Source organism: Cryptomeria japonica, chromosome 10 (assembly GCF_030272615.1).
Source record: "Cryptomeria japonica chromosome 10, Sugi_1.0, whole genome shotgun sequence".
NCBI lineage: Eukaryota > Viridiplantae > Streptophyta > Pinopsida > Cupressales > Cupressaceae > Cryptomeria > Cryptomeria japonica.
The window spans coordinates 820,590,083-820,662,171 of record NC_081414.1 but is presented as its reverse complement, the minus strand read 5'-3'; the positions used below and the strand labels follow the sequence as shown (position 1 = coordinate 820,662,171).

Genomic DNA, 72,089 nt, shown 5'->3' with positions numbered 1-72,089 from the left:
GAGGGGCAACACCCTTGTATTAATCAAAATAGGAGAATACAAGGCCTAGTTCAGTGAGAGCGGTAGGGGGAAAGAACCAGGAAGAAAACCCCCTACGCTAGATCTATTCCTATACAAAAAAACCAGCAATGGAGGCTGGACAAGTACAAAACACCAGTCAACAACCGCTGGAAGTAGATAACAGAGGCCTTTAAACAAAAATAAACAATAACCAGGAAATAGAGACACTGGAGAGAGGTGACAACCGGAATCAATGGGAGTCTTCAGAGTCATCATCCACAGGAGCACGAGCCGCATCCAGGATTATATGGCATTTAGTGTCACAGGTCGAGTGAGCCGCCGATTCTGCCTTCTCTCTAGGGAGTTGGTAGTCATTTGGGAACCACTCCTCGCCAAGCCCAAACCCCTAGTCATTGCTATCAACCAAATCTCCATTCTCCAAAATACCAAACCCTTCTGCACCCACTAACCCTTCATCTCAAATAATTTTTTCCCTCCATTCCGTCGTGAAGCCATTTTGAATACCCTGCCGCCTTAAGAAGAAATTCAATATTCCTGGTAATGGCAGGCCAAGTTTCTTGAAGAGCATCAAAGTCTAGAGAGTTCACAATCACTAGCTTTCTCACCTCTGCCCCATTGCCCAAGGACATATAGTAATTTTGGGGAAGCGGTATTCTCAAGTTGGCACAATATTGTCCAACGCGGCATCAATTTCCCCCAGTAGGCGGTGTTTAAACACCATTTGAGTTAAAAGCTTCGCTCTCTGCTTGCTAGTCCCCATGTATATCACCATTGCAAGGAAAACGGTTGGGATATCGGCATTGGCTCTGTACCTATGATAAGCCATAAGGAATTCCTTCCCCAGTATCCTTTTAAAACTGTGAAGAATAAGAGGGTGTCAAGAGAAGAGGACCTCCTACAGATGTTTGTCAGTGATTTTGTCCAGGAAGGCCATCTGTCGACAAGTAGCTTCAAGGAGAATTGGGGTCTCCATAGCAAGTCACCGAGTGAAGAATGCAAATGTTGCATGGAAAAATGAGGGCATTCCATTGTTAAATAGCAAGTTATCAAACCAGGGGATATGAACACCAAGCAAGAAGTTCATGCCAAATGAATACACACACACGTGAAATGACAGTGTCCAAACACCTTCTGAGCCAAAGCTCATCAACTTAATTTCGACCGACTTTATTCATCAAGTAATTATGTTCATGTCCTGAAAGGATCTAGTCATAACTAGATATCAATTAAAAGTACACACATGTCCAATTGCCACGGGGCACAAATTAGCACAGACCAACAATGATGGCAGTGAGCCACGTCTCGGTGACAAGAAGAAACCTCAACTGGTGAACAAATCAATCGGTCGATCAATCCACCAGGAGCCACAACCATTAGGTTAAGTAAAAATCTAGCGGCAACCGGGGAGGCAATGCACCAGTTTGCGCCACAACTGGTAGTTCAATCGGAGAAAAATATCAACCGAAAGGAGAAATGGAGAATGCAACCGGCAAGTAACTCAACCGGTGAGCACCACCATCAGTGAGAAAGGCGAGAGTCCATATCAACCGGTGGAGGCAATACAACCAGTTAGCATCATCACCGAGAGGCTAATCGAAGAAATGTATCAGCTGGAAGGAGAGGACAATCGATTGAGACCACAACCGACAAACTCAACCAGAAAGCACTGTTACTGGCAAGATAATCAGACCATATCAACCGGTGGAAGCTCATTTGGGGTAACAAACAAGTCAGAGATACCCAATCAGAGCTAATAAATAATAATTTAACTATTAATTCATTTTCTTTATCTTATAATATGAATTTTATAAAAAACAAATCCCAAGATAACTTCTAAAACTACTTCAATATTTTAACAAATTATTAACTTAAGTTACTAAAGTGACTTTATTAAAATATAAACCCTAATTATCTGACAACTCCTTGAGGTTTACATTATACAAGAAAACATGATGATCGAAAAATTATGAATACATATTCTTTTGAAGCCTTTCTTTGAAAATTAACTCCTCAACCAAATAAAACTTCATTAAGCTACCTTGTAACCTTCATAAAGGTGTAGCTCTCAAGTTGAGTTTCAAGTTTGTATATTACCACTTCCACAAACTCTTGAATTATTAAACAACAAAGTATGTCAAACTACATTCAAAATACTAGACATCAAGTTGTCTGACAACCCTTGTGAGGGTATAATTCCAAAGATGGGTATGTGCAGGACAATGGTGTGCCAAAACAGGCCCTTAAGTGGCAATGAAATTTAAGAAAATCAGAGTTATGCAACTTGACATGAAAATTTGAATAAGTTGTGAACATTATTTTTAAAATATGTAAGAAGAGAATATATAGAAAATTGAATGTAGTTTCTAAGCTACTAGTTATTTTTTGGAAAAAAAAAATCCTATTTGATGAAAATTTCAAATTTCAATGCAGTGGTACTAAAATTTCAGGAAAAAAATAAGTACACATGTGTCTGACCACCCTAATCACAATCAAATCATAATATTTTTTTATAATATTTATAATATAATTATTAGACTCATGTCCGGATGTGACACGTATTTTTTTTATTTTTTTATAAAGTAAATAATTATTTATGAATTTTTTACTCCAGCTTTTCAGAAATTCAGAAACTCCTACGTCTAACCACCTTAACTTGGTCAAAACCTTATGAAATGTAATTTTTTTTAATTTTTCCCTATAGTAGACGAAGCATAGGATGTGTTGCATGTTTCGGATTCAAAAAATGTTATACCGTTTGAAAGTTATGAGTGTTTTTCAATCAGTATATCAATCAAGACTATTGTCAGAATTCAATTAGAAAATAAATAATAACTATTTATTAAAGTCAAAATAAGACAAGCCTTATATTGTTGGAAAGCTGGGAACGTCCTTAAAAAACCCTTTTCGTTTTATCAAATTTGGCTACAAAAAAAGTCGCCAGCCACCAGTGTAAAGTCTGGAAAATCAAGGAATACTGAAAAACACGTTTTTTCAGTTGACTTTCCAGGCTTGTCACTTCCAAGCCAAATACCAAAGCATTCCCGAGCCGAAATTTGAAATTTAAAATTTTGACTACAAAAATCGAATATTCGATTTTAATCAGTAAATTCTCTAACTAGATTTGTTTATTAATATATAAATATATTAATTTATAAATAAATTAGTATATGATATTAGGGAGAGGGGGGGAGTGGGGAGAGAGAGAGAGAGAGAGAGAGAGAGAGAGAGAGAGAGAGAGAGAGAGAGAGAGAGAGAGAGAGAGAGAGAGAGAGAGAGAGAGAGGGGGGAGGGAAGGTAGAGAGAGATAAAGAGATTAGCGGAGAGAGAGACAGGCAGACAGATAGAGAGAGATGGGGAGGGGGAAGGGAGAGAGAGATAGAGAGAGAGATTACGGGAGAGAGATGGATGGAGAGATTAGGGGAGAGGGATAGAGAGAGAGAGAGAAGGAGAGTGAGAGAGATTAGGGTAGAGAGAGAGAGATTAGGGGAGAGGGGGAGAGAGAGAGATTAAGACACCATAGTACCCAAAGTGACCCAATATGGTGTCATAGCAGGTTATATGGCGTCCTAAGGGGTCATAAGGGTTCATGGGACACCATATGACCTCTAAGGACAACATACGACCCCTTATGACACCATATGGTATCATTAGGGGTCATATGGTGTCCTAAGACACCATATGACCCCTTAAGACACCAAATTGTGTGTTATGGGTCATGTGTTGTCCTAAGGAGTCGTAAGACACCATATGACCCAAAGCGACCCAATATGGTGTCATTAGGGGTCGTATGATTTTCTAAGGGGTCATATGACACAATATGACCCACTAGGACACAATATGACCCATAATGACCAAATATGGTCTCTTAAGGGGTCATATGGTGTCCTAAGGGGTCGTAGGACACCATATGACCCTTATGGACACCATAGGACCCCTTTATGACACCATATGGTGTCGTAAGGGGTCATATGTTGTCGTAGGGGGTCATATGGTGTCCTAAGGGGTCGTAGGACACAATATGACCCCTTAGGACACAATATGACCCAAAGCGACCCAATATGGTGTCATAACGGGTTGTATGGTGTCCCAAGACACCATATGACCCCTAATGACACCATAGGACCCCTTAAGACACCAAATCGTGTTGTTAGGGGTCATATGGTGTCCCATGAACCCTTATGACCTCTTAGGACACCATATGACCCCTAATGACACCATATTGAGTCGCTCTAGGTCATATTGTATCCTATGACCCCTTAGGACACCATATGACCCCTAACAACATTATTTGGTGTCTTAAGGGGTCCTATGGTGTCATTAGGGGTCATATGGTGGCTTGGGACACCATATGACCCCTAATGACACCATATTGGGTCGCTTTGGATCATATTATGTCCTAAGGGGTCGTAAGACACAATATGACCTAAAGCGACCCAATATGGTGTCATTAGGGGTCATATGGTGTCCTAAGAGGTCATAAGGGTTCGTGGGACACCATATAACCCCTTAGGACACCATATGACCCCTAACGACATAGTTTGGTGTCTTAAGGGGTCCTATGGTGTCCCAAGACACCATATGACCCCTATGGACACCATATGACCCCTAACGACACCATAGGACCCCTTAAGACACCAAATCATGTCGTTAGGGGTCATATGGTATCCTAAGGGGTCTTAGGACACAATATGACCCCTTAGGACACAATATGACCCAAAGCGACCCAATATGGTGTCATTAGGGGTCATATGGTATCTCAAGACACCATATGACTCCTAACGACACCATAGGACCCCTTAAGACACCAAATCATGTCGTTAGGGGTCATATAGTGTCCTAAGGGGTCATATGGTGTCACATGAACCCTTATGACCTCTTAGGACACCATATGACCCCTAATGATACCATATTGGGTCTCTTTGGGTCATATTGTGTCCTAAGGGGTCATATTATGTCCTATGACCCCTTAGGACACCATATGACCCCTAAAAACATGATTTGGTGTCTTAACAGGTCCTATGGTGTCATTAGGGGTCATATGGTGTCCATAGGGGTCATATGGTGTCTTGGGACACCATATGACCCCTAATGACACCATATTGGGTCACTTTTGGGTCATATTGTGTCCTAAGGGGTCATATTGTGTCTTATGACCCCTTAAGACACTATATGACCCCTAACAATATGATTTGGTGTCTTAAGGGGTCCTATGGTGTCGTTGGGGGTCATATGGTGTCCATAGGGGTCATATGGTGTCTTGGGACACCATAGGACTCCTTAAGACACCAAATCATGTTGTTAGGGGTCATATGGTGTCCTAAGGGGTTATATGGTGTCTCATGAACCCTTATGACCTCTTAGGACACCATATTGGGTCACTTTGGGTCATATTGTGTCCTAAGGGGTCATATTGTGTCTTACGAGCCCTTAGGACAAAATATGACCCAAAGCGACCCAATATGGTGTCATTGAGGGTCATATGGTGTCCCAACACACCATATGACCCCTAATGAAACCATAGGACCCCTTAACATGCCAAATCATGTTGTTAGGGGTCATATGGTGTCCTAAGGGGTCGTAGGACACCATATGACCCCTTAGGACACAATATGACCCAAAGTGACCCAATATGGTGTCATTAGGGGTCATATGGTGTCCCAAGACACCATATGACCCTTATGGACACCATATGACCCCTAATGACACCATAGGACCCCTGAAGACACTAAATCATGTTGTTAGGGGTCATATGGTGTCCTAAGGGGTCATATGGTGTCCCATGAACCCTTATGACCTCTTAGGACACCATATGACCCCTAATGACACCATATTGGGTCGCTTTGGGTCATATTGTGTCCTAAGGGGTCATATGGTGTCTTACGACCCCTTAGGAAAACATATGATGCCTATGGACACCATATGACTCCTAATGACACCATATGGTGTCATAAGAGGTCGTATGTTGTCCTTACAGATCATATGGTGTCCTAAGAGGTCATAAGGGTTCATGGTTCTCTCTCTCTCTCTCTCTCTCTCTCTCTCTCTCTCTCTCTCTCTCTCTCTCTCTCTCTCTCTCCTTCTCTCTCCTTCTCTCTCTCTCTCTAAAATATGACTAACAAAATCCGATATCCAATTTAATCGGATATCGGATTTCTACCATCACCATTAATGTGGCAGTTCAGTAAATAAAAGGTGGCAATGGGAAAAATTTTGGGGACCACAAATTTATACATTAAAATCGGATATCCGATTTTAGTACAAAAAAAAGAAAAAAAATCCTTGTGGGCCATTTTCTGGATTCCAACAGCCCACAGTCTGCATATTCTATTTTCTGTCGAGGATCACGGGTTTTCAGACAGGTAGAGACAAATTTGTGCTTTTGGGAGATTCTTAAAGTGGAAACTTACATTGTCAATCACGTAGGAGCATATGTGTGCAGCGAAATGAGGAGTAGTGGTCGTCGGAAGTCTAAACGCAAAAGAAAACTTTCAAATGACCAAATTGAAGTGTATAGAGAAAGAGATAGAGAATGTCATAGGAGGAGAAGACAAGGTATGTTAAATATTGCTAATGTTACTTCAAGTGAAGAGGAAATTGAATTTGAAAATGTGCCACAAGTTATTGAAAATGAAAATGTAGATTTTGAAAGTGAAAATATTGAAAATTTTGAAAATGTTGAAAGTGATAATGAAAATGCTCAACATGTGGAAAATTTTGACATAGGAGGTGAAAATGTGGAAAACTTTAACATTGAAGGTGGAATTTCTCAACCAAGTGAACCATATGTAACACCTAATTACTTTAGAAATGAAGACCCTCTCATGGATGAAAGACAAATTCCAAATCCAAGACCTTCAAGAACCCCAAAATGGTTATTTGAAATCGATGAGAACATTATTGTGAATCTTGAAGGCAAGAGGTCAACAAGAACCGTTCGGTTGTGGGCTACACAACGTTCCAACCAAAATTTTAGCAATAAGACATTGACCGAGCAATGCCAACTCTTTGTTCAATTGCTAAAGATGATAAAGATGAGACCATTGTTAAACAAATTGAAGATTCGTATGAACAAGAAGATGGAGAGAAATTCTATTATTGCAAAAAATCTATTTGACACTCTCAATTCTATTGGAAATAATACCAAAGAAAGAGATAAGAGAGTCGCTCGAAGAGTGATTACAACCTCCTTAGTAAGCCATCAATTGAGGAAGGCTTGTCAAATGATACAAACTTGTGTTGATTTTAACATAAACCATAAAACTTCTGATAGAGCACTTGCATGAAGACAAAGACTTGACGATCCACTTCAACAAGATACATGGGCATTTGGTGGGAGGATTTCACGTGTTGATAGAAAGTTGACTGACAATGTGAAGGAGGAGATTCAACAATTTTGGCACTCTAATTCTAGAGTGTCACCCAATGTAAAGGACGTTTTGAAATTAATAATCGGCAACCGAGACCGCACACCACATCCCAAACATTTCTTGGAATCAAGCCAAACAATGTTATACAAAAAATATTGTGAATTACATCCAACTTTGCAAATATCACAAAGGGCCTTTGAATCTTTGAAACCATTTTATTGTGTTCCTCTTAAGATTCGCAATACTTGTTGTTGCAAGTACCATGTGGAGTTTTCAATGTACCATGAACTTTTATGTCATATTCGTTCTACAATGCATACTAATGAGATGTTGCAAGAGTGTGGTGCAATGCTATTTCCGAGATCATCAAGAGACTTGCAAGATCTATTTTTATGCCCTAGAGATGATGGCTGCTATTTCTATAGAAATGATTGTTTGAATGAGAAGTGCTCAGAATGTGGTGGGTTGTCAAAGTTTGTTTCATGTTTTCATGAGGGCAACGAACACAAGTTTGGAAAGAATTATGTTGAAAAAAAAAGATACGAGACAATGAAATATACTTTGAAGAGTGGAGGTGAAGGTTCTAGATGCGAATTAGTCTCAAGAGAAGTATTGCTGATTTTATTTTGGATTTTAAGGAAAATATTTTCTACAAGTATGCAAGGCACACCCATAGGTCTCAGTGGTTGGATCAACAGTCAAAGATGTGTAAGAACTCTTTCCTAATTGGCACTATTGTACCGGTGGTTGATTTTGCAGAGAACTATACATTGCAACCACATAGTGAGGTACAGTGTCAATACTACAATTCAGTCCAGATTGCTATTTTTGTTCACATTACATATAGACATGCTCCTGATAGTACAGAAGAGGACAGGAAGATAATCAGGGAGTATCATTTTTACATGAGTGATGATAGATCACACTCCTCCGAGTACGTGCAACATTCTTTCAAGAATTTTTTTGAGTTCTTGCATGAGAAAGATATTGCAATTGACTGACATATAATATGGTCAGATAACTGTACAAGTCAATTGAAGAATGCCCGTATGTTTTATTGGTTGAGTACAATGCATGTAGAGAGGCGTATACCTCATATTTGGTTGTTTTTTTAGGCAGGGCATGGGAAGGGAGAGCATGATGGAGAAGGTGCATGTTTGAAGAGAACTCTAGTTAAGGAGCCATTGAGGATTTCAGGTGCAAATTTCTCTGATGCACGTTCTATTGTTGATTGGTGTAGTTCAGCATTGTCACATGGAGGTACTCTTGATTCAGCAATGAGCAGATTCTTTTGGTTGGTTGAGGAGGGAACAGTGGAAGATAGATTGGATTGTCAAACAATTAAAGATTCTTCAAAGTTGCATTCATTTCTCAGCTCAGATGCAAGTACATGGACCATTTGGACATGAGCGTTGGCTTGTTTTTGTCAAAGTTTTGTTCAGTGTGATTGGGATTAGTGCGAGTCAAGTGAGTGGGTTGATACGTGGGTTCCCCACTATATAACTCCTTTATCTCAAACAATATCCTTGTCAAACTATGACATGGAAAGTTCACTTGAGTATGATCGTCTATCAGATCTTGTACAACCAGGACATGTTTTTGCAGTTGTCGCACCGCAAGGGAATAAAGAGAGATCATAATATTGGTTGGCACGATGTGTACAGGGAAAACAAAAGCTAACACAACCAGTGACAGATGATGACGGGTTCACATATCGTATAGGTTCAGTTGTTATTGTGGGAACTTGGTTGTGAACATACATGACTAGAAAGAATGGCATACCTACATTTGAAGACTATGAGAGACACAAAACCATTATAATGTATTCACACCTTATTATAGCTACAAATGTCAAGTTGTTGAAGCATCAAGAAAAACCGAAGACCAAAGAGCTATGGACAATGACTACTGTTGATCATGAAGCAATACTAGATACTCTTAAGCAAAGAGAAGACCCTTCAGGAACACTTGAGTAGTAGGTCTTTAATGGTGCCTTATTTTTTTTATCATGCATTTCATTTCAAACAATGATCATTAAACCTTAATGATCAATTTTTTTACGTGTATATTAAGGATGTGTTGAAAATGCAGGTTTATTGATGAACATTTTTTTTGGCAACATGGTTTTTGCATGCACATAGCGGATACACGATATAATCAAAAGGGACATATTTTTGCAACATGACTTATTATCATGCATTTGATGAGCTTTACAATTTTTGTTATTAGAGAACACTATCTGACAATTTTTGATGATATAATTATTGCAAAACCTTTATGCTCATGCAGGTCTTTTTTGATGATTCACAATAGTATCACATTATGATTTTTGCATCAACATAGTGGGTTATGTTAACATAACTCAAAGGGACATATTTTTGTGGTATATAATCTGACATTTTCATTTATTATCATGCATTTCAGTTGAAGTGATTATCATGAAGCCTTTATGTTCATCCATGCATTTTATGTGTAGACTAACAATTCTTAAAAATACAGGTTCATGCTAGATCATTCGTCGTTGACAAGACCCTCTCTTGGTGATGGTACATATTCCTTTGTGCATTAATGAGATAAAATTTTGTGCATAAACATTAAGTCAAGTGAAAGTATTGCTATTTAGAAATGACCATATCTACCATCGTCTTCAACCATGCAGAGAAATGCAGTGAGAAGGGCTTTAATCAACATGCGTCTTTCTTCAAAGTTATGCTTGTATACTTTGCAAAGAAACTGGTAAGTTTCATAATTATACAATCTTGTGCGTCTTAAAAATGTTTAAAATGATCTATTTATAATTTGCCAAACTAATTTGTATTAAGTGTTATAAGTTGTTTCTTGTAGCACATTCATTCCGCATAAAAAGGTTACTTATTTTGGTATTCGTTTATATGCAAGCATTGATGTACGTAAGCTTTTCCCTTAGGACATAAGGATGTCTGATGCAGATGAAGTGGGATGTTGTATTTGTATATGGATGTGAATTGATGTAACATTGTTATGATGATATACAATGTCCATGAGCAAATTGGTTTAGTTATATTGATGATAATGTCCATGTATCTGTACATGAGTACATTGGTGTAGTTGTATTGATAATGGAAAAAAAATCATGTTTGCATATCCCTTCATGGATGTCACATGCAAGTGTAATGGTAATTATGTGTATACAATACATGGAAATATTGATGATCATTATGTGTCTATAGTGTAATTCTTGTTTATATATAATTTTAGCACTTAGGGCGCTCAAGAGACGACGTCGGTAGGGTATGACCTCGAGCGTTCAATCGAGTGGGGGGGGGGGGGGGGGGGGGCAAATAGGAGAATGCATAGGGTGATAATGCCTAACTGGACATGTCAGAGCCAACGGTTCGTCATCGCGACGAACAGAACGAGAAATTGGCCACGCGACAACATTCGATTGAGTGAGACTGACGATTTTTTCGCCAACTGAAAAATTGCTTCCGTAATAAAACCGTAGGGCATCTTGAAAAACCAAGATAGGATTTTGTAGGGACCCCTCTCGTGGCCCTGTAGGTTCAAACAGATCATTCGCAGGTGCCACAGATTCCGAGTTAGGGCCCGTCAAAGTTTGACAATTTTGAGCACTTAGGGCACTCAAGGGACGACACCGGTAGGGTATGACCCTGAGCGTTCGATCGAGTGGGGGGACAAAATAGGAGCATGCATAGGGTAATAATGCCTAACTAGACATGTCGGAGCCGACGGTTCGTCATTGCGACAAGCTGAACGAGAAATTGGCCATGCGACAACATTTGATTGAGTGAGACTGATGATTTTTTCGCCAACCGAAAAATTGCTACCCTAATAAATCGTAGGGCAACTTGAAAAACTGAGCTAGGCTTTTGTAGGGACCCCTCTCGTGGCCCTGTAGGTTCAAATAGATCATTCGCAGGTGCCATGGATTTTGAGTTAGGGCCCGTCAAATTTTGACAATTTTGAGCACTTAGGGCGCTCAAGGGACGACGTCGGTAGGGTATGACCCTGAGCGTTCGACCGAGTGGGGGGGAAAAATAGGAGCATGCATAGGGTAATAATGCCTAACTGGACATGTCGGAGTCAACATTTCATCATCGCGACGAACTGAACGAGAAATTGACCACGCGACAACATTTGATTGAGTGAGACTGACGATTTTTTCGCCAACCGAAAAATTGCTGCCCTAATAAAGTCATAGGGCAACTTGAAAAACTGAGATAGGCTTTTGTAGGTACCCCTCTCATGGCCTCGTAGGTTCAAACGGATCATTCGCAGGTACCATGGATTTCGAGTTAGGGCCCGTTAAAGTTTGACAATTTTGAGCACTTAGGGCACTCAAGGGACGACGTCGGTAGGGTATGGCCCTGAGCATTCGACCGAGTGGGGGGGGAAAATAGGAGGATGCATAGGGTAATAATGACTAACTGGACATGTCAGAGCTGACGGTTCGTCATCGCGACGGGCTGAACGATAAATTGGCCACGCAACTACATTCGATTGAGTGAGACTGACGATTTTTTTGCCAACCGAAAAATTGCTGCCCTAATAAAACCGTAGGGAAACTTAAAAAACCAAGATAGGCTTTTGTAGGGACCCCTCTTATTTCCCCATAGGTTCAAATGGATCATTCACAGGTGCCACGAATTCTGAGTTAGGGCACGTCAAATTTTGGCAATTTTGAGCACTTAGGGCGCTCAAGGGACGACGTCGGTAGGGTATGAACCTGAGCGTTCAACCGAGTGGGTGGGCAAAATAGGAGCATGCATAGGGTAATAATGCCTAACTGGACATGTTGGAGCCGACAATTCATCATCGCGACGAGCTGAATGAGAAATTGGCCACGCGACAACATTCGATTGAGTGAGACTGACGATCTTTTCACCAACAGAAAAATTGCTGCCCTAATAAAACCCCGAGCGTTCGACCGAGGTGGGGGAAAAATAGGACCATGCATAGGGTAATAATGATTTGTATCAAGTATTGTTCATTAAATGAATTGTATTGTATTGTTCATTAAATGAATTGTATTGTTCATGAATTGTATTGTTCATTGAATGAATTGTATTGCATTGTTGATTAAATGAATTGTATTGTTCATTAAATGAATTGTATTGTATTGTTCATTAAATGAATTATACTGTTCATTATACAAACAACACTTACGATGAAATGAAATGAATTGTATTGTTCATTAAATAACCACTATTAAGCATTGTTAATTATTGGAATGAAGATTAAAGATTTTCATGATAACACCACACATAGCTAAGCAACAATTTATATGATCGAATATCAACTTCTGTATATATAAAAATGTCAAATGATTACAAATGTATGTCCATACACAAATATGGCATAAACGCCAACTGAAAAAAAATGTATGTCTAAATACGTGAATGTATGTCCATATACAAAATATACATGCCAACTAGACATGTAAGCATCCTAAAACTATCTATAACATCCTAAACTACTGATGGATCATCAAAATCGATCCTCTTTGCCGCACTGCTCGGCTCTGAAGGATCCTGCACAAGAAAAACAAACCACAATTAATATTAGTTATATTATATAATTCACATTCAAAAAGTTAACATAAAAATAAACTATAATTGAACTATTCATGTTTACCTCATCTCCACATTTTCTCTTCAGCTTTGTAGGACTCTCGATGTATGTCTTCGGTAGAGGAGGTATGTTTTGAATATTTTCATACACAACCTACATATGTTCATAAACATGACATTGATACAAGTTAGCATATAATTGTCACTGATAATAATAAATTATATCTACTAATCAAAAAATAAAATAAACACACATCTACTCGAGGCATCTCTTCTTCTTCTTCAGGTATACTGGGTGTAGTCATCAAGGATGTGAAGCCAAGAATTCTCTGTATATATACACAACAAGTATATGAAACTATGAATCTATGTCTAGACATGTATAATCACTATAAGTTATTTAAACTATTCATTCAATCATATTTGCATTCAATTTACCTTTCCCTTGTCTCCAACTGCACTACCAGATCCTAAATCACACTGCCCCGCACTCGTGCTACTTGTGCCCTATAAGAGTAAAATAAGATATACATGCAAGTTACTACATAATCTAATTAATACCAATATAAATGATGAGCATGTATGTACAATAAAATACAAACTACTAGGTGCAATAATATATGTATCGTCAAGCTATCAAGGCCAAATGAAATGGCCGATAAGGTGCCCTCATGAATCTGTCTCAACTCATCCTTGGTCATCAACTGTTAAATAGACCATGTAAATAAAAATTAGTACTTAATATTATCTAGATTATAAATATTTTATTAAAATATAACATGAACTGTGAAAATACAAATCTTACCACTACATCATCAATGTATAATGATGGTGCGTCCTCGCCTCTAGCATGTGAGGACTCCCTAGGGTATCCTCCAATCTGTGTAATAATATCTGGTGCATCATGCATCTCATGCACCTCATAATCTGCACTGTCCACAGGAGGATCAATGGGCTATCCAACTGGACCCAAGCATACATTCCCACACATGACACAACTATGGGGCACGCATATGTGTGGAGCTGAGGATGACGTGTCAATGCCACTGGATGCATCGCTACCATCAAGAGTAGGTTGAGCTATTGACGCAGCCTGAGAAACCAAAAGGGTACTCAAAGAGTGAATAGCTGATATGGCCCGTGAAGCCGCCTCACAAATGATATCAGGATGCTGCACTGCAGGTGGGGGATCAACAGGAGGAGGGGGGACATATGGACCCTGGACTACTCTGACTGCCCCAAGTCTATTTCGGGGCATACCTAAACCTACACCATGGAAAGGCTAGATGTTAAAGTAGTTCACATGTTTGCGTAAAACAAACTCAACATACAATTTTTTTATGAAATAGAAGGGGATATCAAGATTGTTGTTGGGTGGTTTGTCGAAAACCATCCACCAACGATCCCAAAAGTTTTTCACAATCCCATCATTTGTGCACCATTTAATAGAAAGTTTTTTTTTTTTGGATCTACAGGTTGACCAGTGCGGGGATTGACAAACAATGAGGTGATTTCGGCTTTGGATATCTCGAGATCCTTGATATCCTTATGCGACAAGCCATCTGCATATTTTTCCCTCATAGAATCTCGCCATAAAAGGGCGGCATTGTGCTCCTTAGTCATGGTTTCCATACTCTTTATGATCGACGTAAGAGGATCAAACATTGGGTTTAGACAAGGGATCCTATGATATACTTCTACAATCCCCCTCAATTCATTCAAATTTTGTGCAATCAAATCCTGAATTGAGGGGGGGTTTGGCAAATGAGGGTTTGGTTGTTGCAGTTGTGGTTGGTCAGTGTTTTCATTGTTATCCCTCATTTTTAACCTAATTGAATGTAAACAATTAAATTTAGTTAACAAATTTAAACAATTAGGTATTTGAATTAAAAAAACCTAGGTTTCATGAAAAAACCCATATTTTCAATGAAAGATCAAATAAATATTAACAAAAAAAAACAAAAAATGAATGAAAATGATTGAAAACGATAAAATTCTTACCTTTCAATCTATTTTTTAGCAATTATCTGCCAAAAAATCGGATATCGGATTTTGATAAAATCGTGCAGCCCATGAGTTAAAAATAACTCACGAGTTGTCACTGTCGAAATATATTTGTCTCAGAAAATTGGATATTTGATTTTTATACTTAAATTATTTTAAAATAACATATATAATATAATAATATATTATATAATACGTATTGTATTATATTGTAAAATATAATTATATATTAATTATATATTATATATATATACAATTATATAATATATTATATAATACGTATTATATAATATATTATTATATTATATATAATATATAATTATATTATATATAATATATAATTATATTTTATAATATAATACAATACGTATTCTATAATATAATAATATATTATATTATATATTTTATAATATATTATTATATTATATAATATGTACTGTATTATATTGTTAAATATGATTATATAATATATAATATAATATAATATTATATTATATTATATTATATTATATCCTGCACTAACCTAGATAAATACTCTCAAAGTATCTAGACAATAATTCATATTTAATTACACCAAATACTTTCCTATCTTAAAAAATTAAAGTTCATAATACAAAGAACACATTAAAAAAGACACTTCTCATACAAAGAACCATCTTGAATGAGAAGTTCGTTCAAGATAATGAAAATTCTCCAACTTTTGGTGTCTCTAGCCTCCAATTGTGAAATATTGCTAAAATAAGTATCCATGCCTAGTATTTTGAAAACAAAAACAAATCATTTTATTTTATTTTTCTTTAAGAATATTATTAGCTCAAAATTGATAATTTCAAATAATAGATTAAAAGTTGAGAACTATGTTACATTTTATAAAGGAAATGATCAATACATATATAATTCGGATGGTTAAAAATGATATAAACTAATAAAATAGAAAAATCTTCATATAATTTATGTTTATAATGCTAAAAAAAATTGGTTGGATATTTTTCTTTAATTTAAGAGAAGAAGTTTGAGTATTGATTTTTTTTTTTAAGGTTGTTGAGACATCACCAAAAAAAAAATCTTCTAGTTTTTTTTATCTAGTGCATGAAAAATAAATTGTCCATGAATTTTTTTAGATATTTTTCAAAGTTGAACTTAATTAGAATGTCATAGTTTTCATAATATGTTATTTTTTGTTTTGTCTATTTTTAAATATTTTAGTGGAGAAGATTTTTTTCTCTAGTGCATCATATATATTTTTTTTATTTTTTTAGATATTTTAATATTTTTAACAAATTCTAATCAACCTCATATTTGATTATAATAATCTACTTTCTATTAAGTTTTTTAAAATATATAAAATTAATTAGAATATTTTTTTAAAAAAGAATTCAAGATTCTAAACTCTATAAAAAGTATTTTTAGTTTTTTTATGAAAGTACCCTTTAAAAAACATTGGAATTAAGTTTTTTTTTAGTTTTTTTTGTTGAACTTGTTTCCAAAGAAGAATTAAGCTACCACATAGGCTTCTACATAGAGGTCAAATCAATCTATATATAATTCAATCTTCCTTATGTTTTAAAATTGAAATATAGTTATTTAATAATTTCATGCAAAAGACTCTTTCTGAAACTCCTTATGTCAAATAACTTTAATCAAAAGTATTTCATTTTTTTTGGTTGAAAAATGTGACAAAGAACTTTTACCTAGTAAAATTCTTCAATTTCCTCTTTGTGACATAGTTCTTGCTATTGTTATGTGTTGTTACCCATATACACACATGACAAGACCTTCCAACTTTACCACATAGTGTAGTAGCTAGGTTGCTACAATTGGTTATGTCTTTATGATTTTGTAATTTAATTCTTCTTCCAATAAAAAGATATTAAAAAACCTTTATCACATTTTTTTTTTTTTTTTAATGCAATAAACTCATGCCAAAAATAGATATTAGTTGTGGTTGGGAAGAAGCAAGCCTAATTATTTAAGACATGAGTTGTGATATCAAAATCAAAATGATAAATAATATACACAAAAATAATAATTAAAATATTACATTATTTTTTAATTATAATATGATTTTTTTAGAGTCTTTCTAGATAACTTTCTCAACTACCTCAACCTAAAAAATCTAATTATTAACCTAAACCATTAAAATAACTTTAAACCAAAATATAAAAAATATAAAAATTCAACATAGATGTCCTCTCCACCCTTGATTTCAAATGGAAAAAACCTTCAACATTTTTCAAATTCACCCACAACATAAACAAACTATAATTCCATAGACTAAAGTCATAGACACGGTGTCAATCTTCATTTTTAAAATGATCTGAAATCCACCTATTTCAAGGAATATTTAGTGATTTAGTGGCTATTGTGAATTGAAAATGAAGGTTCTTTTCTATTATTAAAAAAAAAAATATTACAAAGTTTCTTTTTTTATTTTTATAAAATAATATTTTTTTTTTTTTTTTACACAGGATTCAAAGAGCATACCAGAGGAAAGAACCCTGGGAAGAAAACCTCTGGTCACAGCTCATAAAATAAACCTATAGTATCTAACGGATCAGTTTATACACTCCACCCAAAACCACATACAAAATGCGGTCACAACACATATAATATCAATTTTGCATAGAGCCCATATGACAATTTGCCAAAAAAACCCATCGGATAATTTTCAAATGTAGACTCCATAGCTGCAATCAATGGAAGAAGACAATTTTTTCCAAAAACCTGTGCCAAATCCCATGAGCCAAAAACCTTCCTACCAAAAAAGAAAGTATCAAAAAACCTTTGGAAAAACACTATTGTATCAAATACCATGAGCTCAAACTCTCCTCTAGACAACGAACATGAATACTTGAAATGAAAGGGGAAATCGGGAATAATAATCATCATAAAATTTTACATCAACATTACTCAAGAAAATCATATAACTATTATTGCAAACCTTCCCATACCCTAGAAGGAATTTCCTCAAAACCCACCTCTCGTTGATTAGCATTTCTATCAATGGCTAAATTTGCCAAAAAATCCAAAATCTTATTAACTTCTCTGTAACAATGGGATATCAAGAAAGATTCAAACAATTCTAATTTTTGTAAAATGGGATCAAGTATATACTGCAAATTCCAACAATTCAATTTCTTTTTCATAACACATTGAATAATCACCATAGAATCACCTTCAATTATTAAGTCCTTAATTCTCAAAGAGATTGCCATATCCAATCCAAAAGACAAAGCATGAAATTTCACATAATTGTTAGTTTTAAAACCAATAGCATGACACTTAGCTCGAATAAAATTTGCATTGTAATCATAAATTACCATCCCTACTCCAGTCGGCCCAGGGTTACCACGAGAGGCCCCATCAAAATTCAGTTTAAAGTGCCCCTGCGAAGGAGGTTTCCATCTAGCAGAGCATCTCTTACCTATTGCATCATTCTTTTTTAAAATTGAACCATGAGAGGGTAAAACTGATAGCATCTTCCAAACTCTAGTAACTCTACTATCCCAGTGTGAAAAAGAAGTAAGATTTTCCAAATTCTTATAAATAAATGACAAAGCAACCTTAGAGATTGAAGACTCAATTTTTAATAGAACCTCAGACACAGGAGACCTTGGTTTTTTAAATATCCCATTGTTTCTCTCTAGCCAAACATTCCAAATCACAATAGATGGAGATATGATCCAAAGGCATGCATAAAAAGATGAGGCAAACATAAAGGGCCAAGATCTAAAATGGGAAATGAGATCCTTACCAATAACAAAGGATATATTTAACTTCTCAAACAACCACTGCCAACATTCATAAGCATAATCATAATGTAGGAAGAGGTGTGAAGAAGATTCCAATTTTTTGTTACAAAGGACACAAAGGAAAATAGCAGTAATACCAAGCCTGTCTAGTCTCATACCTGTAAGGACTTTGTCTTGAACTGCCAACCAAGCAAAGGCTCCAGCTTTAGGAAGACAAGTCGAATGCCAAAACAACTTATAAGGCCAAGATGATAAATCTTTAGCAACCATAAGAGAGTTGTAACCATCTTTAACAGTGTACTTACTAGAAATATTCTTTGTCCAAATAAGTTCATCCTCAAAATCAGAAAGAAATACAATTTTATCCCCCAAAATCTTCTCAAAATCTAATTTCATGCTTTGATCAACATCTAAGAAATCAATCGACTTCCATCTAGCTAGCTTAAGGGGTCCACTAGTCACAATTTCAAAATAATCTGCTACAAAAACACCCCAAAGGGAGGAAAGAACAGTGATCAGAAGAGACCAATCCCTAATATTCACCAAAGGTGTGTGTCCATTCCATACTTCATCCTAGAATCTGACCTTTCTACCATTATGAACAATCCATGAGAGATGAGGCAAAATAACTGATCTACATTTACAAAGGAAATTCCAAATAGCAGAACCCGAAGGCAAATTTGAGACTTTAAAAATGTACTCTCTCGGTCCATTATTTAAATATTTGGCAAACATAATATGTGCCCATAAGGAGTTAGGCTTGTCATATAATTTCCAAACCAACTTAGCACCTAAGGCTAAATTCTGATTCTCCAGACTCCGAATTCCTATTCCCCCAATTTCCTTAGGTAAACATACTTTATCCCATGCAACTAAAGGGAGTTTCTTCTTGCCATCTTTATTATTGTTCCAAATAAAATCTCTAAGAGTATCCTGTAAACTAACAATAGCTGCTTTTGGAGACTTCAAAATAGACATGAGATATATGAGAACAGCATTCAAAACAGACTTGATGAGAACAATTTTACCTGCCAAAGTTAACCATCTATGATTCCATGAGAGAATTCTTTTAAAAATGACCAAAATAATCTTATCCCAAAAACCAATCTTATCCTGTTTAACAAAGAAAGGAATTCCAAGGTAAGTACATGGAATATTTCCAGTCTCAAATCCCCAAAAGGATTGCAACCTATGCTGAACCAGTTGTGATGTATTAAGGGAAAAAATCTTTGATTTATCACTATTCACTTTCTGACTAGAAAACGATGCATAATTTTGTATTATTCCTTTAATCACTTTTGCCTCAACTAATGAAGCATGTCCAAATAACAGAGTATCATCTGCAAAGAGACAATGAGAAATACTTTGGGGAATATTTTGAATCCTTATACATTTCCAAAGCCCCCCCACTTTAGCATCTCTAATAGCCCAACTAAAGGTTTCAGCTAGGAGAATAAACAAAAAGGGAGAAAGGGGATCTCCCTGTCTCAAACCCCTAAAGGAAGTGAAAAAACCACAAGGAGAACCATTAACTAAAACCGAGAATCTTGCAGAATAAATACATGCACAAATCCATTTGACCCAGGCCTTGGAAAAACCTAACTTCTCAAGAACAACACATAAAGCCCCCCACTCTACTCTATCATAAGCCTTCATCATGTCTATTTTAAGTATCATGGTCGGGGTTCTTTGGGTGGAAATAGAATGTAGCACCTCATGTGCTACAATTGCACCCTCTGTCGTCTCCCTTCCGGGAACAAAACCACCTTGCTCCAATGAAATGATCCTAGGTAGAATTTTTGCCAACCTAAGGGAAATTGCCTTTGTAAATATCTTATACAAAGTGTTACATAAAGTAATGGGGCGGAAGTCAACAAAAGTCTTAGTATCCTCTTTTTTAGGAATAATTACAATCATTGTAGTATTAAGTTCTTTTAAAATAGACCTATTTCTCCTAGCTTCCTCGAGAGCCAATAAAACATCATTTCCCACAAAATCCCAACATTTCTGAAAAAATAAAGGAGTAAAACCATCTGGTCACGGAGCTTTATCCAGATTCATGGCAAAGATAGCACTTTTAACTTCTTCCAAGGAAAAGGGAGACATCAACATCTTATTTTTTTCCAAAGATACTAAAGGAGGAATATTAGATATAATATCATTGCTGAGATTTCCATGTTCCGAAGATAATAATGACTTAAAAAACTTAACTACCTCTGAAGCAATGTCCTCTAGCTCTGTCAATAAATTCCCATTCTGACACTGAATACAAGATATCCTATTCTTACATCTTTTAATCTTAGTTGAAGAATGAAAAAATTTTGTGTTCTTGTCACCATCTGAAAGCCATAACTCTCTAGATTTTTGTCTCCAATAGATTTCCTCTCTAACTAACACCTCCTCAAGCTGTAATTTTAGTGACTTCAATTCATCAAAAACTTGTGGCACCATACCATGTTGAAGCACATGAGTATTAAGACACTCAATCATATCTTGAATCCTTTGTTTCTCCTGAAAAATGTTCTTAAAATGCGAGATATTCCATTCCCTAATATTCAATTTCAATTAACTTAACTTCTTACCAATTTGAAACATACGGGACCTAGAACAAAAAGGAGCAGAATTCCACCATTTCATAAGCAGAGGCAAAAAGGAAGAATCCCTAAACCACATGGGCTCAAATTTAAATGGAGACTTAAAAGAAGCCCTGTCCTCAATAACTTTGGAAAATGATCAGAACCCGAGATCAGTAGAATAGAGGAAAAGAATTTAAAATCTGAATTAATCCAATTCTCAGATAACAAAAACCGATCTAATCTCTCAGCAATCTGAGAAAAATCCCTTCTCATGTTTGTCCATGTGAAAACCCCATTCTGAGACTTACAATAAAAAAGGCTCATATCAGAAATGAAATCCCCAAAGTCATCCATAACCCTTTTATTAGGGAAAACGCCTCCTCTTTTCTCATCTAAATCAGTGATAGCATTAAAATCACCCCCGAAGATAATAAAGGAACCATGTTTTAAGGGAGAAGAAATCCTCTTTAATTCACCCCATGACTTACTCTTCCCTTGAATTCTTGACGGAGCATAAATGTTAAAAAGCCAAAATTTAACCTTCGAAATCTTGCTTATAACTAAAGCCAACATCCAATTTGTAGCAGATGCCACTAACTGTACCTCAATATTATAATTATTCCAAAGTAGTGCCAAACCTCCTGAAGCACCACAAGCCGGAGAAGAAAGAAAATTCCACCTTCTCCAAGATGAAAAAACCAAATCAGCAGACTCCTTTGACAACTTTGTTTCTTGCAACATAAAAATATCACACTTAATTAAGTCCATCTGGGACTTAATTAAGCGTCTCTTGTTAGGGGCATTTAAGCCCCTAACATTCCAAGAAATAATTCTCATTGTCCTCGAGGGGAGGCCGAAGCTCCCCTCTTCCCATTAATCAGAGAATTTTTGCTTTCCCCAAAGCAACCTTGCAAATTACGTTTCACAGCCCCTGATCTTGTCACATGAGGACTAGTCACAAATCTTTTACTCCTCTTTCTTTTTACACTTACAGGAGTTAGGTATGTTTTCTTAGGCCTACCAAGAGAGACCGAATGCCTCCCTTGCCCACCAGCAGGAGAAAGGGACAAAGTCTTTTGAATTCTAGCATCAATTTCCATTTGAGTCTTAAGATTATTTGGAGGCCTACCTCTCCTAGGAGAAAGCACCGATGGTGAAAAAACTGGAGTTCTTTGGACAATTGGTAAACTCTTGCATGACTTTGGAGAATCCATGATAAATGGATTATCTTCAAAACCCAATTTTGTTGTAGTCAAAACCGCAAAAGGATTAACAGATGCAGAAATTGGAAGGGTCGAGTTTATACCCCCCAAATCATTCTCAATTGAACAAACAACTTTATCAGTAATACCCTCATCCATTTCATGTGCATGATTGTTAAAAATATCATTTACTTGCTGAACCAGATTCTCATCTGGCATAATATCAGGGACAACCTCTGACGGATTACTATTCCCTAAGGAAGATTCATTAGCCATATTAATTTCAACATTCAGAGGGGAATTATTAGACACCAAATTCTTAATTTCCTGAACTAAAGAAGCATCATTAGGAAAACCTATGATAGGTACATGTTTAATAGTTTCCATATCAACCACTGCATTTTTATCTAAATTCACATTCTTTGAAGAATCCAAAACCTTCTTTTGAATGCATGAAGACAAATTGTCGTCCTTACCCTTTGTGTGATTATTTGGCATCTTAGGGCAATCTATCATCAATGGATGATCTACTCCATTCATTGGGGGATTACCATCCACTATACCCCCGTTATTAGAAAATGTCTTCAGTAAAGACGAAAGTGAGACCGAACCCGAAGTGTGATCATTTGGTTTCCCAGAACTACGACACAATGGATTATTTTCAAGATTAATGTGACCTGTTTCTACCAATTTATGCAAAGAGACATTTCCACATCCTTCAACCGAATGTCCCGTCGACAAACTATCTTTATTAAGGGATTTAGGGATAGAGTCAACAACCTGCTGGTTTTTCTTAAAATCCATAAGTAATGGAGCATCCAAAAGTAAAGGAGACTTAAGAAGCTCTGTATCTAATTTCTCAATTGATTGGTGTCAAATACCATCATGAAACGATATTACAAGTACAGGGGCAAACATTGTTAGGGTTAATAAGAACACAAATTTTTACCAGAACCTCCCCCTCCACAAAGTCCATTTTAGATGTTAAAAAAGTTCCAATAGTATTTCCAATTTTCTCAAGAACATCTGGATCCATAAATTCAAAAGGAATTTTAGGTAAACCAAACCAGAAAGGAATAAGTTTCGAACTAGACCAAGAAGGAACAAAAAAAGGTTTCCGAGCCGCAATTGAAATTAAATGTTTTCCAAACCAATGATGCGAAGTTCTTAATACCTCATCTCTGAAAGAAAGAGAATCAAAGACAATAATAAAAGCATTTGCAGACAATAATTAAAAATAATGCATATCCCCCCATCTTTTCTGCAATTTATGATAAAGCTTTAACAAACTAATTTGATCACCCCAAATTTCCCCAGAAATAGCATTCGTATGCAAACAATTCGCTTTCTTATCGACATAGGAACCTAAAAGATCAATACAAGGGATAGGAGCCCAAACCTGTGATGAAGAAACCCTCGGCAGAATAGGATCAGAAGGTATCTTACTTACCTTTTCTGGACTAGCTTCCTTGAGGTTCACATTTACCTTATTTCCCACCTGTTGTGAAGAATCAGAAACCCTAGCCGCAGAATCCTTATTTTCCAAGCCAACAACCCTAGCAAACGTTCGCTAATTGCCCATATCCAAAGACCATTTCCTCGAGAAGCCCTTGAATTGCTTCTCAGAATTCTCTTGATTCGCACCATTATTAAAATGCCCTTGAGTGAATCTCCCTCCATTGTTATTCTGCCTCCATGCCACACTGCGTCTGTTCCCAAAGAAGCCTTGAAAGTATTTTGAAGCTGGCTGAAAAACCTTGTTATTTCCGCTTCTGTTTACCTATATCACCATGTCCTTCCATCTGTCATTTGTGAAGACCCACTGCGGAACATGAGGTGGGTCTTCCCAGCGCACATCCGCCCATGAACCCAAATGTCCTCTATCAGCCATGTCTGATCACTATATTAAATTTGTACTAAACTTGAAAGAGAACAATTGAATAAAAAAGCTCTGAAAATCTCTAAACTCTGCTGGAAAAAGTTTATCAGCTCCACAAACCCAACTCGGCAATCTCTAAATGCAAAGAACAAAGGAATATGTACATCTCTGATAAGCAAATTTTGCATTCATGACAGATTGCAGAGCATTATGACAAAGTAATTGCGACAGACATAAGCGAGCAACAATTGAATCAGGCGCAAAAGCATCCTAGGGTTTCATACGGTCGATCATAGGAGCAGATGGATCATTACCCGACTGTAACCCCTGCACTGGACGCCATTACCAAGGAATTTGTGTGTGCTTCTTAAACCCTGGCTTGCAATTCGATCAGCTGCGCATCAGAATCTCGGTAATGCAATGATGTGCAGTGCTTTCTCCACAGCCGAGGTTGAAATATCCTCCAAACAATGGATAATGTAGTGAATCCTTCTGACTGGTGGTGTGGTGTGCACCAAGGTTATTTTTTTCGCTTTTGCCCAACTTCAACATTAATCATGATTCCTGTACTGAAGAAACTTGCTTTCAAATCGTTTTGTCAAATTTGGTTGTTGAGAATGAGAAGGCAGCGTTTAGCAGTCAACACGCATATTCTGGAATTTCTGGTGTATCGCCTTGGCTGTTTTGAATCTGTTTTTGTTTTTTTTGTTTATTTCTATAAAATAAATTTTTATTACAAAGAATATGAGCAAGAAATTTGAAAGAATTAGTTTCTAAAAATATTTGAAAAAATTGATATCTGATTTTATTTAAAGATGAATAGTTCACAAGATTCAATCTATTCTAAGACACCTAAATAAGGGATGAGGTCAAGTGACAGCTACAATAAACTTTGATAAAATGAATGCCTCTTATATCTTAGTTGTAAATGACATGAAAGTGCTAACAATATCTATGTACATCCGTATCAAAATCTAATAAAAGAAGGTTAAGGGTGAATTCTCATTCTATTTAAATATGACTCTTTAATAATATTACTCTTTAAAAATTAAACAAACAATAACAATTTTACAAATTCATTCATATCAACCAATGATTTTACAATGTATATCATGTTAATGAATAAAGTTTTAAGATCACTGACTATCATAATAATTCTCCTATAGTTGAATCTGTTGGGTAGTAATAATCAAATTCATTCCTATCATGGAGCTTAGTCATTTAAAAACAGTGCTAAAAAAACAAGTTGTGATGTTAATGAAAAATTCCAAGCAAAAGCATGTGGTGACACTAATTTCAATTCAAAACAAGTGATGATGAAGCAGAAAGCACTGGTTGACACTAATTTCAATTCAAAATAAACACAAATTGCCTTAACTAACTTTCATGCACACTAAAATAAGGCGAATTTCACTTAATTAATATTTACAGTCAAAACGTGCATCAAATATAGTGTTGTATGAACAGACAATACAGTGAAACAAAGGTGAATTAGGTATTCACTTGGATATGAATAAATTACATCTTAATAATTTTCAACTTTTTCTTCTCACCGTTGCCCATTTTGGACGTACCAAACCAAACGTGATGCTTATTTGTTCTCTTTTGTACTTAAATAATGTGATGCATGAGTTTGCGTGGAAGCATTGTCCTTGTTTGTCTAGATCTATTGGACCATTTCTCGATTTATGCGGTTAATCCTTATGCAGGGACCATGCTAATCTTTTATGTATTGTTTCAATTTTATCCGATGTTAATAGGAGAAAGTGTGCAATCTTAAGCTTAGCATAACAATATTAGTTTTTTTTAAGTCTCTCTCAATATCAGGGAAAGGATATATATAATAGTCTTTAGGGTTAATTTGTGTTTCTTTTTTTTATTCATAGAATGCAAAAGAATTACATAAGGAAAACGGTCATAGGACTGTCAAAGAAAGCTATCACAGAAAGAATGGTTGTTATAAATAATAACCAGCAATATATAGAACTGAAATAACTTACTACCAACAGTACATAGAATTGAAATAACTTACAACCAGTAATATCAAAACTACAAATACATATTTCCAGCAAAGAGACTAGAAAAAAACCATCAATTGCCAAAAGAAGGCCTTAAACCTTGTGGCATGACAATATTTCTCTTTTTGAGCAGCATTTCGACCTGTAATTTGATTTGTTGTATCTGGAAGTCGGTCTTTAAATTCTTCGCAACCTCTGCCTGTAATTGAGAGAAAAGGGACGTCAGACAATAAAAAATGTCTAAGTAAAGCACTAGAGATGCAGCTTCTTGGTGAGCATTGAGATTATTAAAAATAACTTTACACCTGTATCTCCATATATGAGACAAAATAACATGTCTAACTCCATCAGCAATCGGATTAACATGAAGTCCCACACTAAGAAGGGCTTCTTTCCAAGACAATTTGTGTTCAAAAATAGTTGGCAAATCATTAAAAACTAGATTCCACTATTTTCTAACAAAAATGCATCCCCAAAATATATGCTTTATGTTTTCTTGCCTATGGCAGAATGGGCAATTAGCTGGTTGAATCATCATACATTTCAGCCTATCCACAATGGGCAATTTGCAATGTAAAAACATCCAAGCAATTAATTGTGCATCTGCATTGTATTTAGTTTTCCAAATCTGAGCTAATAAGTTTGACCAAAAAATGTCATTAAACTTGCATTTCCACTTGGAGTTCAGGCGATGTCTTAAAGGCAAACTTGCAAGAAGCTATAAATAAACCTTTTTTGAGGGAAAGAACATAAAAGGATATGATGAAATCCATAACCAGTCTTTGAAAAAATTGCAATGGATGGGAGTACACGATTTCATAGACAATTCCAGAGGAACCAAAGATTGTACAAAAATCAGAAAAACCTTGTATTTATCATTTAGATTGAACTAACCTTTAACAAAATGCCATGGTATCCAACTCATGGTATGAAAATCCCAAATATCTTCAACCTTACAAACACCTTTCTTGAACAGGGCATATGATTGATTGGGAAAACTTAATGCGAGGGGTTGATCTTGATAGAGAATGTGCTTATTCCACCAAATAGATGAACTGGAGAAGCTAAAGCCATGTTGAAGTGAACTATCTCTCCATTTTAAAAGAGAACATGTATGTTGCCAGGCCTTCCATATGGAACGGAAGGAAGGAGAGGCCTTAATGGAGAAAAAAGAGGCATGAAGAATTTTATCTAGCAAACCCACTTGCTACCATTTACCCTTGGCAGTGGCAAGATTAATGTGATTTTGGATGAGAATCTTCCACGGTTCATTTCGATGGACATCTCTAAAAATCCATTTGGAGGCAAGACAAAACCCTTGTGTTCTTGGATCAATAAGCCCCAAGCCACCTTTGCATTTGGGTTGGATACAATGGGTCCATGATGTAGAAATAAAACCTCTACTACCATCCCATTTAGCCCACATAAATTGACAGATGATCTTAATTAAGTTCTCATACCCCTTTTTTTAAGGCATCCAGCATGATGAATAGTATACATGAGTTGCAAGAAAGATCTTGTAACTAACAACTTGAATCTTTCCAGCTACAGAGAGAAATTTATTTCTCCAATTGAAGAGCTTGTTCCTAATTCTATTAAGATACCAATTCCACATATCTAAAAGAGACACTCCAAAACCAAATGGAATGCCAAGGTATCTCATAATTTCCCCATGCTTGATTTGTTTCCACTCTTGTAGAATCCAGGGAGGAGCAAGACCACTTTTAACCATAAGAAATTTTGTTTTGTTATGTGCAAGTTTGGACCCTGAAACAACACAATACAACTCCAAAATATCCATCGCATTCGAAATACACTGGCCATAATTTTGTAAGAATAGCAAACTATCATCAGCATAATGAGAATTAATGATAGCCATGTTGTTAGGGATAGGAGTTCATGAAATCAGCTTCATACTATTAGCACTTTGAAGTAAATATCTCAAAGCATCAGTGGTGAGAACATATAGATATGGTGCTAATGGACAACCTTTTCGAATAGATATTTGTAAAGGAAATGGTTCTGTCACCACATTGTTGATAATAATCTGAGCATTAACGTCTTGAAACAATATTTGAATATGAGCTCGAAATTTAGGTTCAAAACCTAGCCATTGAAGCATTTGAAGGACAAAGCTCCAACGAATTCTATCATAAGCCTTATCAAAATCAAGTTTAATTAAAATGGCATTTTGACTTGTTTGTTGTTCCCACTCACTAGTCTCCCAAGCCAACATTAGATTATCAAGAATAAATCTGCCAGCAATAAAGCCTCTTTGTTCAACTCTAACAATACCTTGCACCATCGGTTTGATCCTAATGGACAAGGCTTTAGCTATAATTTTATAGGGGGTGTTTAGCAAGGTTATAGGACACCAATTAGAGATGGAGTCTTCCTGTTTGCCCTTAGGAAGAAGTTTTTTTATGCCACTATTGATGATAGGACCCAATGATCCATTTTTATAATCCTCTAGGTATAAACAATAAAAATCCTCCTTGATATGTTGCCACATAGCTCGGTAGAATTCCATGCGAAGCCCATCGCAACCAAGACTTTTGTAAGGCGCCATAGAAGAGAGGACCTTTTCTAGCTCATCCAAAGACAAAATTTTGTTCAAATATTGGTTGTACCCAGAATCTATCTTGTTAGGAATGTAAGCTTGAACCATATCTTCAAGAGATTGTTGAATATCCATCCATTGATCATCTTTGAAATTATTTTCATAAAATTGTTTGAAGACATTACATATATCAACAGGGTTAGTTTGAAGAGTATAGAGTTCATCCCTTATCGCATTGATTCTTTCCTTTTTATGTTTGTAATCAAGGTAATTAAAAAAATATTTAGTACCTTTGTTGTCCTCTTTAATCTAGTGAAGTCTAGATCTAACTTTAGCTCCTTGTCCTTTATAATTCTTGATTTTACATAATTGATCTTTTCTTGCAGCAATTGAAGTTTGAACTTGAATGCTAGAGAGATAACCATTAAGAATATTTCTAGCATGAACAAGTTTTCCTTGAAGGGATTTCTCTTTTTGTTTACGTTGCCAAGCCATCCTTTTTCTAATTAAACGTAAAAAATTAGTACACTGTGTGATGGTAGCACACCACCAATCAATTCAAGACTCCCATTCTCCTACCTTAGGTAAAGAATTCCAAATTCCCTCAAGAGAGGCCAAACATTTAGGGTTTTTTATATAAAAAATATGAATAAATATTGAATCTTAACAATATTTAAATTTATATGTAGCTTTTAAAAAATATAATTTATGCTTTATATTATTTTAACTGATAGGATATTTTTAATTTGAACACATCTTGTAATTGCCAAACAAAAATGGGAATTATTGATCTTATAATTTTTTTAATAATTTTCTCAATCTAGTCTAAATATAATAAACAAACAACCACATTTATTTAAGTTCTCACCTTATATTCTTCTACTTTAAAATAGTTATCATCTTCTACTTTTTAATAGTTCATGTGGGACAAATTTGAGTTTTTTATTTTTATTTTTAGTCGTCTATAGTCTTACAAAGACTAAATATGTTATTCAATCTTATAGGCATCACTTTATTGCATTATTTGTTGAATCTTATCAAGAAGAAATGAATGTAACCTCATATTTAACACATATGTCTTTAAGAACAATGTCAACTATGTTGACCTTCTTATCAAGCTCTTTAGGGTTTACATCAAATTATAACTAGGTCATTGCAAACACCACTATTATGTCCACATGAGTCATGGCCAAGTGTTTTGATTTCACTAATAACCATGATGGTTACTAGAACAAGTAATTCATTTTAGACTTCTAAATGTTTTAAGTGCATGAAGTGCATTGTAACTTATAAATATTTATTTTCTTTATTTTTGTTACTGCGACATCTCAACCTATGTCATTTGTGATCTTTCTTGAAATTGGCCTCTAGGAATGATTAGGGCAACAACCCCTAATATTGAGGTCATATGGAATAGGTTTGAACTATAAACATTCTCTATTTCTTGATATTTATTCTTAAAATATCAAATTCTAAGCAATTTGAATGATCTAACCATTTCCAAACATTTATGTTTTTTAATTATAAAAATAGAGGTTAAAATACATGTGATTTAGTCAAGTGCTTTTTATATTTTTTTAGCCAATAGGATTTTTTTAATTTGATCAAATCTTGTAATTGCTAAAGAAGTGGTAATCATTGGTCTTATAATTTTTTTGATAATTTTTTTAATAGTCCAAATATAATCAGAAATCAATTAAATTTGTTTAAGTTGTCATCTTATATTCTTGTATCTTAAATTAACTATCATCTCCTACTTTTTAATAGTTAATGAGAGGGACAAGTTTTTGTTTTTAATTTTAATTTTTAGTGGTTTATAGCCTTACAAAGACTAAATATAGTATTTGATCCTAATGGCATCATTTTATTACATAATGTGTTGAATTTATCTAATGAATAAATGAATATAGCCTCTTATTTGACACAAATCCTCAAGAAAAATGTTGAAATTGTTGACCTTACCATCAAGACCTTTGGTTTTTACACAAATAGTAAGTAGGTCAGTGAAAACACCAATATTATTGTCACATGATTCATGGCCAAGTGGTTTGATTTCCCTAGTGTTACCCATGATGGCTACTAGAACAAGTTACAATTCATTTTAAACTTCTAATTGTTTTTAGTGCATGTAGTGCATTGTAACTTATAGGCATTTTTTCTTTATTTTTGTTACTACGACATCTTTGTTGGCATTCGCATAAAGATTGCATTAATGATATGTTATGTTGTCATTGATGTCAATTGAGCCAGTAATGATATTGTTGATATGTTGTTATTGTTGATATTGTCTTGTAACTGGTAGGAAGAGCTTTGTGAAGGTTATTATGAACTGGTATGTAAGTTTGTGAGTTGAACCGGTAAATCGGAGTAAAAGGTTAAACCCTTTCTATGTTATGTGACGAGTAAACCCTACCAGTTGTTTTTGCTAAACCCTAACCGATTAAGGTTGTTGAATTGGTTATGTTGGTTTATGATCTGATGGTGACACGTAAGGTCATTGTATGAAGACAAGTTCAGATTGTTTCGGCCTGTTTGTTTGTTTGTCTAGGGAAGGAGCAAAATGTATTGCATCTAATACAAAACGCATGATGAGTTACTGAGCTCGATGAAGTGGTAATCAAGGAGAGGTTGAGGTTTTCTTGATTGATGTGAAGAGATTGCTATGAAATCCAACGGTCATGCTTGTATTGACTTGTTTGTAATCTCGATGATGAGAAGATTAGATTTTTGTTTTGTTACCAACCTAATTGATTTGTATTTAAGTTCGATGAAGTTGTTTTTTTTAGTGTTGGCAAGAATTGACAGAAATCAGTTGAGTGTGTGGTTGTCGAACCGAAGAATGAGTCTGTAGTTTGAGTAAAGGCAGATAGAAGCTTAAATGGATCTGATCAAGCAAATGTAGTGCTATTCAGATAGATCAAGAAACTCCTGTTGTTTTCTAACAATTACAACATAATTGAAATCCCCTAACCGGGTAAGCTCTAACAAGCTTGGTTACTTATTAAATCCTCTAACAAGGTGGTCCATTAGTTTGGATTCTGAAATCCTCTACTGAGGTTACTCCTTACAGGGTATTTTCGTCTAACAAGGCATTTGTAGTCAATCCCTTAACCGGGTGATTCCTAACAGGATCAGTTCTTAACAGGACTTTTGTAAAAGCTTTAACAGGCTTGGGTCCTAACAGGACGAACTTCAAAAGAGTTCAAATATTTTCTTGTGAGTCTCATCTCACTGTGGTTTTTACCTATTTGGGTTTTCCACGTATAAATACTTGTGTCATGTGGTGAATGTTTTTGTGGTTATGATCTTATTGTTGATTTGATTAAGTATTTATGATAAGGCATTATAATCGGAATCATTGAGAAATGAAGTATTGACATATGATGAAGCATTTGGATGTTTACAAGTTGAATGTTGTTTATTGTTAAGTTGTTGTAACAGTTAATCGGATGATGTTGAGTATTCTTATGAGTATTGATCTTGACAGTGATAATTCATTGATAATATTACTTTGAGAGATTGATTTTGAGTTTGGGAAGTTTGTATCAGTTTTTCTAGTTACTGATTCACCCCCCCCCCCCTCTCAGTAATCTACCAGATACTTATTCTTTCATAATACTATCAATCTCAACCTATGTGATTTATGATGGTGTTGCTCTTTTAAAAAGAAATAGCCTCTAAGAATGATTAGGGAAACAACCCCTATGATTAAGGTTATATGGAACAGGTTCGAACTCTTATCATTCTCTATTTCTTGATATTTATTCTTAAAATATCAAGTTTTAAGCATTTTGAATGATCTAACCATTTCCAACCATTTATGTTATTTTATTTTTAAAATAGAGTTTGAAATACACATGTTTAAATTCAAATGGTATAAATTGTATGTGTCGTCATTGTTAAAAAGTAAAATGGAGGTTTAATTGTATAGATAAGTCAAATATTTTATGTTTTAGTTAATAATTTTTGGGAAAACTCTTGCATTGTGTTTTTTTCCCAAAATTTATGTGTGAAAACCCTTTGCATGTGGAATTCAAATGATTTCTTTATCACGACAAATTTACTATAACAATATGAAATTAAAGAAATCTAAAGGAGCTTCATCATGTTGAGAAACCAAGTGAACAAAACTTGCAATATTAACTTTCGTATGTGATTATAAATCTAAAAATATTACCAAATATGAAACCAAATCTGAAATTAACATGTGATTGTACCATTCAACATAAATATAAAATTAATCATACCAAAAAAGCCACCAGATTTACGTGAAGAAACCCATTCGAGAAAAAACTCCACCAAAGAATGAGGGCAAGTATATTATTAATATTTAAAATAGAGACTAAAGGAATAATATACTTCACTTCTCCAAATGATCTTAGAACTGCTTTCAAAGCTCAAAGAAACTATGATAAAACCACTATGCCTTGACTCGGTGACTCCAATTTACAACCCAAAGGGACAGGAAAAACCACTGTTGTTTTTTCAAAACAAGGGGTGAAAAGCACTTGCCAAGAAACCATGCCTTGGAGAATGAATTCCCAATATGACATAATAAAATAATAAAAATATTCAAGTGACTCCTCTTTGGGTTTTGAATCCAAAGCCACTTAGACTTCAGACATTTTGAGTGCTCCATGACTCTTGGTGATTGTTCAAATCCCCAAATGGACACCTTTTCTCTTCCCAAACTTGGTCACTTCATGCATGACACTGCATGTCTCAATATGGACATGGGAAAGAGTGTATTTTGTTCATTTTTTATTTATCTTTATCACCTCTTCTTGTTCACCTCTTGAAAATGCAATTACAAATAGCCATAAAGTACAAATATTTAATATTTTTCTCACATGTCCTAGGGAACACTTTCCAAGGAGCATGGAGACATATGAATGGCTTAGGATTGCAAGTTTAATCACCTTATCCTAACACTCTCTCACTTGATGTTATACATTGAAATTACATCTAATAAATACATAAAAATAAAATAAGGTAATTTGATCAAGGCCCATGGCCTTCCTAGACCAAGAAAACTTTTCTGCAGTCACTAACTTAATAAGAGAATCTACAACATTATCCAAAGTGTCAACTTTTTCTATCAAGACCTTACCATTCTCAGTTACATTTCTTTTACAAAGTGATATTTAACATCAACATGCTTATTACAATCATGACACATGGTTATTCTTCACCAAATATATAGCACTTTTACCATCACATCTAATCCTCACAGTTTTGCAATCAAAACAAATGCCAATACCAAGTCTTTGTAGCCATACTGCCTCCATATAGGCATGAGTAGCAGCCATATACTCTACTTTAGAGGTGGAAAAAGAAACTATGTGATGTGTCTTACTCATCCAACTCACTACTACTCCTCCAAATAAAGTATTCTAAATTAAATTAAATAATTACATATTATTGTTACCAATTGTAGACAACTAAATTTGATTAATCTAATTAATTGAATTTAGTCATCTTGAACGCTTTTAAGTTAAATAATTGTGCATTATCTAATTAGGGTTTCCTCCTTCTAGCTAATTAATTTTATTAATTATGTTATCATCCCCTTTAATTAATTATTTGATAATTATAAATCATTTAATTAATTAAATTTACCCCCTTCTTCTATTAAGTAATCAAATGAATAATTTGACTATCTAATTCATATTTTGTCATTTTCCTCCTTTTCCATTTTGGAATTAATTAATTAAATTAATTATATTCCTCACGTCTCCTAACTCTAACCCTTCCTGTAAACCTAACCCACTAGCTAACCTTAGGTTTTAGTCAACCCTATCCATTCAAACCAATATTATCTCTTCCAAACTCTTCCCCCCCCCCATATGTGTGCACATTCCTAATATTATAATAAATTTGGAAAAGAATTCTTTTATTTGGGTGTTTCTCTCCCAAATCTAGACATGTGTCCTTGGGGACACAAGTTGTCATTCCTCTCCATGACACTTGACCTTCTCAAGGACACTTGTCATTCCTCTCTGTGACATTTACCCTTCTCAAGGACACTTGTCATTCCTCTTCACAACACTTGCCCTTGTCAAGGAAACTTGTCATACTTCTCCATGACACTTGCCCTTCTCAAGGACAAGTGTCTCTTTTTCAAGCCTCCTCTTCTCCCATCCTAGCCTATTTAATCCCCTCCATTTTCCTTCAAATTCATCCATTTTCATATTTTCATACCGTTATAATGCCATTTTGAATCTCCATCTTACATCCATTTTGCATCCCATTTTAGCATAATCAACATCTTGCATCTACCATCATGGAGCAAAATTGAGCATCTACAACATAGCGAGAACACATCAAACCAAAAGACAACCAAATCAATAAGTTTTAGAGAGTTTACAATTTTATTGTTTATTATTTACTTTCAAAATTTCTTTCTAGTGTCTTTATCATGAGTATGGTCGAATCTTGTGTTTTCTTAGGTGGTTAGCTTAGCATTTCAATCTTTTTAGTTTTGTACTCACAATTTTTTGCATACACTAATAAAAAACATGTCATCGACATACAATACAATGATTATTATCTGATCATCAATCATCTTAATATAAACACAATGATAATCCTCACTTCTCATAAATTGAACTTTTGGTACCACATCTTGGGTGACTATTTCAAACCATACAAAGATCTTTTTAACCTACAAACCAATTGTTATTTCCCTTTCGCAAGTAAACCACCATGTTGTCACATATAAATCTCCTCTTGAAGATCCCCATACGATAAATAAGTTTTAAAATCCATTTTCTCTACCTCAAAATCACAAGAAACAACAATAGACAATTGAGTTTAATAGAATTCAATTTTGCAACAGGGGAGGAAACTTTGCCAAAATCAACTCCCTATCTCTCGGAGTAGCCCTTGGCCACCAATCTAGCCTTGTACCATTCTAATTGATCATATAATCCAAACTTCTTTTTAAACACCCACTTGCATCCAATGGAATTTCTTCCTTTAGGAAAACTTACAAGATCCCTGGTGTCACAATTGTCTAAAGCCATCATCTCCTCCTACATGGCCTACATCCAAGACTCACTTTCCTCCAAAGAGAGAGACTTTCTGAGAGAGAGCCTACATTCAATTGAAATAGATCCTATGAGTAAAATTTAATTTTTAAAATGAATACAAAATCAAATCTGAGATAATAAATTAGAATTAAGCATGAAGGATGTCAAATTCACTAAAATTTGAATGGTGAGAATTAGGAATTAGGGTTAATTAAGATAATAAAATCACTAAATAGACAAATTAACCATTACATTAAAGAGGGTGAATTTAATAGGTCTAGTCATGTAATTTAGATGTGGAAAAGGGCTAAAATTCCAATAAGGTTCACGGGGTAGGGCAAAATAATGAATTATGAAAGTAAATCATTGCAAATAGACTGTTACAAATATCCCACTGAGCCGCAAACTTTGATCCGGGCAAAAGAAGATGTCTAGAACATGTTCTTAGAAGTGTGGCTTGATTTTTCAAGACCAGGTAGTATAGATTCACCCTGGTCTTCTGAATTTTTTGTCATCAAAAGATGAACCTGTTCATCATTGTTGACTCTATCAGATTTCCTAAGTATAGCTTTGCACCTTTTTCCTACATACAAAAAGAAAAGGAAATATGTTGGGAATAGGGGTTTTCCTTAGGTCAACCCCCAATTTTGGAATTAACCATGAAATTTAATTGATAAATTTAATGAAATATTATAATAAAATACTTTCCCTTTGATAAAAAGGTTGAATCTGAAAGGTAATGTTTGAAACCACAATGTTTACCTTGATGAAGTTTTGTTTGCCTTCACACAAAACTATTATGGTTTCATGTAGAATGTCTTCATAAAATATTGATCATGGATGTCATCTCCAATACTTGAACCTAACTACACTTCTTCTCTAATAAATTTGAATGAATTCTTGATTTCTTGCTCACTCGAATTTAGTATCTCAATTTTGCTTCCTTGAAAGATTTGGTGATTGATTAGGTTTTAAATGAGAGGAGTAGAACTCCTTTTATATCCGCCAGCCTAAAAAATTCAATCAAATTTCCATAGTAGGCCGACAAGGGATCCTGATTCTCACTCAAATGACATGACCATTGTAAGGCCCCAATTTAGGGATTGATTAAGAGGATCAAGGTGTCAAAAGCCCTAGTCCTAGAAATTAGAACTCCAAAATGGGGGGGAGAAAAGGAAGGTAGTAAAAATGTGGAGTAGATAGGTGGTGTGAGTATAATTAACATTTCAATCAGACCTTAGAAGCCAAAGCACCAAAGTGAGGTCTAGGTGAGGAAAAAAATGTAAGCCAATACAATTTAGGATGCTACAGTAGACATTTGACAGTGGTGGTTATAGATCATTTTGGAGAAGATTTCTTCATGGTATCCATTTTCTAGGTAGGAACCACATTAACTTACATGTCTATGCATGTTGATACAAGTTATTTGCATGCTACCTAAAGATGGGAGCCCATGTTTTGCTAGTGAGCCATCAAAAAGTAATGAAGCAGTTGTGATTGACTATTTGTGATTGGTTTTGAGTTGATTACCCATGTGAAGACCATGTGAACATTAAATTATTTTTCCTATGTTTATGGGTTGTATACTAAGGGAGGCATGGATTTTTTCAGGTAGTATTTTCTTGTTGTTTTGAGATTCCACAATGGTTTTTCATCCCACAGATCTCTATAAATTGGAGCCTTGGGATAACAGTTTCATATTTAGTTGCATATATCCAGGTATTATCTAATTGCTCAAAGAATAGTAGTGAAAAGAATTGTTAAATATACATCTCTTTGAAGATTAATAATATTCTTGGCCTAACTTTCATGTGGATTTTTTGTCCTTAAGGGGTTCCAAAGAATTGCCTATTCCACTTCTTGATCTAATATTTCACATACTGTAATTTGTTAACAAAGGAGTGCATAGTGTTGCCCAAAGTAATTCTCCCATCACACCACCACTCAATCTTTAAGTCTTGGAGAGAAGGATCCCACAACCACATAAATTGAAACTTAAAAGAGGGGTTCTTTGAAGCCCTAAATGAACAACTAAAAATTTGATTGGTCAATGACCAGAACCTCTTTGATCCATCATCTATGAGTTGGTAGTCCACCGATTACAAATCCAATATAAAGAGACGATAAATCCTATCAACCCTTTCTAAAATAACATTTTATCCATTTCTTATATTGTTCCAACTTAAACTAATATCTGGCTTCATATCAATTAAATTCAGGAAATCAATATTGTCTCTAAGGAGGTCAGCTGAAAGGTCAAGCATGACTAAGCCCTCTCTTTTTTCCTCTAAGATAGAAATAAAATTAAGTCACAAGCCACAATTCAAGGAAGAAAGGACACTAGAGAATGGAAAAATCTAATGTGAGACCAAGTGATTTGCCCAAGATATTAGTAGGAGTATAAACATTAGTGATAAGACAAGTTTCACCAAGATCTAAGCTAGAGACTGTCATAGAAATAGAAGAGTGACTCAAGTTCCATTAAAGAGGAACAACCTTTTTTGGATCCCATAAACAAGCCATACCACCTAGGATACCATGGGCCCCCATGCACTAAAAAGAGCCATGAGAGCATATTCTAGGAGCTCTATCTAACATACCATCCACTACCAATTTAGTTTCCTAAATGAAGACAATATCAGGAGAATGGGTATCTATCAATTACTGTATAGCCTTTTGTCTAGGGATGCTATTCATACCCCTCACATTCCATGATAAAATAATCATTTATGAAATTGGGAGAGATGGGAGTCAATGGTCTTCACTAACCTAGATTCCACCAATATTTCACCAATTAATTTCACCTTCTCATGGTCTTTCTTGTGCCCCACTTTTGAAGGCTTCTTTGGAGGCCCCTTTTTAAGGGGATTTTGTTGTAGGCCCAAGGCATGCAAAGCCCCACTGTTTTTCCTAGACTCCTAAGCCTCTTTCATTTGAGGAGAGATTGGAGTAGCTAAGGTTCCAACATCTTTCAAAATAAAAGTCCCACTTAGTTTTGATGCTTCTAGAATCCGAGTTGGTAAATTTGTATCCATCTACCCATCCTACATATCATCCCAACACAAGTTCTAATTAACATTCCTCCTCTAACACAACCACTCCCAAAGTCTGAGCACTGTAGAGTAACTCAACTGGAAGCCCTCTTCCTAAACCAAGTCATCCAATACATCAAACTAATTAAAGATCCTTTCATTTTGCATGTCCTTAAAACTTCTCTTCTAACCTCTCTCGTTATTGCAAGGCTTAACTAGAATAAAGCTCCCTCTCTATATTGCAACCCTGTTAAACAAAGGGGACTTCCCTTTATCAATCTTAGAAGCAAAAATGAAAGGAGAATTAGTTGTTCCAACCATCAAAATGAATCAAGGACATGTCCTTTGTAAATGTCCATACTCATAACCGATTCAACATATGAGCATAAGAATTTCATAGTTGAGTTGTTGAATCCAAGACAAATATCCACATAATCTAACAAAGATTATTTAAATAAATTTCAATACAAATTTGAGCATAAAATATTACCTTCATGTCTTGAGTTTGTTGAGAAGAACCAATCGGTTTTCCAAGCTCAAAATAATGTTTCTCCTCCAAAACTCAAGCGGATGTCTTCATAGATGAACCTAGACAAGGACCCTTGAGGGAAGCTCCTCGGTACAGTTAACCCCACATGACAAGGTTTAATAAAGAGCCCAACCTGATTATAAAATTAAGGACCACTTTAAAAATCCTTATTTATGTGTACCATGAAAGAAAAGACAACCAAGAAATAGTTATTTACAACCATCATTATCTCCATATCCCCTTCAGGGTTCCAAACATCGGACCCACAATTCCAAAACTTACATAGAGAGTCAAAACCCCATGAATTTGCATGTAAGTGCATGGTTTCTCAAGTAATATCCTTCGAGACCATCTCTGATTGAATCACCAAGACAGGATGATCCTAATATCTCTCCAAACAACCATTCACTTTCTTGATTCTGTGAAAACCCTTTGAAGATTTAGAACCTTCACTAGTTGATATCTTCTTCAAATGCTGCATCACATTTTCATGCAAAGAGGGAGAAGGATCTACAAAGTCCATAGGTTCAAAAACTACCAAACATGGGGGAGCACCACACTCCACCATCAAGAACATAAGACCAAAATCCCAAGACACAAAACTATAACAGGGAGCACCCACTCCCCAAAACCATAGGGCAAAAACCATACCAACCCAAGGGTAAACAAACCATCACACAAAACTAAGGGATAGTCTCCCAAATATCTCCCATGCAATTGAGAAAGAAGGAAATAACTAAAGAAAACATGTGAAAATTTATTCATAAAACCACAACCTAGGCCCCCAACTTAGCACATACCAAAACACCTCCCAAACAACAACACTCGCACACAAATAGACTATGAATCACACTAACAAATAACAACAAAAAGAATCAAAACAAATCCCAGTGAATCACAAGAAGATATAAAGAAGAAAAGCTAGGGCATTGAGCCCTAGCTGACACACTAAACGTCTCCACCAATAGCTCTCCTCTCGTACACCATCCTATTTTTTTCATTATAATTCAATGTTTAAATTAACCAAAATTAATTTAAAATATATTAGGTTTATATAAATATATAAATTATATATTAATAATCATTCAATATATAACTTTAATTTTTTTCTTTGCTATTTGATCATGTGTCTCTCCCTCTCTCTTGTTCCTTGTTTTCCACTTCTAATCTCAATAACCCCTCTTTTAAGATTTTGTTTGCAATCCATATCTTCACTTTTCCTCCTCCTTATGATGGATTGTTAAGTCCAATCCAAAACATTGATTCAAAAAGCATATACGGTTTTTTCAAACTCTTACTCATAATTTTTTCTTTTAAATCATCAATTAAATATTTATTTTGAAAAACAATATAAATCAAAAAATTATAAAACTTATAAAAGACTTTTTTACTATAAATACAATAAAAATAAAACGTATCTTTAAATATTTAATATAAAAATATTTTTTTAAATAATAATATTTTTTAAATTTTAATATAAAATTAAATTAAAATATTAAAATAATTTTAATTTTAAAAACATTTTTTATTTTTTTCAATAAAAGTGGATTATTCCACTAAACTTTTTTATTAATATTTTTTATTTTTTACACAGGATTCAAAGAGCATACCAGAGGAAAGAACCCTGAGAAGAAAACCTCTGGTCACAGCTCATAAAATAAACCTATAGTATCTAACGGATCAATTTTATACACCCCGCCCAAAACCACATACAAAATGCGGTCACAACACATATAATATCAGTTTTGCATAGAGCCCATATGACAATTTGCCAAAAAAACCCATCGGATAATTTTCAAATGTAGACTCCATATCTGCTATCAATGGAAGAAGACAAAATTTTCCAAAGCCCTGTGCCAAAACCCATGAGCCAAAAACCTTCTTGCCAAAAAAGAAAGTATCAAAAACCCTTTGGAAAAACACTATTATATCAAATACCATGACCTCGAAATCTTCTCCAGACAACGAACATGAATACTTGAAATGAAAGGGGAAAGCGTGAATAATTATCATCATAAAATTTTATATCGACGTTACTCAAGAAAATCATATGACTATTGTTGCAAACCTTCCCATACCCTAGAAGGAATTTCCTCAAAACCCACCTCTCGCTGATTAGCATTGCTATCAATGGCTATATTTGCCAAATAATCTGCAATCTTATTAACTTCTCTCTAACAATGGGATACCAAGAAAGATTCAAACAATTCTAATTTTTGTAAAATGGGATCAAGTATATACTGCAAATTCCAACAATTCGATATATTTTTCATAAGACATTGAATAATCACCATAGAATCACCTTCAATTAATAAGTCCTTAATTCCCAAAGAGATTGCCATATCCAATCCAAAAGACAAAGCATGAAATTCCGCATAATTGTTAGTTTTAAAACCAATAGCGTGACACTTGGCTCAAATAAAATTTGCATTGTGATCATAAATTACCATGCCTACCCCAGCCGGCCCAAGGTTACCACGAGAGACCCCATCAAAATTCAATTTAAAGTGCCCCTGCGGAGGAGGTTTCCATCTAGCAGAGCATCTCTTACCTATTGCATCATTCTTTTTTAAAATTGAACCATGAGAGGGTAAAATTGACAACAGCTTCCAAACTCTAGTAACTCTACTATCACAGTGCGAAAAAGAAGTAAGATTTTCCAAATTCTTATAAATAAATGACAAAGCAACCTCAGAGATTGAAGACTTAATTTTTAATAGAACCTCAGACATAGGAGACCTTGTTTTTTTAAATACCCTGTTGTTTCTCTCTAGCCAAACATTCCAAATCACAATAGATGGAGATATGATCCAAAGGCATGTATAAAAAGATGAGACAAACATAAAGGGCCAAGATCTAAAATGGGAAATGAGATCCTTACCAATAACAAAGGATATATTTAACTTCTCAAACAACCACTGCCAACATTCATAAGCATAATCACAATGTAGGAACATGTGTGAAGAAGATTCCATTTTTTTGTTACAAAGGACACAAGGGAAAACAGCAGTAATACCAAGCCTGTCTAGTCTCATACCTGTAAGGACTCTGTCTTAAACTGCCAACCAAGCAAAGGCTCCAGCTTTAGGAAGACAAGTCGAATGCCAAAACAACTTATAAGGCCAAGATGATAAATCTTTAGCAACCATAAGAGAGTTGTAACCATCTTTAACAGTGTACTTACCAGAAATATTCTTTGTCCAAATAAGTTCATCCTCAGAATCAGAAAGAAATACAATTCTATCCCCCAAAATCTTCTCAAAATTTAATTTCATGCTTTGATCAACATCTAAGAAATCAATCGACTTCCATCTAGCTAGCTTAAAGGGTCCACTAGTCACAATTTCAAAATAATCTGCTACAAAAACACCCCAAAGGGAGGAAAGAACAGTGATCAGAAGAGACCAATCCCTAATATTCACCAAAGGTGTGTGTCCATTCCATACTTCATCCTAGAATCTGACCTTTCTACCATTATGAACAATCCATGAGAGATGAGGCAAAATAACTAATCTACATTTACAAAGGAAATTCCAAATAGCAGAACCCGAAGGCAAATTTGAGACTTTAAAAATGTACTCTCTTGGTCCATTATTTAAATATTTGGCAAACATAATATGTGCCCATAAGGAGCTAGGCTTGTCATATAATTTCCAAACCAACTTAGCACCTAAGGCTAAATTCTGATTCTCCAGACTCCGAATTCCTATTCCCCCAATTTCCTTAGGTAAACATACCTTATCCCATGCAACTAAAGGGAGTTTCTTCTTGCCATCTTTATTATTGTTCCAAATAAATTCTCTAAGAGTATCATGTAAACTAACAATGGCTACTTTTGGAGACTTCAAAACAGACATGAGATATATGGGAACAACATTCAAAACAGACTTGATGAGAACAATTTTACCCGCCAAAGTTAACCATCTATGATTCCATGAGAGAATTCTTTTAGAAATGACTGAAATAATCTTATCCCAAAAACCAATCTTATCCTGTTTAACAAAGAAAGGAATCCCAAGGTAAGTACATGGAAGATTTCCAGTCTTAAATCCCCAAAAGGATTGCAACCTATGCTGAACCAGTTGTGATGTATTAAGGAAAAAAATCTTTGATTTATCACCATTCACTTTCTGACCAGAAAATGATGCATAATTTTGTATTATATCTTTAATCACTTTTGCCTCAACTAACGAAACATGTCCAAATAATAGAGTATCATTTGCAAAGAGACAATGAGAGTTACTTTGGGGAATATTCTGAATCCTTATACCTTTCCAAAGCCCCCCCACTTTAGCAGCCCTAATAGCCCAACTAAAGGTTTCAGCTAGGAGAATAAACAAAAAGGGAGAAAGGGGATCTCCCTGTCTCAAACCCCTAGAGGAAGTGAAAAAACCACAAGGAGAACCATTAATTAAAACCGATAATCTTGCAGAAGAAATACATGCACGAATCCATTTGACCCAGGCCTTGGAAAAACCTAACTTCTCAAGAACAACACATAAAGTCCCCCACTCTACTCTATCATAAGCCTTCATCATGTCTAGTTTAAGTATCATGGTCAGAGTTCTTTGGGTGGAAATAGAATGCAGCACCTCATGTGCTACAATTGCACCCTCTGTCATCTCCCTTCCGAAAACATTTTATTCATAAACGATGTAGCCTATTAACAATTGTATGTAACATACCCACAGTTTTCCACTGTTCATCTTTCTTCACCTCTACACTGTACCCCTTCTTCATTATTCCATACCTGCTTAAAACATGTGCTATTCTCATATAATACCGATAACTCAAATAATCACATGCTACCATTGTAATTATCCATTCTCCCTCGCGCACTGTAATTCCACTGCCCTTGTATATGCAAAGATTTTCATTTATATCGGCTACCCAAGTCGAGCTATCAACCACAATAACAAAGCATCCAAGAATAGCCCTCATCTCCCGCACATCATTTTTGTGACTACCAATTTCACCATTGCCGCCAATTTCAATGACTGCATCGGCATCAGAGAAGAGAAATTGACTTAAATTTGACTATGCTCCATCAACTGCTCTCCCAATCACAATAGTATAACAAGATGGTACACTCTGAAATAAAAAACAAATTACTATTGGTTCATCATCACTAAATTGTTTTGCAGATTATTACTTGCTGAAATATAGGTTATCTATGACAAAACAAAGCCGTGAAATGGCTATCTAGTTATCACGATGTATCATGGTATTAATGGTAGGATGTTACATATTTGAAGTTTTGATTTGTTATTGATGAGGACAGTTGTTATTCATTTGAGTTGATGGTACAGTGAACAAGCTGCAAACGATTCTTTTCAATAAGAAGTCAAAACTTCAGTTATGTAGCATCCAGCCATAGATACATAATACATCCTGATGACTAAATAACAATTTCCACGAAACTGAAAGTTAACAATGAAAAAACAAAATAACTCCAAAATGGTATTTATGATTGCTTGTTAAAAAGGAGAGTTGAAATCATTACCTTCAACTTCTGAATGCAATTCCATATTACTGCATTGCTGCAATAACAAAGTCTCATGTATTTTGATGCATGCAACTCTTCAATACCTGATATGTTCCCCAGCTTCGCACAGCGGTCAATTACAAAAATCTTCAAGCAGAGGAGTTTGTCAAGACTGGGTATCTCCTTAAGCTCAGGACACTGCTTAATAACCAGCTCTGTAAGATTTGCAAGATTACCTATTCCAGCTACTGTTTGTAGTTCTCTGCAACATATCAGACTGAGGTTGATGAGTGTTGTTGGCAAAGTAACGCTTTCCAGCTTCTTACAATTCCAAATATTCAGAAACTCCAAGCAATTTAGTCTGCCAAGATCTGGGAACCCCTCAAGCTCAGGACAGTCGGCAATGTACAAATGTCTGAGCTCAAAGTTGCCTTATACACTTTTCAAATTTTGACAACCATCCAATTCAAGATACTCGAGCTTCCCACATCCATCAATTATAATCCTCTCCAGACAACTTGGACCTCTAAAAGTTGGCAACTCCTCAAGCTCCGGACAGCCCTGAATGCTTAATTCTACAAGCTCTTCACAACTTAACATTATCTTTTTCAAATTTTGACAACCATCCAGCCCAACATATTTCACACTTACATTTCTATCAAAAATTATCCTCTCCAGACACTTCATACCATTGAGATACAAGTATTCAAACTCTAGCTTCCCACAATCAGAAATTTCCAATTCTACAAGCTTTGCAAGATTAGATATTCCTGACACACATTTCAAATGTTTACAATCTTTAATTGTGATCCTCTCCAGACAGTTCTGATCCCCAAAACTTAGCTCCTCAAGCTCTAGACATTGACTGATGTTAAACAGCACAAGATCTGTAACATCAGATGTTCCTCCTACACTCTGTAATTCTCTACAACAATGCATTGTGAATCTGATTAGTCTTGAGAGCAGGGTAATGTTCTGTAGCTTCTCACAAGAATCAATCTCAATTTGCTCCAAGCAGCTCAGTCTGGCAATACTTGGTAACTCCTTAATCTCAGGGCATTCTTTGATGTACAATCCTGTTAGCCTTCTAAGATCGGGTATTCCAGACACTCTCTCCAAAATCGGACAATCTTCAATTGCTATCTTTTCAAGGCAGCTTAGACATACAAAACAGAGCTCCTGAAGCTCACATAATTCACTAATGTTCAATTGTACAAGCTTTGTAAGATTACATATTTCTGAGACACTTTCAAGTTTTTACATTTTTTAATGGTGATTCTTTCCAAGAAACTCAGATGGACAAAGCATAACTCCAGAAGCTCTGTACACCCCTCAATCTTCAAATCCACGAGCTTGGTAAGATCAGTTGTAGCTGACAATCTTTTGAAAGTTTCACAATCTTTAATGGTAATTCTTTCCGGGGAATTTGAATGGCCAAAACACAACTCTTGAAGTTCGATACACATTCCAATGTTCAATTCTACGAGCTTTCTAAGATCGGATATCATTGATACAATTCTTAACAATTTACAGTTTTGAATTGTAAGCATTTCTAGGGAACTCAAATGGGCTAACCTTAACTCCCGAATCTGCAAACAGCCACTCATATTTAGTTCTGTGAGTTTCCCAAGATTAGATATTTCAGCCACACTTTTTCTTTTAATTGTCATTTTTCCTGAGATGTTGACGTCGCAACAACTCAATTCCTCAAGCTCGGGGCATTCATGAACCTTAAATGCTAAAAGATTTGTTAGATCAGGTACTGCTGACAATCTTTTCAAATGTTTACAGTCGGTAATTTCAAAACAATTCAATGTCTTAATCATTGATAAATCCACTTCAATAAGATTTTCCATTTCGCAAATTTTGAAAGACTGCAGACGTTGACAGCAATTCCCATTAATTAAAATCTTTGTTACATGTTTCTGGCCTTTAATCTCCAGATTTTCAATGCCATTCATTACTAATCTGGACCAGCCCTTATTATTCAAAGCCAGTTCCCCACTCCAAAGTTGCTGGAACTCATAAATGACTAAGGACTTAAAAAGAGTATCTTCTGTAGTATCTTTGGAAGTCAGGTCCCCTGTTAATTCCGAGCCCATCACATTTAAACTACGGAGATTCATTCTGAGAGATCCTAATAAAGACCAAACATCCATTTGCATGTCCTTGGCATGCAAGACTAATTTTTCCATATTATTTAACTTTCCTGACAAATCAGGAAACTCTTCCAGAAAGGTGTCATGAATCTGCAGCTCTTTTGAATGGGAAGGAGCCTGATATTCAAAGTATATCAATTTCAAACTTTCAGTTATAAACAACAATAGGCAGGAAACTACCATAACACAAAACACATCTAGTATACCAGTAATGAAGAGTTACTCTTCGATTGACAAGAATAAAATACCTGCACATCACTCTGCCACGATCTTCGGAAACGCCCATTGCTGATTCTTAAACACTGCAAGCTCTGAAGAGGAATTCATGGAGGAATGCTTGAGTTTATATTCAGATTCAGATCAACCTGAGGCAAATTCAAGTACTCAAGCTGAAGCCATAGCAGAGAAATCTCAGAACCATCTTCCGGCTCCCCTAAAAAATATGTAATTTTACAGCCCATGGATTTGTCCAAGATGGAATGGAAACACCTGCCTTTGGTCTGGGCCAGTATGGTTTGGAATCCTTTCGATTCCTGCATTCACAGAATGGAGCTTACATTTGTGTAGGCAATATGAGTTTCAGAATTTAAATATCAATTACAAATGATAATATGGTGGAATAGCAAGCTTACAAAAGACTTAAGATCTTGAGGACGCCACAGGCGATGAGGAGAGCCAAGCTCAAGTGCCATTTCTCTTCCCAAGTCTCGCAGGTGGTCATGCATTCTCAAAATGGATCCATCTGAGCTATATTCCCATTTCCATTCTAGCCTATTCAGATACCTTATCTCAACTTCCTCAACGAGACATTTCTCTTTTAGTGTTTCCAAAGCATAGTGAGCATTCCATCCAGATCCCTTCCATATGATCATAGCCTTGGTAACAGATTTGTCAATGAAAAAGCATGCTATATCCATGAAAATCTGTTTTTCTACATCATCTAATGTATCAAAGCTTATCTTGAGTCTCTGGTTTATATCTCTGTGCACTGTGTGCAGAGTCTTACAGACTTTCTTCAATACTTCTTGCCAATAATACTGATCTCTACCAGAAACATGTCGGCTCAGAACTTGAAGAGACAGAGGTAAGCCTCCACACATGTTCACAAAGTCCTTAACTAGATCCTCGTGTCCACTAACAGGAAGGGGTTGGTTGAAAGCATGCCAACAAAACAGGTCTCTCCCATCTTCTCTATCCAATCCTTTCAAATGATAACCAATATCAATTCCTGCACTTACAAGAACCCCTACATCTCTCGTTGTAATAATCACAAGATTATTACCAGGCTTATTCAATATATCCATGACCAATAGAGCATCTAACTGTTCCACATGATCAATGTCATCTAAAACAATTAGGAAGCTGAAAGAGCTGCTCCTTACCAAACGATCCCTCAGACAGCTTGTTCCTTCCTCGCTACTTAGAAAACTGTGATGATCCTCAGAGAAGATATCTTGAGGAGTTTACTTTGCAATGAAGGTAGTTTACCGTTGGCATAGGCTTCCCGCACGTCAAACAGAAAACTTGCCCTTCTGTATTTTGATCTATTCTGGTTGAACAACTCTTTGGCGAGAGTTGTCTTCCCAACCCCACCCATACCAAAAATGCCGACAACATTAGCTTTCTCTTTTGCTGCTCTCTTCATTCCACAGTAGCTTTCAAAATCTTGAACAAGCTCATTAAGGCAACGCCTTTCAAAATCTTTTACGATCTTATGAAGTCCGACTGGATATTTGGCATTTCTACTTCTTTTTCCACAGCAGATACTATGTCCTTGCAGTCACTATAACTGGAAGAGAAAGGGCAATTGGATGAGAATTGAATTTTTTTTAAGAGAAAATATATAAATGGATTTTGATTTGAGTTTTTGGATTTGATTGTGTATTTTTCTATCAATATTTCAAATTTCATCATCTTGGAGTATGATTCAAAACATTGATTGATATTTAATGATGAATCATAGAATATAATTCGAAATATTGAAAAAATATACACAATTAAATCCAAAAACTCAAATCATACTCTATCTATAAAAACCTAATAAAAAGTCAAATCATACTCTATCTATAAAAACCTAATATCTACAACTATAAATAGATATGACAGTTTTTTGAAAGTAGCAAAAACTTACTCTGAATTGTTGAACTTGTAGCCTGTGGTAAACGAAACCGATTGAAGGGCTTCCTTCCACTCCTCAATCTTGTCCAGATACCTCTTCTCCTTTTCATATTTAGCGAATGTTTCAGCATATACTCCATTATCGATGTAGCGGAGTTCCCATGGCTCCACTTGGAAAAACAGGGGAATAATCCTAGCCTTACTCTGTAACATAAGAACCAGCTCAGACGGACACCAAGCTGACTCTGCATATCTTTTTGAGAAAATTGCAATATGCACTGAAGCAGATGCAATTGCAGTCTCGATGGTTGAAGGAAATGAGTCTCCAAGCTCCTTCTCTTCCGAATCAAGAAATGCCTTTATATGTATCTCCTTAAGAGAGTTGTAAAGCTGAGTACCTGGAGTTTGTTTTGTATCGGGGCCTCTGTGGTTGATGAACACATCAAAGATTCTGGAAGATTGTTCTACTTTTCTCCTCTTGATGGGAGGTTCAATTCCAGAGAGAGCATTTTTTTGGTGAGACAAGGATGAAGAAACCATAAAGGCAGGATGGTGGCTGAAACACAAAATCTAAGCCAATCTTACAAGCGATAGATTTGTTTTTGAGTAAGATGAAGATCAGAGCCTGCGTATAAACAGATTGCACTGAATCTTCCTTCGGGGAAATGGAGGAAACCATTACCTGTTTGATTTTAACTGCGAAGAAGAACGTTTTTTTATCATTGGTTACTTCTCTCGTATTTTTTTATCATTGGTTACTTCTCTCGTACGCATATCAGTCGCTGGATCCCAAAAAAACGTTGTCAGATATTCAAGCTCGTGTTTCTTTCTTCACACTCGATTTGTCAAAATAACGCGTACAAATTGTATAAAATTGTATGAAACTGTATAAAATTGTAACAAACAAAATCACTCACATCAGACCGGGAGTCTACAAATTGTATAAAATTGTAACGAAACAAAATCACTCACATCAGGCCGGGAGTCTGATGGTCTGTTGACCGGCTTTTAATTTCTACACTGTATTTTATAATTTTATAATTGATTTAGATTATATCATTTGATTTTTTATATTTATAATTTTTATGGTATGTTGACCGCTTTTCAATTTTAGATTGTATTTTATAATTAAGCTGATAGGCTTTAAGTATGGAGATTTTGGTCGAAAAAGTGTCAATCATCCGGAAAAAGTTTTCCATTCACATTTTCTAACAACAGACATGTTGAAGCCGGTTGCTAACGTGTGCTTCTCGAAATCTGTTTTTGCAAATAGATCTAGACAAGTAACCCATTCTTGTCAAATCCTTTATGTCAGTGTACGTCATATAGCAAGTGAATCTAGATAATGAATTGAATAATTCGTGAATGACATCAAGCTGGAAATTTGTCTCACGCCTTCCAAAAAATACAAAAGCATTTGGAATGTCACGTCACAATTTATTTACCATAGCCATCTTTCTCCAATGACATCAATTACCTCCTTTGCAACTCCACTAAGAACTTAAGTAGCATATTCAGAATTCTTCTTTGACGGAAAGGAAAAATCTTTGGTTGCCAAAGTGTTTCGTCTTCAAATAAATGAGCTGCTGAACTTCAAGCAAGCTCTCTGGAATCGTCACGATTCACATGGGTAAAACACAGCTCATCACTATTGTTTTGCATAAATGTTATGCCGCATTGTGCCTTCGAATGCACACCACACATTTTTGGTAAGCCTAAATAGTTCCAAATAAGAAAACGAGTTTAAAAAATGATTGAACATATTACTTGCAGGTTGAAATGTTTTCTTTATATTTTCTTTTGTTTTCATTTTAAAGATTTGTTGGCATTCATGTGGGAGGGCATTACATTTTTCATAAAATCTTGAAAGGAACTCAAGTAGAGAAAGTTGATGAATCCTAAAGAAAACTTTAGTATCACGTAGATAAAATAAATGGGACTTGCTCAAAGAAAATATTGGGTTGTTCATAATATGATGCTGTTATAATACCCACTATTAGAGCCCTATTTTATTGTCTTCACATAGATATATTGTGAACCCAGTTGATGGTTTGTATTGGTGTCAACTTATGTAGGATTTATCAGCATACACAACATTCATGATATATTTGTCTTTGCTTCTTTTGCAGGTATATATGAAGTGAGTATTGTATTTCTAATGATTTGAGCCATTTACACCTCTGAACTATTTTTTATTATATTATAAAAAAAAAATTAGTTTATGATAAAAAATTGTGATAAAGGTGGTTATGCATGCATATGTCTGTCTTGATGTGTTAGAGAAAGGTATTTGTGGTTTTGGTCACTATTGTAAGGGGCGAATTGTTTTTGGGCAAATTTTACTTTCTTGCAAGCATTGGGCATCTATGCCCATATAATGTTTTGCCAAAACTAGCACATACATGTATTGTTACTCTTTGTACTCCAGTTTTCTGCAAATTATATATGTGTGGATTCTATTGATTGTGTCTCATGTTGATGTATTGCTTTGTGTTGCATAAGCAATTTTAACTTGCAACCAATATTTTTGTTTAAAACAATGCAAAAAAATTGTCTCAACCTAAAGAATCTACTAGCTCTAAACCCCAATATTTTTTGATCAACTTTTCACTTACTGTGAATGGATTGAAGCAGCAACTATAGGGAGTGGTTCTAGATCATCTAATTTAAAAAATTAAAAAAAAAACTACTTTGGTAGGGTTCCATAATATTTTCCTGCAAACTCTACCCAATTTTTTTTATTGTCATTGACACAACACAATTTATGCAAATCTTGACAAAAGTCACCTGCCACGTTTTCAGATTTTGGTTTCTGAATTCTATGGGCAACCAGAGCATTTTTGTTCTATTTTATTTTATTCAAAAATAATTTGGTTTCTTCCTCAGGATATGTTATTAAGATAGGTGAGGGGGATACAAAATTTTCTAACACCCTATTGGAATGAAAGTGTATCTTAATTAAACTTTTTGAATATGTGGGATACCTTCACACTTCATTATTGTAGACATGTTGAACATGCTCATTGTTAGGGTTCAGTACAAATTGGGTGGTTGTTTGATGTGCTTGTGGGGGTTGTGAATAAGGCCTTTGTGGTCCTTGTCAAGATTGTTACCATGGTTGATTAGGAGGTTGTCATTTCTAGCTTGATACAAATTGATAGTATAGTTGGAAATTATTTTTCTATGGTTGTGATAGTAGTTTCCATCCTTATTGATATGGCCATGCTTTTGGAGAGGGGGAGAGGGATACACTTGAGTAACCCAATAAGGATTAAATATTGATGATCAGTAGACATATTGCATGGCATTGAAGCCTTTGTTGTAAAGGTCTTCTTTGAGAAACAAAGTGAATCTGATTCTCATGTTCTTAACTCTTAGAAAGAACTACTTGTGTGTAGTCACCATCCTTATCCTTGATGTTGGAAATCCTTGTTTTGTTGTATGGATAGTGACCATGAGGGTGCTTCTTTCTATGTGTGGCACAATAGAAGTCCAAATGTCTAATCTCAACTTTTGTTATTGCTCATATAGCTTTTACCGCTTGGTAGGTGGATGCTTGTTATTCCTTGGCCTTTGTAGTCATTCATATGAGTTGTGTTGTTCTTACACAACTCACATATCTTAAATTATCCAAATATTAAAACATTATTAGTTTATTTATAAGTTCAAACTATCTTAAATTTGTAGATTAAACTTTTTCTCAATTATGTTTTGGCATCATATTGTTTTATCTTTGAACAAGCTAATGTCGATATGACATATATGATCAGATTTGATGTATTTGTGTATGATTAAATGTAAGATTATGGGCAACCAGGATTCACAATCGGAAAAAGGTAGGGTTTCTCAACTATATTGTCACAGTGAGTTATCATATTACTTACAGATTGAAATGTTTTTTTATGTTTTCTTTTCTTTTTATTCCTTTCTTGTGTCCATTTTAAAGATTTATTGACATTCATGTGGGAGGCATTACATTTTTCATAAGATCCTGAAAGGAACTCAAGCAGAGAAAGTTGTTGAATACTAAAGAAAACTTTAGTATTACATAGATAAAATAAACGGGGCTTGCTCAAAGAAAATACTAGGGTATGTGATCGAAAAGACTCTCATACAAGATTTGTGAGCCTCCTATTTGTGGTGGTTAAAAATTGACTGGTTATTCTGACATTCTAAGCATACAAACAAGATAAGTTGAAAATTTTTATTAATAAAACTAAATTAATACCACTTTATTTCCTCGTGCAAAGGGATCCTTGATCTCTCTCTTGTAAATAATAAATGTTGTAGGAAAATGCTAGAAGCTCCTACTACCTGTATCAAGATGCTTAAATGATGATTTAAAAAAACCTGATTTTTTTTTGCCATCAAGCTGCCTTAATTAAATCCTCTAATGAATAGCTACCGAGTACTATTTTTCATATGAGAACACTATATATCACATTGATTTTAGCCATATTATTAGTGGTTTTGGTTACGTTTTGGTTTCAAACAAGTGGCTACTATTTTATTTTGTACAATTGTGAGTTATTATATATTATTATATATATTGAAATGGGCAATACATCTAAGTGTGTCGCATTTGAGATTCTCTCTGACTATGACCCTCTGAACCCTCATTACATGCTTCAATTGCATCTCTAGAATCGCAAGCTCGAAATCGGACAGTTGCTAGTATGTCAAATTGTATTTTCTTGTTTTGATTGTTATATTTCTTATTCTAATGTTTGTAGTCTATGTTCAATTTAGCATGACTTCTTATTTTGGAGTTTTTACTTATTTAAATTTTGGTTGAAATTGAATTCTGAGATGCTTAAAAATAGTGAACGTGCTTTTATCATCATCAGGTACCTTATAAAAATATAGCCTCTATAGTTATTACCGATTTGATTTCCACTCATAGTGTTGTATGAGAAGTACATTACCTTGTAGTTGTATGCAGTTCATCCTAACACCATGCGCACATTATTTTCCCTGCCCTTTGAACCCTCATTACATGCTTCAATTGCATCCCTGGAATTGCAAGCTCGAAATCAGACATTTGCTAGTATGTTGAATTGTATTTTCTTCTGTTGATTGTTATATTTCTTATTCTAATGTTTGTAGTCTGTGTTCATTTTAGCTTGACTTCTTATTCTAGACTTTTTACTTATTTAAATTTTAGTTGAAACTAAATGTTGGGGTGCTTAAAAATAGTGAAGGTGCTTTTATCATCATCAAGATCCTTATAAAAATATACCCTATAGTTATTGTTGATTTGATTTTCAGTCATAGTGTTGTATGAGAAGTACATTACCTTGTAGTTGCATCCAGTTCATCCTAACATCATGCACACATTATTTGACTCTCTTCAATTGATAAGAGCTTAATCAACAAATTAGGATACATGTGTTAGGAGTCATAAGGATTGTCTCTTTGCCTTAATGGGAGTATATTGTGATTCTGTATAGACCTAAATGCATGCCACAAAAATACTGACTATGGAGATTGAGGGCATGTATGCAGTTACAAGTAAATTTAGTTGCAAGAAATCCAATCAGAGATTGTTGTTTTGTCATTCCAAAACAGAAACATAAATGCCCTGGAAGTCTTTAGAAAATGGGAAAGCATTCGGTCAATTCTGACTCAATCCACCCAAGTTTTAGGGTTGTGGACATTTACCTCATCTAATTTTCTTAGCAATGCCCTTATTGTGGAAATCATATTTGGGGGTAGTATGTAAAACACAAATAGAGACTTTGATCTTAACACAAACCATGAACTGTTTGATAATGTAGCTCATGAAATATTGATCCAAAGGTAAAGTATATGGCTCATTTGACCAATTTGTTTCATGAAAATTGTTAATAGTAATAGCTTTATTACAAAGAATAGACTAGTTATGTGAAATGTTTGACAAATGTGAAACTCTCTTTATAGGTTGTTAAAATTTACTAGGTAGAAACCCTTTAAATGGCATTCTCATGGCTCATTTGACCAAATTGCTTGATGAAATTTTTTAATAGCAGTAGCTTTAAAGTTTAAAACGGAGCATAGACAAGTTATGTGAAATATTTAGCAAGATGTGAAGCTCTCTATGTAGGTTGTTAAAATTACCAGGTAGAAACCCTTTAAATGCATTCTCATGGCTCATTTGACCAAATTGCTTGATGAAATCTGTTAATAGCAGTAGCTTTAAAACAAAGCATAGACAAGTTATGTGAAATGTTTAGCAAAATGTGAAGCTCTCTTTGTAGGTTGTTAAAATTTACTAGCTAGAAACCCTTTAAATGCATTGTCATAGCTTTAATTTCTACTCAAGTAACTTAACAATCTCATTTGAATCAAACTGCTATTTGAATCCAGTACCATTACTAAAGTGTATATACTAAAAGCTTTCTATTGTTGTTGAACTATCGTTGCCACTGATTGGATTAATGTTGTTAAAGCTTTCTATTGTTGTTGAACTACCATTGCTACTGATTGGATTAATGTTAGTAAACGTACATGTCACCCTTTTTACAAAATTATTTGCAAATGCATTCATTGCAACCATGCATTAATTTTATTGCATTGAAACAACATTCTCTCAACTAAAAATATCTAGTAGTAACTTGTAATTGCTATGAAGAATTTAGTATCTTTGGACTAGATGATGTTCAATTACCATAATATGAAATTCACCTTGAGTCATACTTTATTGCTTTTTACTTTATCTTGATAACAAATGTGGATATAATCCAAGGTCTATTATCCCTGCTAATAGAGGCAAAAAGGCTGAAAAATGTCTCTCAAAAAGGATGAAAATGTCTCTCAATGGATCTGATTTGGTAATGTTTTTATTTTGACAAAAAAAAGGTTGTTGGAACATCCAGAGCAAGGGAAAGATATTAGGGTCCAGATCTTGAGATATTGGATACCCTTGGAAATAACTTTCAAATACCAAGACATGTCATCGTTTAAAATATCATAAACAAACAAATATTGTAGACTACTCCAATTCCAATGTACGTGAAGAAATTTTAATTTTAATTTGCACATACATTGCACATTGTAGTTAATTATGAAATATATTGAGCTTTCATTGCACATATGTTGTAGCTTGCACTTAATTATGAAATATATTGAGCTTTTATTTGTACATAAGTAACAATTCACTCATTTTTGTCTCCACAAGCTTTAAATGTTTTAGGGATCACATGTTTTTTTTGCTTTCATAGCCCTCTTTAGAGAATACTTGAGAAGGGATTCATACAAGAAATTGTATGTTACAACCAAAGCACTAGAAGAGTCTCTTTCAAAATGCAGGGTGAAAGAGAGTAAAACAATTCAAGCTTTGCAACAAAACAAGGTTGAATACCCAAATAAGATAAAGCACATGAAGCAATTCCTAAATTTTATTTTTCATGAAATAAGAGGTAGGTATAAAGGCTATATGAATGCACTGTTTTTTTTCTTTTTCTCTTCTTAACAAAGATTCTAATCTTATAGACTAAAGATTAATTTTGTACTGTCTTTTAATGTTATTGTTTTAAAGAAATTCTTATTTTTAGTGTATAATAGATACTTATATGAGGACAAAAAAATGAGTTAGCTTAAATTAGCTGCAATTTTGTGAGAATGTTCAAGAAACCTTGACATTGTAATTCTCCTCATCCTTACAAACAAAGGCTTAAAGTGTTTTTTGGTGTGGATTTAATGCTTTTTGACTTTCCAAACCCTTTGCAGAGCTATGCGATGTACACAAACTAGTCTTTCTCAAATGCTGAAGCTTTCTAGAAAACTATGGAAGGCCAACACATCTCAGAAGTACTCAATTCAAGATATAATTGTGGTAGCAAACTAGATTCCTCTTGTAGTATTCAATGCTGCAATTTTGAACTGTAGTTGGTTCTCTTGCAGAAATACTTTTTTATTCCTCTAGGTAAAATATTGAATATCTAATAATAAAAAAATTGTAACATAATTCAATTCCTCTTGTAGTGTTAGGTGATGCAATGTCGAAGTATGTTGCGTATTGCTTGTGTATGTTCGCCATGGAATTTATTATGTGTTGCATTGATGTTTTGTCATTGATGTCAACACTAGCTGGTTTGGATGTTTTACTAGCACCCTTCTAGTCCCGGTAGGATGTGTGGTTTCTAGTTGGATTGGATCCAGCATGATCCGGTATGCTCTGATATGATTTGGTTATGGAATTGGATTATTCATGCTACTCATAGTCATATTCAGTCAGTTGGTTTTGATCTGGAGATTAGATGCTATCTTGTTTGCTTGGAAGCTTGGTTTGTTGTTCCAACGAGGGTTTCACCGACAGAGCTTTGATGAAGATATTTGATGATATGCATAAGTGGTGTTGGTGCGGCTTTTGATGGAGTTTTAGGATGCTGATGGTGATCATGTTTGAGACTTGGCGGATTGGGATCATTGCTTTAGTGTGTGGACCTAATTTGGGTCCCGGTTGATCTAGGTTATGGATCGACTTAATGTAACGTGTGGATTGGACCTCTCGATGTGTTTTTGAGATGTCTTATGAGTTGGATATTATTTGTTTGGTCTAAGGCCAACATGTTTTGTAATTATGTAATTGTTTTATTGTCTGGTGGTCGACCTGATTGGTTATGGTTGAGGGTTTGTATATATATGTTGAAGATCTCATTGTAGATCAACATGGTATGGGATATGGATATGTAATGTGCGAATAATGTAATATCATTCAGGCAGAGGATTTTTTCGATCATTGGAGATCAATTTGGGTTTATGTAAGAGGATATAGTCCTCCAGTGTTGAGCTTAACTAGAACTGTACTCAAGCATAGGAGATGTTATCTTTGCAGTTCATTCATTCTTCTGGATTGTAGTCTAGATTTCTATGTAGTCAACGAGACTCCTTTTGTGATGAACAGTGCACTCTAGGTTGTTGGCCTTCCTGCAAGTGCAGGTCCCATCAATTGTAATTCACATACTTACTGCAAAAGTATTATCTGACTGTGGGTAGGCTTCCCAACATGTTTTTCCCTTTACCGGGTTTTCCACGTATAAATATTGGTGTCATGTGGATGGTATTTATTCTCTGATAATTGATTATGTTTAATTGGTTTATTTGCTATTCCAGTATTTGGTTTAAGCATTCTGGTATTAATGTTTTGGGTTCCGGTATTAATGTTTTAATTGCTTAATGTTCTGGTAATCTCAGACAACTGATTCACCCCCCCCCCTCTCAGTTGTCTTCCAGTTATTTGAAATATCTAACAATTGGTATCAGAGCACTGGTCCTCTCTGCAGAAAGCTTAACCGCTTAAGGAAGATCCTATGGCGACTAATAGTTCAAGTTCATCTAGAGCTATCTTTCAGAGAGATATTCTTAGGCTTGATGGAACAAATTACACAATATGGAAGATTCAGATGGAGACTCATCTGAGATGTCTTGATAAGGATATTTGGGAGATCACATAGAATGGTGTTACACCTTATAATCCGACATCTGGCAATCCTCCTCTGGCAAACTTGGATAAGGAGGTTGAGAATGATTGTAGAGCAAGAGAAGCCCTCTTGTGTGCACTTTCTGATCAACAAATAATAGGATTAACTAACAAATCATCTTCAAAGGTTATATGGGATAAGTTGGAGACTCTTAATGAAGGTGACCCTACTGTGAAGATTGCTAAACTTGATGGTTACCGGGTGAGATATGAAAACTTGAAGATGGAAGAAGATGAAAGGATTTCTACATTCATGGAAAGGGTAAATGAGATTGTTATGGGAATTCAATGTTGTGGTGGAACTCTGAGTGAAGATGAAATTGTTTCAAAAGTTCTGAGAGCCCTACCACTGGCTTACAAGATGAAGGCTACTCCAATTAATGAATTGAGAGCAATGGGTAATACTTATGTCAACAAAGATACCTTGGTTGGGAAATTATCTGCTTTTGAGCTTGAAGAATTTGGACCTTCTGGAGCTATGAAGTCTGAACCTTCTTTTCATGCATCTGCATCATCAACCGATAAGCAAGATTGGAAATATTTATATGCAAAGGAATTGGATGAAATGAAGAGAGAAGATGATGAGTTTGAGCAACTTGAAGCACTATTTGCTAGAAGAGTACCTAAAGGACTAGTAGGAAGTAAGTATGAAGGAAAAGCACCTTTTAAATGTTTTGTATGTAATAAGATTGGTCATTTTGCATCTAGATGTCCTGGAAGGAATTCAAGATTTGAAGAAAGAGTTAGAAGATCTTGTAAGCCTAACCCTAGATATCAGAACAAGTATAAGTACAAGAAAAACAGAGATAAATCATGCTACATAGCGGATGAGGAAGGTGTGACTAACTCTAATGATGAATTGGCAGAAGACTTTGCTAGTGGTTCCGGCGATGGAAAGGAATGGTTGTTCCTGGCTATCAAGGAAGATGTTCCGACACTGGAAGAGAATGTACCTAAAGAAAAGGCAAGGCTGAAATTGAAGACAAGGATGAATGGGTAATTGACAGTGGATGTTCACATCATATGACTGGAGATAAAAGAAAGTTTCTATCTTTGCAAGAATTTGATGGCGGTCTGGTTAGATTTGGAGATGACAAAGCATGTATGATCAAAGGAAAATAAACTATATCATTGAATGGTAAGCACAATACTGATAATTTTTATTTTTTTGAAGGTTTGAAGCATAATCTTTTGAGTGTAGGACAATTGGTGGATAAGGGATTTCAATTACAGTTCAAGGATGGAAAATGCAAAATCATTAACAAATCTGGTTTGGAGATTGCAACCAGTACACAGATAAAAGGTAATACATTTTATTTAAATTTCAGTGAGAATGCATGTTTGATTGCACAAATTGATGAGAGTTGGCTATGTCATAAGAGGTTGCATTGTAAAGATTAGTCCAACTAAGGCAGTTAGAGATATACCTAAGATTATGAAGCCCTATAATCCGGTATGTAAAGAATGTCAAATGGGAAAACAGGTCAGAACCTATTTTAGGAGTATACAAGATAAATCTAATGATGTTCTTGATCTTATTCATACTGAATTGTGTGGCCCTATTAGAGTGAAAAGTTTTCAGGGTGATAGATATTTCATGCTAATCATTGATGATTATATTAGAACGATGTGGGTTACTTTTCTAAGGGAGAAATCAAAGGCTTTTGAAAAGTTTAAAATCTTTAAGGCTCAAGTGGAAACTGAGATAGGATTGAAGATTAAATGTTTGAGGTCACATCATGGTGGAGAATTCACATTGGGTGAGTTTAATAACTTTTGTGAGAAGCATGGTATAAGGAGCCAATTTTCTGCTCCCTGGACACCTCAGCAAAATGGAGTTGTGGAAAGGAAGAACAAAACTATCTTGGATGTTGCTAGAACAATGATGATGGAAGCTAGTCTACCTCATATCTAGTGGAGAGAAGCAGTGAGCACAATTGTTTGTACATTCAACATAGTACATATCAAAGGAGAAACCGGTAAGACACCTTATGAATTATGGTTTGGCAATACACCTACAGTTAAGTATTTCAGAATCTTTGGTAATAAATGTTATATCAGGAGATGATATCATTGGCAAATTTTATCCTAGATGTGATGAAGGCATATTTCTTGGTTATTCTAATGAAAGCAAGGCATATAGATGTTATAACAAGAGATTGCAGAGAATTGTGGAGAGTGCTAATGTCAAGGTGGATGAGCTGAATAGAGGTCAAATCAAATTTTATGAGAAGGAACCGGCGGTGGAAATGATTATATCTAAACCGGTAGCACCTTTACCATAACAGAGTGTTGAACCAATTACTCCGGCAGTATCAAAAAATTCAACAGTAACTGAAGAACCGAGAAGAGGAATAAAGAGTCAAAAGACTCCTAGGTATGTGAGATCGAATCATTCAGAAGATCAGATCATTAGGGATAAGAACAATGGAGTGATGACAAGAAGAAGACTGACAACTAATGAGGTATGTTTAATTTCTCAAGTTGAACCAGTATCAGTAATTGAAACATGTAAAGATGAATGTTGGTTGAAAGCTATGGAAGAAGAATTAGATCAGATTGAGAAGAATAACACATGGATTTTAGTTCCCCGGCCTAAAAATAAGAATGTTATTGGAACTAAATGGGTTTTTAGGAATAAATTGAATGAAGATGGTCAAGTTGTGAGGAACAAGGCTAGATTGGTTTGTAAAGGATATTCTCAAAAGGAAGGAATTGATTATGGTGAGACTTTTACACCTGTAGCTAGGATTGAAGTTGTAAGATTATTTCTTGCCTATATTGCCCATAAGAACTGCAAGGTTTATCATATGGATGTCAAGTGTGCATTTTTGAATGGGGATCTTGATGAGGAAGTTTATATTAAGCAACCTGATGGTTTTTCACTTTCAGATGATACAGACATGGTTTGAAGGTTAAGGAAACCTTTATATAGATTGAAATAGGCACCTAGAGCTTGGTATGCAAGGTTGGATAAATATCTTTTGAAGCTTGGTTTTACTAAGGGTAATGCTGACAGTAATTTATATTATAAGATCACTGATGATGATATACTGATTATTTGTTGATGACATTATTTTTGGAGGTGAAGATAAGTTGTGCATGGAATTTTCTAATAATATGGAGAATGGATTTGAAATGTTTATGATTGGGGAAATAAAAAATTTCTTAGGTTTGCAAATTACTCAGACTGGTAAAGGTATTTTCATCTGCCAAACTAAGTATGCTAGGGAATTGTTGAAGAAATTTGGTATGGGAGACTCTAAACCGGTAAGTACTCCTATGGTTACAAGTAAAAAATTGACAAGGAAAGATGTTTTTGCACCAGTGAACCCTACAAGATACAAATCTATGATTGGAGGTCCATTTTATTTGACTCAGACTAGGCCTGACATAATGAATGTTGTTTGTACTGCATCTAGATTTCAGAGTGAGCCTAGAGAAAATCGTGAGAGTGGTGAAAAAAAATTAGATACTTGCAAGGTACATCAGAATATGGTTTGCGGTACCCTAAGGATGATGACTTTACTTTATGTGCATATATAGATGTTGATTGGGCTAGAGATGTTGATGATCAGAAAAGTACTTCCGGTGGAGCTTTCTTTCTTGGAAAGAAGTTGGTGTCATGGATCAACAAGAAACAGTCATGTACTTGTTTATCTACTGTTGAAGTTGAGTATGTTGTTGTTGCTACTAATTGTACACAGGTTCTATGGATGAAGCGAATGTTGAAGGATATCAAAGTGCATTGCACTAGACCAGTAGTTATTAACTGTGATAACTTTGATGCTATTGACATATCAAAAAATTCAATATTTCACTCTAAGACTAAACACATATCTATCAAGTATAAATATTTGAAGGAGAAGGTGGAATAAAATGAAGTTAGACTGGTTTATGTGAACACTAAAGAGAAGATTGCAGATACTTTCACTCAAACTTTGCCTAAAGAATCATTTGAGTACCTAAGAGATAGGTTAGGGGTTTTTGCCCCTCCGACAAAGAACTAATTGATGTTATTTGACATTAGTCTGGTATGTATTATCACAAATATCATTCATTCTGGCATTGATGTGGGGATGCTACTACTCAGGGGGAGTAGCTAGCCTTGTGTTTCAGTGGTTTTTTGTTTTTGCTTTGATATTTTTGTTAGATTTATGGCATTGATGTCAAAGGGGGAGAGATATTGATGTGAAAAACTTAAGGAGTTGTATACCTTAGGGAGAGAGATATATGTGTAAAACAAAGCTTTACAAAGATATCATTCACAAGGGGAGTTTGGTCTTTGTTTCATAACTTCATTTCTATATCTTTATGTGGGAGATTGTTGGTTGTCTTCCATTGGGGGAGACTTGTTTGGCATTTCTTGGTACTTATATGTTTTTCACATCTAGTGTTGCCATCAAAGCCAAAGCGGGAGATTGTTGGCCATTTGGAGGAATTTATTATGTGTTGCATTGATGTTTTGTCATTGATGTCAACACTAGCTGGTTTGGATGCTTTACCGGCACCCTTATGGTCCCGGTAGGATGTGTGGTTTCTAGTTGGATTAGATCCGGTATGATCCGGTAATTCTCTGGTATGATTTGGTTATGGAATTGGATTATTCATGCTACTCATGTTCATATTTAGTCAGTTGGTTTTGATTTGGTGATCGGATGCTATCTTGTTTTCTTGGAAGCTTGGTTTGTGGTTCCGACGAGGGTTTCACCAGTAGAGCTTTGATGAAGATCTTTGATGATATGCATAAGTGGTGTTGGTGCAACTTCTGGTGGAGTTTCAAGATGCTGATGGTGATCATGTTCGAGACTTGGCGGATTGGGATTATTGCTTTAGCGTGTGGACCTAATTTGGGTCCTGGTTGATCTAGGTTATGGACCGACTTAATGTAATGTGTGGATTGGACCTTTCGATGTGTTTTCGAGATGTCTTATGGGTTGGATTTTTTTTTTTGGTCTAAGGCCGACATGTTTTGTAATTATGTAATTGGTTTATTGTCTGGTGGCTGACCTGATTGGTTATGGTCGAGGGTTTGTATATATATGTTGAAGATCTCATTGTAGATCATCATGGTATGGGATATGGATATGTAATGTGCGAATAATGTAATATCATTCAGGCAGAGGATTTTTTCGATCATTGGAGATTGAGTTAGGTTTATGTAAGAGGATGTAGTCCTCCGGTATTGAGCTTAACCAAAACTGTACTCAGGCATAGGAGATGCTATCTTTGCAATTCATTCATTCTTCCAGATTGTAGTCTAGATTTCTATGTAGTCAGTGAGACTCCTTTTGTGATGAGTAGTGCACTCTAGGTTGTTGGCCTTCCTGCAAGTGTAGGCCCCTCAATTGTAATTCACATACTTACTGCAGAAGTATTATCTGACTGTCGGTAGGCCCACCATGTTTTTTCCCTTTACCGAGTTTTCCACATATAAATCTTGGTGTCATATGGATGGTATTTATTCTCTTATTATTGTTTATGCTTAATTGGTTTATCTGCTATTCTGGTATTTGGTTTAAGCATTCCAGTATTAATGTTTTGGGTTCCAGTATTAAAGTTTTAATTGCTTAATGTTCTGGTTATTTGAGACAACTGATTCACCCTCCCCCCCCCCCCCCTCTCAGTTGTCTTCCAGTTATTTGAACTGTCTAGCAGTGTACCCTTTGAATTGTTCATTGGAAGAGTTTGTCTAAGTGTTTATTATAATATTTAGAACTAACATGTACTCATTCTCTTTAGAATTGAGAAAAAGGATAGAAGATGTCTATAGTTCACGAGGTCAAAGATGGCTTCCAGAATAGCAGACCCTGTCACACTATTTTTTTGAATCGATGTTCTTATTGGTGTTTAATTTGGTCATCAATTCGTCTTTTTCTCCACTTTGAACAAGTCTTGAAGCTGCTAATACAATTTTTGTGTAAGCTAGTTGTCATTGCAAGGTTGACCCCACTCTAAAAAGATGTGTTTTTATGATTCAACTCCCGGAGCTGTGCAAATTTGTCTCATGTTTTTACTTTATCTGTCACTTGACTAGTAACACAAGAAGTGTTCTATCCTCAAAGCTTGACAGTAACTTGTGGGTTAAATCTTTTTATGTTGTGATCATTTTTCTCTATGGCAGTGTTATACTGATTTGATGTACAAGAACTATCTGTTTGCAATTGCAATAAATATGTGGTGTTATGAATTTACTCACAATGTTGATGTCTCAATGGGTTATTGTAGACTTTTGCAAGATTTACTGAGCTTATTGAGAAACGAGGTGAAGCATATGACAATTTTAATGTAAAAGTATTACTATAAAGTATATTCCCATGCTTTCAAAGTGTTTGTGTTTCATAATTTAAAAAATATATTTGGTTTAAGTCCTAATATTTACATTGGCAATCCAAGATGAAGACTGTTTGAAATGAGTGGTTTTTTTATTGCAAAAATTGCAACAAAATTCAATTCTATCGACGTGTCTAATCTGACTCCCACAACAACGATACATCTACTCGGGTATTTCATCTAATTATCTTGTGCAACCAAACACATTAAATTGTGGTCTTAATTTTACGTTTTGGCCTTCACTCATTTTCAATTGTTTACGTCTCTCCAGGTCACAAAATCTAACGTTCAACAGTTGAGGAGACTTGAAACTTTTTTAAGATGGTCTAGAAATCAAACTATGGGTACCAACCAACAAAAAGAAAAGAACACAATTAATTTTTATTTTGAACTTTCAAAATTATTGCTCTTAGAGACAAAATGCTTTCAGCAGGTTCAATAGTTAAAAGTGCACAAACATTTCAACAATCAATTGTAACAAGTGTTAGCAATATTTTATTTTACATCATGTTGGGTCAAAATCATCCTATTTTATTTTAAAGATGAAAGAAACATTAAACATTTCTCCATTGTTATTGTCTTATCGATACAATAATCCATTTTCCCAAACTTTGCCAGCAACAACTTGAAGATTACCAACCTATCAGCGGTTCGTTGCACACAAAAATCGTGCAACTACTAGTTTTAGAATTGATTTAGATTATATAATTATATTTTTTTTATATTTATAATTTTGATACTATGTTGACTGGCTTTTCAATTTTAGATTGTATTTTATAATTTTAGAATTGATTTAGATTATATAATTGAATTTTTTTTATTTTAGAATTTTAGAATGGTTTTAGATTTATAATTTTGATGGTCTATTGACCGGCTTTTCAATTTTAGATTGTATTTTATAATTTTAGAATTGATTTAGATTATATAATTGATTTTTTTAAATTTTTTATTAACTTATATATGTGAGGTTTTTTAATTATTAATGGATGGTAAAGATTTGTTGAAGTGTTTGAATCATATATTATTTTTTCGATAATATTTGTCATAGAAATATAATTTTTTGGAATATTTTTACTCTTAAATATAAAATTAATTTAAATATTTTAAACATTGAACTGGAAATTTATTTTTTTATTGTAATAGTAAATTTAAGATTTTGTCAAGTGGGGTGTGTTCACGTAGTTGACTGACTTGGGTTTCATGATTGAGATCAAGATTTAAATATCTTCAAAGACACCTTAACATTAAATAATGTGTTAGATGAAGGCAAAAGTATAGAATTTTGTCACACTTTTGACCAACTTGTTTGTACAAGTGAATAGTTAGTTTTTGGCCTTGTTTTGAAAACTAATGTTTGGCTACCTTGGGGAATTTCAACATACAATACCATGTTCTGCAAACCAGCCCAAATTAATATGATAAACTATTGCTCAGGAACATCAAGTTGGTCTAGAGAGAACTAGGTTGGTTGGTCCAACATGTGGGCATAAGACCTATGCATGCACACTTGTCAAGAGCATTTGATTGGTGCTCACATTATCACCAAATCTAATTTTCATTTGGATTCGACTTTTCATTGAGTACACTTAAATAATTGAGAAGGTGGCAACTACATTTACGGTTTAACATCATGACTCAATTACTAAAGTGGCACTTGAAATTATTTAATTTGTCTAAAAATCATACTCTCTTTAATTTTAAATATATAGAATTTTTATGCAAACAATAAATGGCTAATGTCTTTCATCATATCATAAAAATAATGAAAAATGAATGAGTTCTCATGAAAGAATACAATGCTCAGTTGGTTTCAAATGCCAACATTTAGTGAAAACTCCTTTTTGAGCACATAAATTTTACTTCTAAATAATAGCATAGAACTGATAAGTCGCACAATTTAAGGAAATTTATATATTGCATCTTGATATTTTTGGCATATAATAGAAACAAAGACATCATAGAATATGAGTTCATACAAATTATGAGTTCTAGTATCAGTTTTTACTGATATTTATGCTATGGAAATGCCAACATTTAAATAAATGGGAATTACAAAGAAAAGGTATAAAAAGAGTGTTACATAAACCACCCACTATTGTACTATTGTAGGTTCAAGGTTAGGACAAAAAAAAATTGATCACCATTCCAGATCTAGGTTTTAAGATTTTATGCCTTTCTTGGTGCAAATAACTCCCAACTTGCACCAACTACTTCTTGCCACTTGTCATATGGCAGCTGATAATGTCCTCAATTTTTTGTAGTATTGTAAAGTAGACACATTAAACAAAGTAAGCTAACAATTACAAACTAGTGGATATTCAATTAGGAGATGGTTATCACAATGCTTAGAGAGCTTCATTACACACTTTAGTGGGAGCTTGTGGTGGTGATGTGGATTCACCATTGGATGGTGGATGATCTTCTTCAATGTTTGTCGGTGTCTTGGATGGACTCTTGTATTCCATTTTATATGTAGTGATGGTTTGTTGGCATCTTGGGTTTCATTGAAAAGAGATTATTATCTTCATATGTTTGGAGATGTTGTTTTTAGTTTAGAGTATGAATTATATTATGTTATGGTGTACACTTTATTTTCAGATGAGAGTGTTGGCATGATGCAGGTTCTCTTGACACCATGACATGTTCTTTATGATATATCATGATGCCATGATCTATTTTCTAGAAATTTGATAGTGGTCTTGTTTGTTCTCTTTGGTTTTGAGTTTTAATCTTATGCTTGGAGCTTCCTGATTTTGTAGGGTTGAATTAAAAGTTGGCATGGAATGATTGGTGGATGCTCATGGAGATTAAGAGACTTGAGTGAGGCTAGAACATCTCTTGTTTATGTGATCATATATTGTGATAGTTACTCTTTAGTGTAGATTTTAATAAAAAAATGAGGAGCCTACACCTCGTTATGGATGCGAATCCATTATGGACTTGAGTAAAAGATTGCCCTTTATTATAAGCTTTTAATGATTGGTGTTGTGTGCACATGACGATCTTGAATCCCACTCTTGGTCTTCTTAGCAGGTGAATAATCTGAGAGGTATTTCTCACTTGAATATAAGATGCATTCTTATTTTATATCTTGTCTTCTTATATAAGTTGTCTTGAATATAGATATTCTAAGGACTTGTTAAGATGAAGATGCATGGTTTTATGGATTTTTCGTTGTTCTCCTTGTTCTTGTTCTTGGACTATGGATCTAGTTCTGAGGATTTATTTCAAGAGGTACATGAATTGGTTTGTGGCTTTTGAAATATTATTTGTATTGTGGGAATGAATGGTTTGTTTGATCTACCTTTAGTATGAGAGGTTTACATCTATTGCTTCTATATTTTCATTATTCTTTGAATGTCAGATATTGATATCCTTTCAATTTGGGAATGGTGAAGATCTTACTTTACACTTTCTTGGTACATGTTAGTGCGGAACAAAGATATGGTTTGATTTGCAGGTTCTCTCTTTGGTCTTGTTCTTCTTCCTGGATGTTTGTATTCATATGGTTGATTTTGAAGAACTTTGGAGAGCTACAGGGACTAGTGGTGAGAGAGGTATTACAACATATTTGTTTGCAAGATTTGAAGATCAATTTATGTTTCTTTGACACTATGTGATCATGGAGGAATTAGCCACATCCTCTATGTGAAGTACTATAGATAGACTTAATATGCTTTGATCTATTTTTAGATTTGACATTACTCATGTAGTGGGAGTTTTTGGACATATATTTGGTTATCCTCTTTGATATATTAGTTTGCTAATTACTGATGTGATGACGACTTTTCTCATTTCATTGGATTAGGATCTACGAGTTATGCAATTTGTAGGTGTGTACAACTTATTGATTATAGTGGGATGACTCGAATATGGATTGTCTATATCCGCAAGATTTTCCAATGTTATTGTAGACTTTGTTAGTTGGCTTTATCTTTGGTCATTTGTGCATTGTTATGTTGCATTGAGGTAGAAGAATGGATATACAGACTTGATTACAGTTTTGAGTTGGCATGTTGATGGCATGAATTTTTATCTTTTGGTGGTATACCTTGGTTTGAGGTATGACTAGCTTGGATGTATTACAATTTGTTATGGTTTTTATTCGAAGTGCTATGAGTAAGGAAGCTATTAAGAGCCTTTGTTATCATTTAAATTTGATGCTTGTGTTCATATATAGATTGGTGCAAGACTCAATGACATTTGGTATGCTTCACCTTGGCATGTTCCTTTTCTTCCATAGGTGGCATGTTGGAGGATTTGAGGAGTTCTTGCTTGATGGTGGTTACCTTGGTTGCTATTGTAGGCATCTTGTTGGAACACATGAGCATGTTAAAGAATCAAGTGGCACATTTGTGGCTAAGGGATGGTTTTCCTTTGTTTGTGATTCCCATGGGTGTATTTATAATGTATGATGTCAAGTGGGAGAATGTTAGGATTAAGGTTCCATCAACCTTATAAATCCTATGTAATTAATTACTATTAATATATTTATAAGTTATTCATAAGGGGTGGGAGTTTCATTAATGGAAGTAAAAATATTTTATTGGACCAGTAATTATTATTTACTAGCAATGGTAAGTTAATTATTTACTAGCAGAGGTTACTATTCACATTTACCATGAGGTTGACCACAAGTAAATATGGGGTGCCTATAATATATTATTAGTTTATGGCATGTGCAAGAGTATCTATTATTCTTGGTGTCTTACAATCGTAAGAGTATATATTAATATTAGATGGTACATGTTATGAAAGTTTATGATAGCTTATGACAACATGGCAAAATCATCTTGTGATAGTTGTCATAAAGTTGTAAGTGCAATGATGGTGCTATTTTTGAACTTGCAAGAGGCAATCTCAATGGTGGTTCTGATGGATTTTTACCATAGTTTTTTTGAACCTTGTTTTGGCCCATGTTAATGTTCTATAGTGGTAATTTGGACCTCCATAAACCTATATATTGAGGGCTTGAGATGAAGACATTATGGGAGCTCATTTTTGTACACAAGTGTTGTTGGATTGAAGGTTGAAGAGGGGAAGGAAGAAAGGATTGTATGCAATCTCTATTTCATGAAGATAATACAATGATTGGCCTCTCTTCTTGGTGGAGTTTTTTTTTTGAAAAGGTTTCTCCATATAAATCCTATATTGTTAGATGTTCTTCTTGCGTTGCTGATTTATACTTTGTTATATCTACTATCATATGGTGAAATAATGTTTATTTATGTGATGTTTTATGTTCATCTAAGATATGTTTATTAAGCATGTTAAAATGGTGGTTTTCAACATAACAAAGAAGATGAATATCTAAATGGTTTTTTGTATTAAGGCAACTTAATTTTTAGATTTGCATATAGTCACAGATTTTCATTAGGTCAAGTCTAAGCATTGAATCTCACTAATATATTATTGGATTAAAGATTTCCAATAATTTTCAATAATTTTCTCAACAAATCCTAGATGCAACCCCTAAAGTAAGATTATAGAATTAATTAGATAATGTCCTAATTACTCCAACACTCCATGTTAAGATTAACTTAGGGAGAAGATAAAAAGATAATGATGAATGCAAAGATACAAGCATGAATGGATCTAAAAAACAAAGGCATGATTAGGTACCCATGTAAAAATCAATGCAACTCTCACAAACAAAGAAAAGGAGAAAACCCTGTGGGTCAAAACCCCTCTCTAATAGAGAGAAAAGAAACAACAAGAATGATGATGCATGGATGACTTAATGATACCCCCCAAGGACTACATATATTATGTATATATGATTAGGCATCTCCCAATACATGAAGGCAAGTGAGAGACTACATAGCCTCTCCATAGTATATAATGTACTACATAAATGCCAAGTTCTTGAATCTATATAACATAGTCCAATGTTTACAAACAAAATTTCTCCCCTTGGCAAGAAGATAAACCAAGTACAAATGCAAGATTGTTTCCCATGCTAGATATGAATTTGTAGGAAGTGGAATCCAAATGTATTTCAATGTCTTTGAAAACTGCTCTAATACCATGTTGGAGTTATTTGATTAACCCCACAAGCTTAAGAATCATTTACAAGAACAACACCTATTACATTTGAAGAGAAGAAGTCGTGATTAATGTTATGCAACCTTGAGAGAGAATTGATCCAAATAGGAATCTAATATTGAGAATAACCCATAATGAAATTGGATAAATTGTAATGAATGAATGAATGAATCCTTATAAAAGGACGAGTTAAACCCTAAAGAAAGATTAAATTAACTAGTGCCAAGTGTCACAATCATAATGAATGAGACAACTTAAGCTAGTTAAGGGCCTAATCATATAATTAACTAGATAATGTCCTAATTAATCCAACAAAGAGTACCACAAACCAAAAATTTGGAGGAATTCTTACAACTTAAATAGTATCTATAAAACTCTACACACCATCTTTCATGAACTTAATATATAGGAGATACAAAACTTGAAGTTCCATCAAATGATATTTCAAAAGCTACAAGCTAAAACCACCCAAAAATGGTGCCAAAATTGTCTTCTAATCAAAGATGCCCAATGATGTGTTGACACATCATAGGTTGATCAATAGGTGTAACTCCCTTTCACAACTCTTTTGTGCATCTAACAACCTTTTGAATTTCCTACACGAAGTTTCAATGGCCATAACTTTTGATCTAGTGGGTTGATTGGGCCCACTTTTTTTTAAAAATATCTCTCATAAAGTAGAATTACAAAGAAATATCCTTGTATTTAAAATCAATAAAATAAACCATAAAATATATACTGGCGAGACCTAAATATCTCACTAGCACTAATGCCTATAGTTGCCTACGACTCACTACAAATATAATTCAAAGTAGCAAGTAGGAATTGACATAGAAGAAATCAAATAATGGAGTCCAAAACAAAATCCTCCAAAGAATGTAAAGATTCAATAATTAAGTCAATTGAAATTGAGAGCAAAGTAAAATGTGTAAAATATTAATTCAAAGT

General features: G+C 34.8%; 2 protein-coding genes and 1 non-coding gene across 3 annotated transcripts; all 3 read right to left on the bottom strand.

Moving 5' to 3' along the window:
* Window positions 1-26,034: 26,034 nt before the first annotated feature.
* Window positions 26,035-26,139, bottom strand: LOC131036610 (U6 spliceosomal RNA). Its single transcript, XR_009104126.2, has one exon. It is a non-coding gene; the product is annotated as a U6 spliceosomal RNA (small nuclear RNA).
* An 18,046-nt stretch (window positions 26,140-44,185) lies between these two features.
* LOC131036488 (uncharacterized) lies at window positions 44,186-46,882 on the bottom strand. Its single transcript, XM_059212906.1, has 5 exons — window positions 46,259-46,882; window positions 45,465-46,205; window positions 45,045-45,344; window positions 44,949-44,961; window positions 44,186-44,538 (listed from the first exon to the last, which is right to left on the bottom strand). Exons 1-5 carry the CDS (start codon window positions 46,880-46,882, stop codon window positions 44,186-44,188), a joined length of 2,031 nt encoding a protein of 676 aa, XP_059068889.1.
* Window positions 46,883-47,778: 896 nt separating this feature from the next.
* Window positions 47,779-50,026, bottom strand: LOC131859310 (disease resistance protein Roq1-like). Its single transcript, XM_059212905.1, has 4 exons — window positions 49,986-50,026; window positions 49,317-49,859; window positions 48,674-48,933; window positions 47,779-48,530 (listed from the first exon to the last, which is right to left on the bottom strand). The coding sequence occupies exons 1-4, from the start codon at window positions 50,024-50,026 to the stop codon at window positions 47,779-47,781; spliced, it is 1,596 nt and encodes a 531-aa protein (XP_059068888.1).
* Window positions 50,027-72,089: the final 22,063 nt, after the last annotated feature.

Bases quoted from the DNA above. Each gene is read 5' to 3' on its own strand.
- LOC131036488 (XM_059212906.1), bottom strand. From the start codon at position 46,882: ATGGAAAATCTTATTGAAGTGGATTTATCAATGATTAAGACATTGAAT. The intron at 46,206-46,258 runs GTAATCTTACAA...TGTGAGCTTCAG, and splicing joins TGAAAGTGTCTCAGAAATAT to GAGCTCTGTTTTGTATGTCT. The intron at 45,345-45,464 runs GTATAAGGCAAC...AATTGTAAGAAG, and splicing joins GTTGTCAAAATTTGAAAAGT to CTGGAAAGCGTTACTTTGCC.
- LOC131859310 (XM_059212905.1), bottom strand. From the start codon at position 50,026: ATGATAAAAAAACGTTCTTCTTCGCAGTTAAAATCAAACAG. The intron at 49,860-49,985 runs GTAATGGTTTCC...TTTGTGTTTCAG, and splicing joins TCGCAGTTAAAATCAAACAG to CCACCATCCTGCCTTTATGG. The intron at 48,531-48,673 runs GTAAACTACCTT...TAATTGTTTTAG, and splicing joins GCGGGAAGCCTATGCCAACG to ATGACATTGATCATGTGGAA.